A 71,563-nucleotide genomic window follows, 5' to 3' on the forward strand; every position below is an offset into this window, starting at 1 on the left:
TGCATAAATCGTAAAATTAGTTGATTTCGTATTGTTTTATACCTATTAACTTCAGGATTCAATTAACAAGTTCAATTAAACTACATTACTTAAATAGAAACCAAACGCTATATCTAACTATATTAGTTAAATAGAAACCAAATGCTAAATCAAACCATTTATTCAAATTCAAACGTAGAATACCTGAATCCTTTGCGAATTTCTCTACGACCACCGTTATTCCTTTCGCAAAGAAAAGCCCTAATTCAACTAATTTGAGCTTGGAAGAAGGATCATTTACTTCCTTTTCCACGAACAACCCTAATTACGAAGACGAACAACGAGTGATTGAGCAACGAAGGAATGATTTGGGGAAATTGTCAAAGAACCCTAAATTCACCTTAAGTATTGAATTGGGGAAATTGTCGAAGAACCCTAAATTAAGTGTAAAGCAACATACTTATCTGACTAGGAATTAGCCCCGCCACATAAGCAACGGGACATGAGTTGGATAATCAGGTTTGACCTATTAGGGGCATCTGCTGAGCTTTTATTTCAAAATTTCAAAACATGTGAAATGACCGTCCTGCCCCTGTGATGGTCCAGCCATTTCCATCACAGGTAGGCGATGTGATGATGCGTTGCTTTTGTTGTGGGATATTATAGAGGAGGAGAAAGATGAAGAGAATGTAGATAATAGAAAGTGAGGTATCGGAAAAAGTTGACAATGTGTCAAAAGGAGAAGAGGAGAGAGAGTGAAAAAGTAGGGGAGTAGAGTACTACCATTGATGATGTTCTAATGACTCATTTTCCTATTCAAAATAGGTTGTTAACTTTAATTCAAACATGTTGACTTTAAAATCCTTTTTAAATTATTAAACTTGCACCAGTATTTAAATATTAATATAAAATGCTTTCAAAATGATTTTAATAAGTTAATTGACGAGTTTTTATTTAAAATCACTTTCATATAATTAAATATAAATAAATGTTACAAAAATTATTTTATAAAATAATAAAATACCTTTGCACCCTCCATTTCGTAATAATCGCAACACTTTGACTTTTGCACTATTCACATACTTACTTTGACTATACTTTTTATTAATATATATAAAACATATATTGTTATGTAAAATATATTTAGATTAGTTTTTATGATATTTTCATTAGATCAAGCTTTTATACTTCTTAGTAGTATATAATTACAATTATCAATGGTCAAAGTTGTGCATTGGCGCGTGTGTCGCTCAAAGTGTTGTAATTATTTTGTAACGGAGGAAGTATAAAATATTAAATTAATTTATAAAGCATATAAAAATACAGGGTTTTACAGGTTTGTGCCGGCCCAAAACATTATATCTCATGCCCAAATCCGAAAAAAAGTAGCAGGATAATCTGGCCAAACAGGTTGGGTTTGAGTTTTTAACTAAAATTGCATTTTAGGCTTGCCCCAACCCGCCCTATTTTCAAGCCGGATCGCGTCGGGCTAACGGTTGGAGCCGTTGTTGATCACCTTTATGGGAAATGTAGTTAAACAAATGAATGATTGTGAGGAAATTTGAATTAAGCAACTTTCTTATTGTTCAAAGTCAATCACAAGAAGTTGACCAAGATCGCAAGTGCAATTTCGTCAAACTTAGAGTTAAGGGTAATTTTGGGTGTACACTATTCCTTTGAGCAATAGCACATACTCTACCAACAAGAGTTGGCTCAATTAGTAAGCAAATTGATATCGTCTAGGGAGGTCTCGGGTTCAAGTCTCAATGTATGCAAAAACTCTTATTGGGAGACTCACCCACCATAAATCAGGTGTGTGACTCTAGTCGGATCTGGATGTGTTTTGGTGAATAGGGTGGCACACATACTTTGGTTTTTGAAGGGTTGGAGAAAATAGAACAAGATGTTGGTGCGCATCTCAGTTGTAATTGGCTATTGGAGATCAAGGTTCGATCCCTCGAAGCTTCAATTTTGTTATAAAGACATTCAGTCATTTCAAATTACCCCGTGGGTTGGGGGTTGCGTCCTACGAAAATCCGAATTCGAAAAAACATGAAAAAAGGGACAGTTTGATACAATTTCTCACGCAACAAGACAAGGTTAATTATGTAAAATAAAAATAAATAGATAAATAAATAAATAAATAATTACATGGTTAATAAATTACTCCCCATTTTCTCATTTTCCCCTAAACTCTCAACTCAACTTTCTGTCTAGCTCAACTTCTCAAGGACCTCAACGCGCCGCGCGCACCGCCCACGACACCGGGCTGCCGCCCTCCGCCAGTCCTGCTGCCTGCTGCATAGACGCACAGTCGCCCACTCGCCTGAGCCCGGCAGACACATTGTGAGTCCTTGAAGGCTTGAACCCAGTCCTGGTGGTCCTGCTCTGTAATTTCAATTTACTAGTTTTTAATCTAATTGATAATTGCCAATTTGAAATATAATTGAATGATTGATTGCGGAGTTAGATTCTTGCTTGTTGGGTTTTTTAATTGATGATTGATGTATAATTGATACGGAGTAGTTTTTAATTCATTTGTGTGTATTGGGATCATTGTTTTGTGCATAATTGATAGTTTTGAACTTATGTTAGTCAATTTGAGGTTGGTAATTAATTTCCTATGAATAATTACACTAGTATAATTATGATGGTTATGAATGCTCTACAGTCTCTCTCTCTCTCTCTCTCTCTTTTTTTTTTTTTTTTTTTTTTTACATATTTATTTACATATACTTTTATCATGCAATTTTTGTTCTTGATAAAATTTGGCCATCAAAATTTGAGATTTATTAAAAAAAAAATGATGAAAATTGGGCTGATAATTCAATTTTATGGTCGAGGTTACATTTAATAGCTTTTTATACTGAATTTTCATTGCCGATTTGCTTTCCTTCAGCTTTGCACATAATTGAAACTTTTCTGTTTTGATTCTGTGTTAAAAATTGAAACTTTGATGAAAATTGTGTTGGTAATTTAGGTTAGGGTCAGAATAAACGCTATTTTTGTACTGAAATTTGATTATTTTGCTGAAGATAGCTGCTGTTTTGGTTAAATATTCAGTGTTATATGATTGCAATATTCAATGTTATATGATTGCAATATTCCCAAAAACATTCTGACATTCTGTACTTAAAATTCAGAATTTTATTTTTTGTAGAATAATTAATGCTTGGTAACCAGTTACAAGAGGTAACAATCAGGCAGTACCAAAGTCCAGTACCCACCTTTTATCTTCACTCTTTTCTACGGTGGTGGAAGAAGTAGAGGAAGGGAGGAGAGAGAGAGCCTTGGAACAGCGGTAAAGAAGGTGTTCAATAGTATCAGATATGTCAATGGAGCCGAAGAATGACGAGTCGAACTCTGAAGCAAACTCAGCAACAAAGAAGAAGAAAAGAGGAATAAATATACAAGGCTATCAAATTGAGGGTTTATCAATCGCTGGCCAAGAAACATGCGTTATCTTCCCTTCTCTCAACCTCGCTTTCGATATCGGAAGGTGCCCTCAACGCGCCATTTCTCAAGACTTCCTTTTTATCTCCCATGGTCATATGGACCACATTGTATGTCTTCTCTTCTGCTCTCTTTATAATCTTTATTTTGTTGTATTTCAAGGGTTTTTCGCGTGTTTGAATTTTTTCGATTTTTGGCTACTTTTGTCGATTTTTTTTTAAAACTGAAATTTAGCCATAATCTTGTTTTTTTTTTTTTTTTTTTTTTTTTTTTTTTTTTTTTTTTTTTGGGGGGGGGGGGGACTATTTTATGGGTTTCCTTGTTTTTAAATTAGTTTGATTTTTGGTTATTTTTATGAGAAGTTTTTGCTATTATCGTATTCTAGGTTTTGGAGTATTTTCTGGGTTATGTATCATTTATAATTATTGAGAATTTTGGTATGTAGAACCACTGCAATGGGAACTGTTTGAGATTTGTATAGAAGTTTCAATGAAATTCTTGAGTTGAGTAACAGTGATGTGGAGATTTTTAATAAAATGTTTACTGAATTACTGTGTTCTGTTTTAAGGATGTATATTACTCTCTTCCCCGTGCCTCTGTCGTTCAAGTTATTGTATAACAAATGGTACAGATTGTCTCTTCAATCATCTGTTGATGAGTAAACAAAGTAATGGATAGTTTCTTTTGTTGATACTGAATTCTGAAAATGATTTTTTTTTTTTTTTTTTTTTTTTTGCCATATGCTCTTTCAGGTAGACCTACTATGGAGTATTTTGTGAGTTGTGTCCATCTCCTAAATACTAAATGTACTGTGTTATGTGATGTGTATATCAGGGAGGATTACCGATGTATGTTGCGATTCGTGGATTGTTCTCTATGAAACCTCCTACAATTTTTGTGCCTAAAGCTATAAAAGAGGATGTGGAAAGGCTTTTTAATGTACACAGAGCAATGGACCAATCTGAGCTGAAGAATAATTTAGTTGGTCTAGACGTGGGTAATGTTCGTATTAGATCCACATTTTCATTGTATATAACTCCCTCCAAGCTTGTTCTCTTCAATGATCATGCCAACTGTTTCTACTCAATTACTGTGCTTAAACTTTTTATTTGTATAATTTTCAGGAGAAGAATTCTATATTAGGAGGGATCTCAAAGTTAAAGCATTTAAGACATATCATGTCATTCCCAGTCAGGTACCAAGTACTCCCTTTTTAGTCATATCCCCTTTTAAGAGCTCATTTGTGTGGGTCAAAGATATCCTCGAGCTATAAACCAAGTATACTTTGTTCATTCATATGATATGTTGCAGGGATATGTAGTTTATTCAGTTAAGCACAAGCTTAAGCAGGATTTCATTGGTCTTCCTGGAAAAGAGATCAAGGCTTTGAAGGATAAAGGTGTGGAGGTATGTTTGGTAGTTGTGTTATCAAAGTGACAATTGTTGCGTATACTGTGATAGGGTAGACTGTTATTCAAAAAGTTAGCTTGTTCATTTATGACACATTAAGTTTCCTGTTCTCGGTTCATATCTGTAATTAGTTGGAATATATGATGGGAAGAGAATTTTGGACTATGTAAGGGATAAATGATACTTTGTATCTGTTTTGGAATTGTTTCCTTACTTTAGATGTATCCATCTATTGAGGTCCATGCAACCATTTAGTCATATGTCCAGGTGGATATAGTCTGTGATTGACAGACAAACATAATAAGATTCTGAATTTTAAATGTATTTTCGGAAAAATTGTATGGAACTACTTGCTTAACAGGTCAATTTGTGAACAACTACTCGCTAAAATGTTTTATAAAAAAAACTACCCCAAATGTAAAAAGTTTGGGTAGCATTACCCTTTTTCATTTTCCGGCAACTAATTCCGGCGAATGGGGTCCATTTGTTATTTTCCCTCAAAAAACCATCCTCATCCTCGTATATATTAACCAACTCTCCTATTCTTTGCAAAAACTCAACCCAAAAAACCAAATCTTTGTGAAAACCAAATCGTTTTTCCTTCTTTAATTGGCGATTTTCCTTAATTTTAATTGATTGCTTACTTTCTTGTGGTCTTCTTTTTTCTGTTGTTGGTACTTGGTATCTTAAGGGTCAGATAGAGCATTAATTTAGCTGGAATTGTTTTTCTTAGTCCTTCCTAATTTGATAATTGTACACATTTTGTCACAGTTGCAGTTGAAGGTACATATTTGACGCCTTCTTGTGATGTGCTGTGCCTTTCAAAGTCTTAGGATTAGACTGTTCTTGCTTCTTGTATCCCCCTCTGCCTTTCCCTCAATACCAACCCTGTAGAGCTAGAATAGTTTCAAAACACAAGCTATGCAAATGCATAAGTGGACAGCAACTTAGCATACTTCTTTCTTATGCATTTGGTTCTGCTGCCTTCTGCATATTTCTGTCTGATGGATTGGTTCTAAATTGGCAGATTACCACAACAACTACATCCCCTGAGATAGCATTTACTGGAGACACAACAGCTGACTTCATTGTTGATCCAGCTAATGTTGATGTGCTGAGGGCAAAGATTCTTGTGATGGAGGTAACTCACTTTATGAGCGCTTGATTTTTCAGATTTATTTATCGACTGTTACTTGTTCGATCAATGATGTTTCTTGATAAGTTTAGTTTATTTGAGCTTCTGCCTTCTTCGTTGATTTGTTTGAGGAATTTCTGGTTGTTCAATCTACAAAACAGATGTATATGATGTTTGTGTCGATGATTGTGATGTATGATCCATGTGACCTGCTTTATAAACTCTCTCTTGCGTTATCATGCTTTTATTACAAGTTTTACGGGGTAGAAGGAACACTTTCAGTCTTAGAACTCTTGGATAGACACTTATGAATAGGTATTAGGGGAATTCTCAAATTTAGAAAGGGTTCTCGAGTTTTCTCTGTTTGATGTCCTTGGTTGAAGAGTTTTAGCAGGGGAACACTAGTTGGAACTTGAAAGTGAACGGTTATGGAAATGGCACAACCTCTTCTGTTGTTAGTACTATTTTAAAACCAAAAGTTCCCTTCCTCCCAACAAAAGTTTTTGTGTTTAGAGAGTGTTGAGTTTGGAATATTGTTCAGTAAGTTTGCTAGATGTGCATAGCATAAGCTTATTAATAGTGCTGGATTTTGCTCACCACAACTTCAAAGTTAATTCTAGAAGTTGTTTTTGGGTTTAGAACTGTAATCATCTTATCCTTCCTCATGCACAAAGCCCCAAACACATTATCGGCATTATGGCAGGGACTTCAGTGGGTTGTGGACCTTGTAGTACTTGTATGTCTAAGATTGCTGGAATTCTCTATCAACTACTGTTTTGCTCTCAATTTCCTCTCTTCACCGGTAGCTTCTTAGGAGAAAAATGGCTGTGTTTCTCCTTGAGATTCAGGTGATTAAATAGGCATGTTCTGTCTTTTATGTTGTCATGCAGTGCACCTTCTTAGACAAAGCAGTTGACGTGGTGCATGCAAGAGATTATGGACATACACATCTGGATGAGGTTCTTTTTTATCCTTTTGTATCTGATGTTTATATAATGATGGTGCATTTTCTTATAGACCATCATGCAGGTTGTAAAGTATGCTGATAAGTTTCAGAATAAGGCAATTCTTCTGATCCACTTTTCTGCAAGATACTTCATAGAGGTAAGAGATTTAAATATCCGGCCTTGTTTTTACTTTCTAGTGGCTGTGGAATTGTTTATTCTTTGATTTATTGTTTTTGCATATGGATGTATATTCACTGGAATAAGTGCATGGCAGATAGGAGATAACTTGGATATTTGGATCTTTTGCTTCCTTTTGTCAATTCTTCTTTGTTAACAATTGTGGTTTTCATCCTTGTTCACTTAGCAGATCCTACACCTGATTATATCTGCCCTTTACATATTACTTTTTGCCGTCATGTTCTCATGAACATATGCAAGATTAGTTATTATAAACATGCAATAAAACAGTAAAAATAGAGAAGAAAGCTTGAGGCTTTAATTAACAAAACTATGGTCTACACACTCGATAGATTTTGCCTATCAAGCTCTATGGTGACTTGAGGTCACAACTCTCCATATAGTGACTTGAGGTCACAACTTTCTTAAGGATTTACTCTAAAATTCTGCCTACTATTTTCTTTCCCCTCCCTCTCTATTTATACTAAAGACTATTAACCTAGTAAAGTAATATTACTAGAATACCCATACTACCCCTCCTTAGGTCAGTCTATTACAATATGATGCCTTGCACCATCATATTTAGATAGCAGCTAATGAAGCTAAATGGAACTGATTTGTCGAGCAGCATTTATGTGGAGGTGTTTTTTAGATGTCCAATTTATGCCAACTCCTGAAGTTGATTTCTGTTTTGAAGCTGATTACATAATATTGATCTATATAAGTAATTGGGTATACTAATCTCTCCTTTCCCAAATTCACAAATTCAAATGGGATGGTGAGTAATGTTGAGATGAAGTAGGGGAATTCCTAATTTCCTGGTAATGAAATAAGTTGCTTCAATCAGGAGATGAGTTTGTTGGTAGTGTTGGTTGATGGTCGTGCTTGCCTTGCAAAATTAAAGGTAATTTATAGATTGAATGGCTTATATATTTTCTACTTTTTTAGAGGTGAAGGATTAAGGTGGCAGTGTGGGTAGTTGGAGCAAAAGATTGATAATTATTGTGTGTATTTTTTATTGCTTGGTTTTCTGTGCAGAGAAGATTATGTTTTATCAGAAAAATTATTCTCGTTTAAAAAAAGGTGTCGAAGAATCCTTTGCTGGTCTTTCTGTGCATAGAAGATTATATTTGGGTTAGAGAAATTGTTTTTGTATAAAATAATTATGCTGTGCTAATTGTGCTGAAGAATCCCCAGGGAATATCTTTTATGTTTCCTTCCTTAGTTCTAGGGCATCTGAGTGAGGATATTGTCATGTTTCTGGCTTGGCATACTAGAAGAACTTGAGGAAGAACTTGAGGGTTCTAGCTATAATAAATGGCATCTGATGTGCTTGGATGAAAATTCTGGCCCATTACAGGAGAAGAGCTGATCTTGATGCCTCCAAATATGGAGATAAGGAGGGAGAAATTATTTGGATCTTCACTTAGGAGCAAAAATTAACTAGTTCTCTCTCGTTGAATGTTACAGAGTACCTCAGTTTCGCCTTTGCTTAGCCATTTATTTTAAAATTCATTTGCTCCATTTATTAAAGTTATTCTTAATTCTGTACCTAAAATTGCAAAGTAACTTTAGCTGGGTTACATCTTCTGATCCCTTAAATCGAATTCTACTGCTGTGTTACTGCTCTGCCAATATGTGTACTATCACTCACTGTAATTTTTGTCTATTTAGATGCCAAAATGCAGCTATTAATTATGCAGCTTTGGCAGGAAATTGAAGAAGCCATTTCAAGATTGCCATCAACTTTTGCTGGCCGGATCTTTGCACTCACTGAAGGGATTTGATGATTGGTGTTATAATGAAGGCTTTCAGCCACATCCATCTCCTGTACAGAAGTCGAGTTTTTGTGCATTAAATTATTGAACTGGTTCCTTTCTCTTCTTTTCTCCTTGTTTTCCCTCACTAGAAATACATGCATTTTTACATATGACATGTACTATCACCCTATAGCTACCAAACATGAAGATGTTTATTAGTGAATTAAGTTCTATAGTGAACCATGAATTCAATTTTGACATCACTTTATAGCTGATTTTCACCCTAGTACTGTATAAACTTAGTAAAGTGAAACTATTAACTTTATGTAAATCTAGTTTTAAATAGAATGAAATTAATCTCAGAAGGCGTTCATGCCTGCGCTTGGTTGGTAAAGAAACAAAATACTTTGTATTTGACTGGTGTCTGGTTCGTATAATATAGTCAGGGAATTTTGCCTATTTCTACCGTTTGATTAGTGTTTAATTTTGTTTTTAGTTTCATTTAACCATCAGCCTTTGTATGACCTTTTAACTAGTAACTACGATGCTAAGACTGAAGTGTCCTAGGTTGCTAAAAGCGTCGAATATTTGTCTAACCAATACAATTATGTTGAACAAACCTTAATTGGTTATAATGCCTTACCTCTCATACTACAAACCTTAATTGGTTAAAATATAGTCTACTAAATTATATGCATTGGAGTTGCTCTTAGACTAAACTTTAAAAGGCCAAGTCTCGTATTACAGTCTTAAATTGCCTTTCTTCTTATGTAAAGGGTGACATTTCTTTGGCAGCTGTCGATGTTCTCACATTCAACTATTGTGATATCAGATAACAGTGCTGGGGCGGATGGATCTTTTCGTGAGCTTCATTCTTCTTCGGTTTTGGGAGGTGGGTCTCGGGCTTTCCTGGCTGTGTCTGCTTTGCAAGCTGAGTTCCAAGCTTGTTTTTGGCCCAGCGGCAAGTGTTTCGTAAAATTGCTATATATACTGACTGCTCTTCCTTGGGGGATCCTGCTCGGTTGATATATTTGCTTTTTGGTTGTCTTGGGAAATTCAGGCTGCTATCGACCTTTTCGTCTGCTTTATTCGAAAGGTGCCTCGTGCTTGGGTTTCCATTGGCTAGCTATAGTGCTCAGGGTTTCTTTCCCTTTTTTTTTTTTAAAAAAATGATTTTTTTTTTTTTTTTTTTTTTTTTTGGTAAATAGAGAATATTATTACCAAAAGGAGTTGCAAAGCAGCAAACAAGAATACAAAAGCCCAAAGGCCTAAACTCCAATACACCAAGAGCCCCTATGGGCACACAACCACCAGCCAAGGACCAAGACCCAAAGGCCACCTTCTAGGAAGGGTTCCAAAGAACCTTGGACCAAACCCGGCTCTTTTGAACTCAGTGGAAAAGAGCTACCCTCTAGGAGGATTACCCAAAACCACAGAAACAGGATAACGACAAACACAAAAACTCTCAAAGAAAAGGCCATCAAAAAGAAAAGAAAAAATAGAGGTCAATATACCGAAACAGCAACAACAACAGCATGCAGAAACAGCAGCGGCCAACAATAACAACAACTGCATGCAGAAACAGCAGCAGCCTGCAGAAACAGTAACAGCATACTGAAACAGTATCAGCATACAGAAACAACATCAGCAGCCACAAACCAGAACCCAGCAACAGAAACCAGAGACAGCAACATCACACAGCAAGACAGGCAGCATCCCAGCCTGAACCAGCATCAAACAGCAGCCTGAAACAGAGAAAAACCAGCCTGCACACCCAGCTACAGCTGCACATAACAGCAAGCAACAACTACAGGCCATAAAGCAATAACAATAGCTAGCAACATCAGAAAGCAGCAAAAAACTCTGAAACCAGAAGCAAGAAACAGCAATATTACATCAGCAGCCAAGAACAGAACAGAAGCAGCAAGCCAGAAGGCAGCAGCCACAACAATAACAAACTAAACAGCAACAACAACCAAAAACCAACTACTGATAACCAACCCAGCGCATTGAAACTGAACAACAGCAGTAGCAGGGAACAAAGCAATAGCAACAGCTAGCAACACATAACCCAACAAAAGCCACAGCAGCAGCTCAAACTAGCAGCAGGTCATGAGATATTTCCGAGCTCCTTCTGAGCATCTACAAACAACTCTAAACACAATATTCCGAAACTCGGAATTAGCATCGACACAAGAACCATTAAACATGGTTGAGTTACGTTGAATCCAAATGCTATAGACCGTTTCAGCAAAAAACATTAAGAATAAGTTCTTCCTCTCATCCGCTTTCTTACAATAAGGCCTAATCAACCTCCAATTGAAAGCTTTGAATAGACTTACTAATATGAAGCAAATCAAGCACCTTCTGCCAAATATTGCTAAAATAAGGACACCCGAAGAAAAGGTGTTGAACACTCTCGGGCTCACTTAAACAAAGCAAGCACACAGGATCACAATTTATCCTCCAAGAAATCTACCTATCTTTGGTTAGCATCCGATTCAAGATAGCCAACCACAAAATGAAAACACTCTTAGGAGAAGCTTTATTGTTGCACACAAGCCTCTCCCAACTCACTTTGGGACATTGTTGTCTAATAGAACTATAGATCTTCTTGATTTGAACTTTGCCATTTTGCTTCACAACATCCCATCCACAATTTTCAATAACCTCTTTACACTTGAGAATCTTCTTTAATACCCATGAGCATTTTTGAGGAAGAGAAGTAGTCCAAATATCTTTATTCCTGAAAGAATAGATATGAACCCATCTCACCGAAAGATTTTCAGTCTTATTATAAAGGTCTCACAGATTCTTACAAACCGCATCAATGTTTCAATCCTCTAAAGAAAGAATATTCCAGCCTCCACTTGCCTTAGGAAGACATAATTGTTTCCAAGACACTAGAGCTTTTTTTGTAAGATTAGAATTCCCGGACCACAAAAAGAACCGAAATCTAGCCTCAATCTCTTTTATGATTTTCTTAGGAAGAATAAAGATTTGAGACCAATAGGTTTGCATACCAAACAAGACACTCCGAATAAGCTGCAGCCGCCCAGCATAAGACTAAAACCTCACCGCCCAACTATCAATCCTTGAAGTTATTTTGGCAACCAAGGGCCTACATTGAAGAACATAGAGCTTTTTTTTGAAGAAAGGGGCACATCCAAATACTGGAAAGGAATACAACCAACACTCATGCCAAGGAGTCGGAGAAAAAGAGCCTTTTCATCATCAAAAACTCCACCAAAAAAACTCACTTTTATCCAAATTAGTCGAAAGACCAGAAGCATGAGAGAACTTCATAAAGGCTTGCATCAAAATCTAAAGCGAAGTCAAGTCACCCCTAGCAAACAACAAGAGGTCATCAACAAACATAAGGTGCGTAAACTTGAACTTTTCACATCTTGGGTGAAAATTGAAGTTAGGATTAGAGCACAAATCATGAAGGCACCCTGATAGCAAATAAGAAGGGAGACAAAGGATCACCTTGCCTCAAGCCCTTCTTAGCTTTAAAAGGCTTCGAAGTAGCACCATTGATGAGAATAGAAAAAGAGACCGTAGTGATGCACCCAAGAATCTACTTAATAAACAAGCTAGGAAAACCAAGCTCACAAAGAACAACCTCAAGGAAACCCCACTCAGAATCATAGGCTTTTTTGAGGTCCACTTTAATCATGCACCTAGGAGAGACGAACTTGTGAGTGCATCCTTTTATCAACTCAATGGCCAAAAGGATATTATCACCAATATCATCCACAACCTTACCAATGACTCGCCCAAGTCTTTCAGTTATGATTCTAGACACAATTTTATACAAAACAGAGCAACAAGCAATGGGTCTAAAATCTTTCACATAAGAAGCATTAAGGACTTTGGGCACCAAGGTAGCCGCAATTCCACTGAAAGGGCATCACACCAGTGGCAAAGAACTCAATAACCTCCCAAGCATGCTTAAAGAATTTGGCATTAAAACCATCAATACCAGGAGCTTTATCTTTAGATATACCTTTAAGGGCCTGATGAATCTCATCACAAGAAACAGGAGTAATCAAGAAATGCTGAGAAGAGGGAGAAAGCTGTTTACTAGACCTCAAAATAGCCAAATCAACACTAGGCAAAGAACTAGAACAAGAGCCTAACAGAGACTTGTAAAAATCAAGGATCTCCTGCTCAATATCTGAAAGGTTACGAAGCAGAACATGGTGCACATTGAGAAGAGAGTCAATTCTATTCCTTGCTTACCTATGCTTCATCACAGGAAAAAAAGTATTTGGAATTCGAATCTCCAAGCTTAACCCATTCAACTCTAGATTTTTGCTTCCAAATGCTCTCTTGAACATTCCTCCAATACTTAAGCTTTTGAATAGCCTCATCTTCCCGAACTAGCAACTCAGAATCATTAAAGTTCACAGCAAGTTGGCTTTGAATGTGACAAAGCTCATCCGAAGCTTGATCAATTTTCCCCTCAACATTCCCAAAGGATCTAGAGTTCAGCTCCTTGAGTCTAGTTTTAACTTGCTTAAGTTTCAACTAAACTCTAATCATTTTGCTCTTCGGAGATTGAAAATGCCAAGCATCCTGAACACATTTTTGAAAATCATCATGGGTGAGCATACAGTTCAAAAACCGAAAAGGTTTTCCTTTCCCAGGGAGAGAAGGGAAAACCTCATAGAGTAAAGGAGAGTGGTCCGAAAGAGAAGGAGGCAAATACATGGCCTCAACATTACCAAACTGTTCCAACCACTCTAGATTCACAAGCCCCCTATCAATTCTAGATTGAGTGCGAACCCCGGTGTGAGACTTGTTAGACCAAGAGTAAAAAGCACCTTTACTCTTAATTTCAACCAACTCCACAACTTCCAAGAACCTTCGAAATTCCCTAGTTTCATAATCAGAGACCAGGCTTCCATTAACCTGATCCTCATCATGTAACACAAAATTAAAGTCACCAGAACATAACTAGGGAATAGAAAAGGGCCCCAACCTTGAAACCCCCTCCCACAACATCTTCCTGTCATGAATAGAATGAAGCCCATAAACAAAAGTACAAAGAATTTGCCTCTGAGACTCTATAGAAGAAAGAGTACAATGAACAAACTGCTCATGAGCCTGAATAACATCCACAGAGATTCGGTCTTCCCTCTAACCAATCCAAATTCTCCTTTTAGGAGAAAAGTCATAATTTGAGAACCAAGAAAACCCAGCATGAATTTTCCTTTGAAGAGCTTTGCTTTTCTTCTCCTTCACTTCTGTCTCAAGAATACCAATCACATCACAATTATTCTTCAAGATAAGTTGCTTAACATCAGCAACTTTATCAGGGTCATTAACACCCCTTACATTCCATCTAGCAATAATCATTGACCCGAAGGGGGCCATCCCCCGCTAGGACCCACCAAGTGATCACCCTCCTTCTCACTTACATTCTGCAACACATCAAAGGAATTAGGACTATGAGAGAGTTCAGGATTAGCAATCCCTTTACCTTTCTTGTTCACAGTATGCCAAACACCAACTTCCCCTCTTTTTTGTCACAGCACTCGAACTTTTTCTTTCCTCTTTTGCACCCATACCTTCTTTTGCTGCCAGAAATATGCGTAGCCTGTGTAGGAATTGGTTAGCTATTTCAATCTTAGTAGCATCCATCATTTCCACACATCAATGTCCAACCTTATTACATTTATCACAAAAAGGAGGCACCCATTCGAACTCCATTTTTAATTCCACAATCTCACCATTCGGGCTTTCAACCCAAACAGACTTCGGAAGAGGTTTAGTAACATCCACCTCTATAAGGATCCTAGCAAAGGACACCCTTAACGGTCTAGATGTGCATTCATCGGCACATATTGGAACCCCAATAAGGCTGCCAATTCTGCTCAAAGTCTCAACTCCCCAACAATTAAGAGGGGGGTTTGGAAATTTCACCCACAAAGGCACAACTCGTAAGACTTCAGCACTAAAATCAAAATTAGCAGACCATGGCTTAACTATCATAGGCCTACCATTCACCATATGGGGGCCAGCACACAACACCTCATTCACCTCTTTACAAGAAGACAGACACATGATGAAGTAACCATCATCATGCTAGAAAATTTCCGGTTTACAGAAGGAGCTCCATTGTTGAGCAAAATACCGAGCAATAGTAGGCTGGAACCCAACCACATATATAATAACAGCATTACTCCATTTCTTGGAGCCCTCATCTAGCTCTGCAGCAGGCAACATAACAACCGATTTCCCATTTTTAATCTGAGGAACAACAAATTGAAGAGTTGCTCCCTTAGCAGTCAATTTCCCAAAAAACACAACATTCGTGCCTTTCACATTACTATCATCATTCATAGAATTATCATTCCGAGACTCACTATTTACCCCCTTCCTTGAACTCGAATGATTCCAGGCCTTGACAAAATTTTAGCACCATTGATATTATCGTCAGAAATTGCATCAACATCAACAATAGAGTTAGATAAACCCATATTCGAAGGCAAAACATTCACGGAACCAAGGAGAGCTGGGTTAGAAATTACCGTATCTGAACCCCAGCCATTCCTAAATGGAATAGAACTGTACCAGGAGTTACTGTTACATTCGACTTCGAGGCGATAGAGCCAAAATTAAGGGTGAGAAGTTTTGCATCCCTCCTAGTGATCTTGCCTGATGGATGAACAAGGCCAGGAGATGGGGTAATCGGCTCATTACCTTCATCGATTGATTCCTTCAATGTCGAAAATCCAATCGCAGCAGGAGTAAACAAAGTTTCAATTATTTCAGTAGAGATTTTAATAGGAGTAAGAGTGGATTGCTTCTTTTTCCTAGCCATGCAAGCTATTTCAGTGAAGAAGACCACCAAAAATAGCCACCATTACCGCAAAACCGAGCTCAGGATTAAAGAAGCACGCTTGGAGCGTTTTCTCTCTCTAGCTTTTTCCATTCAAAAAGCTTTGTTAGTAAAAAAAAAAAAGACGTGTGATAAGCATGGGGTCTTCCTCATTAGAACCTACGGATTTCACATCAGCATTATCAGTGGTAGTTAAATCTCTCGCAGGAACCTCACTCCCTTCCTCAATACTTGAACCTTCATTGTTGCTAGAAGTTAGGCCAGTAGATGTATGATTACTAACTTCTCGACGGCAGCTGTGTTGGGCTTGGGAAGTCCAACAATATGGCTGACCACGGCGGTGCCCAGAGCTTGCTTGGCCTTTCTCTTTTGGCTTATCTTGACGCGATCCCTCTTTTTCGGCCCAACCTACATAATGGGCATGAACAAGGTTTCAGAAAATTTAGAGTCCTTTGCCTTGTGAGAATCGAAATGTCCATCATGAGTGGTCTTTTCCTTCACTCGTACAGTCATCCATGAAACAGTAGAATGTTTGAAGAAACTCAAGGTTTTCCCTTGACTCAAGTCCGAATAAGACACATCTGAAATCTTAAGGGACTGATTTTCTCTCGATCTATTGAGGAAAGTATGGATTTTCCTCGATCCCTTAACATTAACTTGCCTTGAATCCTGGTTGTTTGGGGAGCTGGTAGCCTCACCGTCCCCCTTTACAAAAGAGAGAAAGATCGTATTTATAGGGATAAGGTTCTCTACCACCATCTCACTAGCAGCATCCATGTTGGGTAATTCCGTGACATCACTCTAAACATCACTCCTAGACAACTTGTTAGATTGCAGCCTTGCTAATCTTCCCCTTTTTGTTGAGGATGACATGTGACAGGTTGGAATCTTCAGTGACTCTCTTGTCCTTGAGCTTGCTAGCTTTACTTCTTAGGCCCTCCACCTTTTCCAATTCACGGCTGATGTCCTGATTGTTAGGCTCTGCCTTAACTGCTTTGCTAAGGTCTTCAAAAGCCTCTTCAAGTTGGAAGAACTTGATTTCGGCTAAAGCCCTTCTATAGAGGGCTTTAGTGTTGTTATCATCAAGTATAATGACAAGCGAGCATAGCTCCTTAGTTTGTTCATAATCCCGAAGCTTTAGGGCGCAAGCTGCGAGGTTCAACTCAAGGGATATGGCAAGAGTCCTTAGAAAAACACTATCATCTTCATTTCTTGGTAGTACAAAACACAAGAGTTTCAGTCCTCTATCATACTTAGCCCCGGCAAGAACAACTTCACCTTTCTTGAAGTAAACATTGCCCTCCTCTTTAAATATCTTTGCGTGATTGAGGATATCTCGGGGACAATTGTTCTTAACGAAGTTGACGATGCTTTCGTAAAAATCATCGTTCAAGTGAAAATGCACAAGGGCGTCACGTAGTTTTCGGCAGTCCATAACAAAAATTCTAAAGCGAAAGAGGAGTTGAGAAACAAAACACAAAGAGAAACACATGACCAAACCCACGAAGGGACGACAACAAAGAGCAACCAATAACGGTGAGCGGGCCTGTAGCAACCAAGACTCCGCCACAAACTAACACTAAATGAAACTAGGAAGCCACACAAAGAAAAGTAGAAACTACTAGCTGAAGTACGGAGAGGTCAATTGTGATAATTAAATCACAACATCAACGTCGGAGTGGGTAATTGGACCACCATGAAATCCACCTCCAGTTGCTAACACCACTTAGTCAAGACCCGATATCAAAGACCGAAGCTGTAGCCGAACGAAAACTGGCAAGAAACGGCAGGTGTAATCCCCCATATTTTTCTTAGTAAATAATAATTATATATTTTTATGTATACGAATATTTTTAATAATTTTATATTTATGCAAAAATATTTTTGGGAAGATTTCACAAAAATAAAAACAAGAATTTTTAAACCCATACTTCCATTTCAATTAAGTAAACTTACCCCTTATTTCTCCTCATTCACATTTATAATTAAGGAAACTTGCTCCTTATTTCCCCTTTTCAAAACCCTCGTATATTGCCTTCTACTGCTTCCCCTTATTACTCCCTTTCCCTTGCTCCCTTCTTCTCCTTTCACGACTCACAAACAAAAAAAAAATAAAAAAATAAAAATTTTCTGCTTCCTCGGTTGCGCTGCTGCTGCCTCAGCCGTAACCCACCACCGCAGTGCCGCCGGCGACCCTCGCCGCTGCCCTCAACCCTGCTGCTGCCGCCGGTTTCCTCCATTTCCCCCTTCTCTTCTATCTTCCTCTCTTTTCTTGTTTAAATTCTTCAAAGCTTTAATCTTTACATGAATTTTTCGTTGATTAACAATTATTATAGTTTGATTATGTTTTTGAGTTGTGAAAGATTGCAAATTTATCGAGTTTATGATATGTTAAGCATATAATTAATTTTCAGATTTCATAATTTGTGAAATTAGGGTTTAAAACTTGATTTTCATGGTTTTAGAGCTTAAAAACGTGTTGCTAAAGTTGTTTAATTTGAGCATGATTTTGTTGTGATTTTGCTATGACTATGATGATGTTTAATTCAACAGCAAGTTCTTAATTTTTCGTAACTAATTTCTGAATTTCCATTCGAAAATTTTCTTAATCACGTTTTAATCGCGTTTTGACTGTAACTCGTCTGATTTTCGCAAAAAAAATAGTGTTTTTCGTGTGTAAACGATGCTTTAATCAAAACTCACTACCTAAGGTAGTAAGCACCATCCTCTCCTGGCCAAATTCAGCTTCTAAGTATGGTTTTTGTGCAGTTTTTTATTTTTATCGAAGGTTTAATTGAGTTTTTATGAAACTAATTAAATTATAATTATATATTTCAAGTTTAGATTGTTGTATTCATACACTTTACTATTAAATTAAATTTTCAGATTTTAATCTTAGTTTAAATAGTTTTAAATCATGGTTTTATGATGGATCTTCAAGATCTCAACATACTAACGTGCTATATAACGATTATTTCAAATGAAAACGTTTATGCGGTTTTATGATTTTAAACTAAATTTTCAGATTTATAATTTTACTTTAAAGTGTTGAAATTTTATGCTATAAGCTATACTTTTATGATTTTTAGCATATAAACTCATAGTTCAAGTACTAAATTATTAACTTTGGCTATTGGGAATAACTTAAGGGCATTATTTCAATGATTTAAAGGATTTTAAAATAGTTTAGTATTGCTGTAATATATGTTGCTTGGGTATTAATTGAGCTATTGTTGTTCTGTCTAGGAGAGGACTTCGTAGAGGGTGACTTCTAGCCTTAAAGTGGCCAATCAATTCGCGCACTCAAGGTACGTACAAGTATACGAAGAACCTTGATTTTAGAAGCATGTTTAAGGACTTGGAAAGACGTAGAATCATGTTAGCAGACTTGTGGATTGGTTGAAATTGTTTGGTAATAAGTTGATTGTTGATAAATGTGATGATTGCTTTAATTCATGTATGAGAAATTGCATTGATGTTTCCTATTGAGCATTATTTATGCAATATTTTGCAAAGAGAGCTTAGAAGCAAGATACAAGTATATATACATATGGAATGAATCATTTTAATTACTTATTCATCTGTATTGAAATGGAATGAGTAAAGGTAGAGTTAAAGTCTTATAAGACAAGATTGTGGATATGAGGTGCCTTATGCACTTAAGGTGTTTATACACCGAGGTAGTTAAAGGATTCAATAATAAATGTTGTTTGTCACTAATAAATTAAGAATTAAATTGGAAACTTGAATGATTTGAATGATCGATGTATGATTGGTTGTGTTGTTTGCATATGAGTCATCACCAAATTTAAACTAGTAAATCACGTAAAGTGCAAGAAGGATGAACAATAAAACTCTAGATTTGTGCACATCTAGAGTAATGACAAACAGGGGTTGGGGTTCACGGGGTATTAGCCGTGCACTTTTCAGAGTTCGTCTGATCTACGAGTCTCTTGTTTTAAATTCTTTTAAAATTATAATGAGTTAGATGAGATCTCATACTAGCTATGACCACGGAGTCGCGCCCGTCTGCCATTGGATGTTTATTAATGTCTTCCGAAAAGAGGCATAGGGTTTTCTTATTTAATGTTCCGGAGCACAGGGGGACAACCCGATCTATTGCTTAATCCAATTAAATTAATGAAGTGATCAATACTATTTAGAGAAACTTTGTAATCAGTAACAATTGAATCATGTGTTCGAGTCAATGATTATATTGTGAGTGTATGGAATGCTTGATAGTATCATGCTAAGACTCTTTATTATATTTCGTAGCTTGTATGTACTCAGCGTTGCTGATTGCGTGCTTTTGTGTGTTTCTCTTGGTCATAGCCTTCTCCTTCAATGACCCTGTAATGATCCAATTCTTACACTTGTAATATTGGGGAGCAGATTAATCACAGGTTTTTGCATAAACTGATTTGCATCAGGGTGATGAGATTTGAGTGTAGCGTTGGTTAATCACTTAGCTTATTTTATATCATAGATTGAATTTTATTTTGGTTCTAATTCCATTTACTTCCTATTTTACTGGATTTTGAATAAGGGCCGTTATGGTTCCAACTTGTAAGACTAAATTGAGTTTTGACTTTTAGTTTTGAAACTTATATTCTTTTTTAAAACTAAGTTAGTTTTCCGCTGCTGATTTCTGATACTAGCCTTAACGTTTGAACACGTGGCGGTAGCACGCCAGTAATTCTCTCACAGGTTATTAAAAGTATTTACAGTTTAATACAGGTTTTAAAGAGAGAATTATTGGGGTGTTACAGCAGGGGGATGGTGAGGACAACAGATCGGCTACTCCGATCTCCCGCGATCTGGGTGAGCCGGAAAACAAAGGGCTCGCCGATGATCGGGAAGGGAGGCCGCCTACTTCGATCGCCGGTGGCCCGCCTAAGGGAGTAAAGAGGGACTGGTTTTGAGTAAACTAGGGGTGTGAAACTGGTTTGTGGTTTTGGGTTTTGTTTCTCGTGTGTTCCGATAACCCAAAATAGATTATGTCAATGCCACTAAGACATTTATAAAATAAATTACTGTGACTAAAGAGAATCTTCATACGGGTAGTGTTTTTTTTTTTTTTTTTTTTTTCTTTTTTTTTTCTTTTTTTTTTTTTGGAAATGATCTTCATACTAAATTTTTTATAAACATTTGGATTCTTTACTATGGACAACAATTGAATCAACTTGGAAAGTTTGGGTTAGAACATGATCTGAAATTGAAGGTTGGGCGACAACTAGAGTTGTGGATGAAATCACCGCACCAAGATTCTGGCTATTGAAAGTTGTCATTATCTCTACTTTCTTAAGCCCCCACATTCTTCTGAAAATAAACAAATTCTATGACAACGGCAAATATTTGGTCTATAAACAACGCCTTTGAGTAGTAAACGTTTCTTGTAGTCACAAAATCAACTAGAACTGAGAGTGAGAGATAGCTCAAGTGGTTAGAGCTTCCCTCTCGATTTCAGGAAATTCTGAGATTGATTCTCACCCCCGCCTTTGTGGCTCTCTAAACACCCCAAGAAAAAAAAAAAAAAAAAAACAAAACCAAGTAGAACTTTTCTTGTGATCACCACTCCACTCTCGCTTGATCGTGGGTGGAAATGGGGTGGGTTTATATCATTAGGTGCAAGATCAACCCGGTTCATTGAAAGCAGTTGTTGAAGGGTGGTCTCGAGACCGGGTACATATTCATGGTCCCTCGTTCAGAAATGAACATTTAGTATAACAAAAATGAACATTTTCTAATTGAACATACTTTACAATAATTTTGTATTTCTTAATAATTAAATGTTCATTTTCATGCAATATGATGTTCATTATGATAAAATAAATGTTCATTTTCATGCAGTATAATGTTTTTTCGTATAAAATAAACATTGACTTTGTTAGGAGAAGGATCGGCCAAGAGAGCTTCGGTAACACCAAGAATAGGGTCTTTAGGTGCCGGATCCACATGACCCCACCACATCAACGACGATGACCACCGAGCTCCGCCATTCAATGGCGGAGTTCTGGAGGTGATTGCTCGTGATATGGCGGAGGATGTGGCTCGTAGTGCTGCCGCCATTTTAGGATGACTTTGAAGGTTTGGAGAGAGAAAATGGTGGTGGATTTGGAGGAAGACGATGACAAAAAAAATTGGTGGGGTTTATTCAGATTTAATTTAACGGATTGTGTGGGTGTTGTTGGGCTTATTGTGTTGGGAAATGGAAAGTGGGAAAATGTTCATTTTTGTTATATTAAATGTTCATATTCAAAATGAAGGACCAACCAGAAATGGATGACTCGAGACCAACTAAAAATTTGCGCATTGAAAGTCCAAGCATGTTAAGGGCAAGGAATGTGAGAATGTTCCTAGGTGTGACCATCGATCCAAAATTTTTAGAAATATTGCCCTCATTCAAACCCATTGAAAAAGAAGTCAATAACAACAACGTTACCATTGAGCCACCCCTACCCCTCCCTTGCCAGTAGCCCCCCTCCTCCCTCCGTCGGCGCACAATAAACCTTGCCGGCAACCCCCTCCCTTTCCCCAACCCACGACACCCCACCCCGACTCCATCCATCACAACACCCCCTCCCTTTCCCCAACCCACGACACCCCACCCCGACTCCATCCATCACAACACTCCCTCCACCTTTCCCCCACCCCGAAACAACCCCACTCCCCTGTCCCCCACCCCAATCAACCCCCTCCCACGCCCCCCCCCCAAGCCCTAAACCCCTACTTCAAAACATGGTTTCGGAGTAGGGTTTAGGGGTAGCGTTTTGGGGTGGGGGGAAAAGGTGTCGGGGTGGGTGAAAGGGAGGGGGAGGTGGGTGGGGGAAAAAGGAAGGGGGTGAGGTCGTCGACTGGGCGCCATCGTAAGGGAGGGAGGGGTATGGGCGCTCGGGGTAGGGGGAGGGGTGGCGGTAGGGGTTAATTATTTTTTAAAGATTGTTAAAAAATTAAAGTTATACTTGTATATGTTGTTTTAATTATTAAAAAAATAAAATATACCTAATTATAGTTAAAGATTTAATTAAAAAAAATCATTAATGTCATAAGTAACTTAGTATTAATTAGTACTTCGTAGTATATAAAAATACTAGAGTGTGTTTGGATTGAAGGAAATGGAGTGAAAAGAAGGGAAGGGAAATGAATGGAGTATCTTCCATTTGGATAGCAAATTAGGGATGAAGGGAATTGGAGGGAAGAGAAATGAAGGGATTAAATTTTAAGAAAATGATCCCTCCAACAATGGAGATTTGGAAGGAAAACTCTCCATTCTTCCTTCCCCTTCCCTTCCCTTCCCTCCCCTCCCCTTCACCTCCTTCCCCTTCTTTTCCTTCCCTCACCTTTACCCAAACCCCCTTCTTTTCCTTCCCTCACCTTTACCCAAACAAAGATAAGAGTGTTATAAAAGAGAAATTCCCAAACCTAAAAAAACAAAAACAAAAAAAGTAATCAAACAAAAGGAAAAATATCGAAATCAAAAGACAAAAGTTTTGAAAGATTAATATGATGGAGTGAGTAAACATGACTAACAATGAACAAATTTAGCATATAAATAATTGTGTTATCACTCCATACAAAACAAAAGGAAAAGGAAAAGGAAAAGTCAAGAACCTCCATATTTAGCATATAAGCTACACCAAATACAATGCAGCTTTGCTTAACAGACTGCCTTGCAAAGCCTAATGGTTAAGGGAAGATCAATCCTTGACATAAAGTTCTGGTAGGTTGTAGCAATGGTTAGGCTGCAGCAGTTGATTCCTTGGCTAGTAAAAGCTTGACCCGTTTTGACATCTCCCTCATCACATTCACAATCATGGACTTCTTTTCCAATCTGAATTGGATAGCTAGCTCTGAGAAGGTAGAGACACCCTGTTTTAGTAAGGCCTCATCCTCCACCACTTGTGTGGGAAAATTATTCAGTGATAACACACACAACCCAATAATAGTTCGAAGAGCAGCCAATTCATTTGGAATTCCGAGAGGAGCTTCAGCAGACAACGACTGAAGGGTACTCAAATCATGCTCACGTACTTTTTCCACATCACTTGCATGCAGTACACGTAAAGAAGCCAAGAGTCGACCATCTACCAACTCTGGACCACCCAATGTTACCTTTCAAGAGATAGAACAGCAAAAGCTTTAAATTCCATAGTAATAGCTCTAGCATTAAGAAATTCTCTTAGATTTATGGAAGTTATAGAAAACAACCTAAACTTATACACACAGCACTTTCTGAACTCAAGTACTGTCAATTTCTCTAAAGACATGACTATCTTCTCTTGCAAAACAATACTTTCAATCATAGAATGATTTGATTTGACCTTTAGTATCACTAATATGTCAATACAAATAGTGATAGGCTGATGGCTATTACACTTAGCATTCAATTTAAAATAATATAAAATTCAATAATCAATTAAAGGTTCATACTAGAATATTTCTTTAGATTAGGGAACAATTAAAAGGGAAAAAAAAGCCACAAAAAGTACTCAGTCCGGGGTTTCTGCCCCTTTACTTCCTACTTTCTATTTTGGGATTTCCCTCTATCTTTTTCCTACTTATAATTTTCACTATAATGGCTTTCCTGTCCTCACTGTTTGGGTGGTACCACATACATGTTCCCCTAAGGCTCTCACCAACCCATGATACTCTTTCCTCTCTTCAAAAGTGAGGAGCTCAACTCACTCACTCATCACTCCTATTTCCTCTATTCTCTTTTAATCGCATTGTTTTTGCACTGTTTATAAACCCAGCTCAATCTATATATATTTTATATTAATACTATAACGTTAATTTGTTATTGTTATATTAGTCCCTATGCAGATTTCCAAAATATCAATTTTTATACAGTTAACTAGTAATTACGTGATTAATGATATTAATGGTCATAGAAGATTAGAAGTGCATTATCAAGTGTGAAAGTCAAAACATGACAGCTAAAAGAGAATGCAGAAAGTACTTTATTAGAACAGTGCACCCAGATCAAAGTCGAAAGCAGTTCAGAATACAAAGGGAGTAGTTCAATAACCATATAAAGTATATATTGTCAAGGGTCTATAAAAAAAAATGTAGTTGTCAACATAAATTTGCAACTGTAGCAAAATAACCAGGCATACTATGAACATTAAAGCCAATCAGGTAAACAGGAAAAGAACAAACCTTAGATGGAGCCATCTTATCATCTAGTTCTAAAGCCGACAAGATTTCAGATTGCAATGAACCTGGTGAAGAGAAATTTGGGGAGTAGAGACCAATGGCAGCACTAGAAGCCTCTAAAAGATATGGCTCATATCGGAGCTCAATAGAGTCATAAGGATTTGCAGCTATCACAAATCCATAGTCTAAGAGGAAAATGTCATTGTTCATACAACCATAATTGAGTTCCAAAGGAGCACCCTTCTCCACATGCTTTTCTGCCACTACCTGCATCAGTCAAGTAATTCACACGGATAAGACAACCTTCCAGCATTTTTAGTCTCTGTCAAATCAAGTGACAATAGAAAAGAAAAAAGATGAAAATAATAGATTATGAACTATTTTGATTGAGTGGCAGTAGCTTGCCTTAACCAGCATCTTAGTATTTTCAGCACCTTCATCCTGAATAATTTTAGCATTTGGATTAAAGCTGTGATTGCACATGTCAATTAGAGGCAACATCATAGGGACAGATTTGTGGATCCCATCAGAAAGTTTATCTCCATGCAAGCGAAATGCTCTCGATGAAACAGCTGCCATTGCCCATCCCAGCACAGATGCATCAACATTTTGACCCCCAAATGGATGATCCCCATGTTTCACATTTGCAATAGCCCCTTTCACTTGCTTCCCAAAGTCAAGAAGAAATCGGCATCTTTTGTTTACCTGTTACAGCAAAAGAAATGAAGAAAGCAATTGTAAATTTCAGAAGGATCCAGTTGACAAGAAGCAAGAAACAAATAGTAATTTTTCTGCATCCCATGGCATAGATTTCACTTACAACCAATAACAATACCTGAGTTATTAGAGGAACAAATTCCAAATTTTGTATATCTTCTTTGTTGAAGAAGATTGGAACACTGTATGTCTCAGGAAGATTGCTGATGTATGGCCACCAAAAAGACCCAGTTTTTGCTCTTTCTTGAAGAAGCTTCAGACCCAACCTCATAGCCCAAAGCTCCTCTGCCAAATGCTCCAGTGTCCAATTTACTCATTTTCAAAATTCAGTACAGCCTAATTTCAGAAAATAGTTACTACCTAATGCAGTATTGCAGTTTACAGGAAATCCTAGAAAATTTACAGTCGGCTATAGGGGAATACAAATGTGTCCAGAAGCATGCCTATGACTGTGAAAAGGAAATATGTTATGTTTGATAAGAAAGTGGGCAGGTTAAATGTAAGATATACTCCCTTTGTCTAGAATTAGTCTTAAAATTGCTAGTTCTATTTACAAGACTATTAATTCCCAATGAAATGTTTCACCAAAGTACATCCATCAATAGTTGGCGAATCTTCCATTCACCAACAGATTTCACCTCATGAAGACTTGTACATGCCAAGTAACAACAGCTTATAATATGCTAATAACAAACAAATATGTCATACTTCCTCTGTTTATTTTTAGTTGCAGTTTTCAACTTTTACACTATTCACACATAGTTTTGATTATCTTTGACAATTTATACTTAAATATAGTCATGTGGGATCTTGTTAGATTTGTCTCAATGTATACTTTGAAAACATCATCTCTATATAATTTTACTTATGGTAATAAAAGTTATCAATGGTTGAAGCTATTCACTGGCAAGTGTGAAAGTAGAAACGCTGCAACTTAAAATAAACTTTGGAGCATAACTCAACAACTCCAACCACCGCCATAACATTTCCATTATTTTGATCTTCCCTACAAATTATTATTATGATTGCATAACCCAACTGGGACTACTCTCGGTAACACCAGCATATCAATTTACAGTATATGCATATCAAGTTTCAGTTACTGGTTCCTATTTTAATTTGCTAGCTAGTTGGTTTCCAATAAACAGAACAGCCTACACCAATTGACTAGTATACTTGCAAATCACAGAATATTGTTATTTCCACACATCACTGGCTCTTCTCAAAATATAGCACATTCAAGCGTGAATTCGTGAAAATAACAACGTTGCAACTAAAAATAAACACATATAATGTCAGGATTGGCCTTGACAACATTTCCAGTATACTGATCTTCCAAACAAGAAAATTGTTATGATTGCATAGCTCGATTGCAACTAGCCTTAGTAACAACACGATCGATTGAGGTATATCCGTATATGTATATCTAATTATCTAGTTTCAGTTCCCGGTTTTTATTTCGATATTTTAGCTAGTTAGTTCCAATCCAACGAACAAACTACAATAGTAGTAAACAAGAAAATCCAAGTCTACCATTTCCACACATCACTAGTTCATCTGAAATTATAGCAAAGTAAATTTGCAAATAATAGAACATCGTCATTTTCACATCACTAGTTCATATCAATTCATAGCAAAGTAAACTTGCAAATAATAGAATATTGTCATTTCCCCACATCACTTGTTCATCTCAAATTATAGCAAAATCAAGCCAAATATTAAAACCCTTTAACCAAAAAACAGCAAAGCATCTGAAAACAACCAATTCTATAACAACAAAATGTGCATAACCTTAGAACCAACAAAAATGGCGGAAAGCAAGATAAGTTACCAGGAATTTGGCGAGCCAACTCGGTCAAAATAGGCGAAGGAGCAGACCCATCAATGGAATCATCAAATTTCAAGGGTAAATGAGGAGGAAGAGCAATAAGATCAGACCCTTTAGGAATTTCATGGGAAGCAACAAGAGCAAGGCCATAAGAAGGAACTCGAGCAATCTTGATAGATTCATGGACAAACCCACCTTCCTTTCGAACCCATTTGAGGAGGTCAGGTGGGTGCGGCACCAGACGAGATGGGTTCGAAGAAGCGCAAGTGAATGGACGAATGTAGGTGCGAGAGAAGGTTGAACTTGATAGTGCTCCCACTTCTCTGCTGCTGGTTCTCCACATTTTTTTCTACACAACAAGCTTGCAAATGTTGCTTTGGATGGGTAGATACTAGACAGATATATCGGCATCGTAGACCCGGCAAAACTAACCCACACTAGAATATCTAAACCGAAATACCTATTCATTGATTATTGTAGAGACTAGAGAGTATTATTGTATTAATTCGCAATAAGTAAAGTTTAGCCTAATGATTAATGATAAAAGATTGAGGGGCCGTTTGGTTTGGGGTAATCAGGAAAAAGGAAAGGAAAAGGGAATCAACAAGAATGATTACCTTAGTTGTTGTTTGTTATGTCAATTCAATCATTCCCTTTCCCCACTTAATTACCCCAAAATCCTCTACTCTCATTCCCTACCCCCCATGGTATTTGCATTCCCTTTCCCCTAAGCCACCAACACCACCACTGCTCCACTTGCACTAAGACCCCACCATCATCGGTACCCTTCCCACCACTGCCCCCGTCAGCACCGCCGCTCTTCCGGTCTTCCCACCACCGTCCCGTTAGCATCGCCACCGCCCCACGACCCGAAATCAACCACCCTCCACCTTAAAAACACACCACCCACCAGAAATCAAACACAATACGAGCTTCGAGGGTGGTTGGGAAAGGTTTCGAGGGTGGCTGGGTGGTTGGGGAAGGGTTTCTAGGGTTTTTTCGAGGGTGGGGGAAGTTTTTCGGGGGAGAGGAAGTGCAGCGAAGGGTGGGGCAGGTGCAGCGAGGGGCGGCAAGGGGTGGGGCAGGTGCGGCGAGGGACGGGGTGGCTGGAGAAGTGGGATAGTGAAGAAAGAGGGGTTTGTGTAGTGGTGGTGGTGTTGTTGTGGTGGTGATGTGGTGTATTTTCATTCCCTTTGATTTTTAAAACAAACAACACCCTAAATTTGAGGGATTTTCATTCCTTTCTCTTTCATTCCCTTTGTTCATTGCATTCCGATTACCCCTTGCGAACCAAAGGGCCCCTGAGTCTTTTGACGAGCTAGCCCCAGATACTCAAATTTGAGTAACAAATGGTGTTACTCAAATGACACAATTTTAAATAATTGCTTCTTCCTCCACAACCGCCACCATCATCACAGCCACCATCTCTCACTCCGATCTTCTTTTCGCCGTCAACCTCCGATTTTCTTTCCCCTGTCGACCTCCTCTTCTTCGTCCTGTCTTAGGCCCACAACGCCGCGGCGGAACAAAACTTAAGTTCCTTCCCTGATCTCCACCCACATCTGTAAAAAAACAAAAATCCTAGGATTAAAGGGTGAAATTAAGGGCATGGTCAACCCCAAAGGGAAGGGGTGACCATGTCCTCCATTGAAGCTCCTTCAATTGATGATGGGTCGAGTTAGCGGTGACGAAGTGATGACGGATCAAGTTCGACAATTCGTAGATGGGTCGAGTTCAGCGGCGACGAAGTAATGATGGTGGTGGCTGTGAAGATGGTGGTGGTTGTGGTGGCTGTGATGGTTGAGGTAGAAGAGGAGTGAGGAGAGAAAGTTGAATGATAGATAGGAAAAGACAATGGTACACCTTGAGTAACATACTTTGTTACTCGTCTTTTTACCAGGGTTTAATCTCATTAGGAGCACTCTACCATAAAAAAAAAATTAATTAATTAAAAAAAAAGCGATTTATATGTTACACTTTTAAATAAGTAGTTATTGTATGTACGTACTAAGTATTTGTTTTGATAACATACATAAACAATTTTTTATATACTCCATATATGTTTTTTGTAGGTAAGAAAAATAATCATTAAGAAACCCTCAATATATCAACTATTGTGCTTTTAAATGGTTTATATATGTATTTTCATTTCATTCAACCTTGCAAACTTATATACTTCCTTTGTTCTTTTGATATTGCATCATAAAGTGTCCATGTGATTATAAGGATAACTGCGGAATAAGTTTTAATAAGGGTATATTAGATAAGTGCAGTGTGAACATAGATGTTTGTTTTCGCAAAATAGATATGGTGCAGTATTTGTGAAAATTTCTTAAAAGACAAGTAGTGCAAATGTGCAATATTAAAAAAACGGGGGAAGTACATTATATTTCAAAAAAGGTTTTCAGATTAAAGTTTTAACTCTTCTAATTCAGACATTTCTGAAAATGTTTCAATAACCTACTAACTCAAATATCCGTTGATAGTTATGATCAACATTGTAACCAAATTTGTTGATCGAATGATGGATGTCCAATAATAAGAAATCCTACTTAAGCTCGTGATGCATCTATTATGCTGGGAAAAATAATAATAGCTTGTATTATCATAGACAGCATGATCATTGAAGATGAACAAGAATATATATTATGTATTATAATCCAACTGAATATGATCAAGCACCACCATCATCCTCAAGTAGCATAAATAATGGAAAAACCTTTTAATTTCAAAATAGTGAAAAAGAATTGCAATTTTAGACAATTACATGAGTAATAGGGCTCGTGTTCTTGATAAAAAGATGCATAGAGCCATTAAAAGTTGGATTTAGTGGAACATTAGTGGCTCAAATTTGGGAGTCATAATAGACATTAATAAATTAATGCAATGTTAGTATTATCTTTATCTAGATAATCATGTTTTCTTTGTTTAATAATGTTATAGCGCTTATAATGTGTCATTGAATATTGTAATTTTTTTTCTAATTTTTTTAAATGTAATATTATATTGTATGTTATTGTATCAGTCTCATTTTTTTTTTTTTCTTATTTAACGTTTAATTAGGAAGCACTTTACATTACATCAATAAATAATTATTATGTCTAATTAACAATAATCTAATACAATTATTATAATTATTTGTTATCAATTACTTATAAATATGATAATTGCAATGGGTACAGTAGAGTAAAACTAGAAGAGAGAAAATCTATGCCCAAAAAATTGTGGACAACCTACAAGTTATTAGTGGCATGAGGTTTGATTATGCCGTTATGGGTGAGGTGGAAGAGAGAAAGAGTGGTGCAAAATTTGATAACAACCATTCAAGAGGACAATGGATGGTTATGCTCTAAGAACAAATAAAAACAAAAGGAGTAATAATATTACTAGTAACTCAATTTGTAGTTGTTAATTTATACCATTGTTCTTTATAAGATTATAAAATTCTAATGGCTAAAAGTTCATAAAACCTTAAAATAGAATCCAATTTAGTCTAGTAAAGTCCATACAGGTTCAAAAGGAATCAATTATGTCTAATTAGATCTACTATTGTACTCGTAATAATTTTAAATAAGTTCAATGTAAACGTAAATAATATGATGAAGAGTCTAACAAATCATAAGCTACACATAACACTTATGTTATCTAAACTAATGTTGACTAATTGAAAATAGATTGAGGAGAGTAAAGTCCAACAAGTTATAACTACACATTACAAATTTACAATTAAGCTTATTGGTATTCTGAACCTCCAGAAATAGATTCATAATAATCAATAATAAAATCTACATATCCAAATTAGATCTATTTCCTCCATTCTTTAAAAATTGTTACACATAATAGTGACATACATAGTAAGGAACAAGTTATAACTAAAAAAAAATAAAAAAAATCATGCGACGAGGAAAGAGATAAAGCAAGAACATTACCATAAGCAACTAATAGATTTTTTAGCAATTAATACAAAATAAAGGATGTATATACATTGATTAATATTCCTAAAGAAAAATAAAAAAAGCAAAAAAAAAAAAAAAAAAAAAAAAAAAAAAAAGTACAAAAAAACCACTAAAGTACATTATCAGATGTACACCGTTCATTTGAGAAAGGCGGCGGTTCCCTTATTCCATCCATAACCTCATTTAAGGAATACCGCTATAAGATTAGATAGCAGAAATATAGCTCAGCCAAAGAAGTTGGAGGGCTGTATCATTTTCAGATTTGAATGGGACAAGTTTTGGGGGCTGGCATCAGGTATCTCATGCAGGTATCAGAAAATGGACATAGGTGATAAAATGTCACAATTCGCACAAGGCTAATCATGAAATGTAAGAGAAAGCTTACGACATAGGATTCTGGACAAGCTTTGGATGAGTAGAGGCATATATGGAAGTATTTACATCTGTTGTTAGGTGTGATAGAAGGTGTTGTACATCTGGTCGCAAACTTTCCAATGCTCTACTAAACAGTACCAAAACCTCTGCTCTAGGTTTACTTGCAGATTGTACTGGCCCACCCTGCCCTTCGTAATGCACAACATGGTGCCTGAAACCAAAAAGAGCAGTAACTGGTTAGGAAGACAAATGTAAGGTTAGCAACCATTACAACAGATTGTTCATTTCATCTTAATAAAAAGGATTGCAGGAAATATAAATTATGACAAGTTCCATATTCCAATAAGTTCTAAAAACTAGAAATGTTGTAATAAAATTCGATAAATTCATTTAAGTTCAATTCACAAATAAGTTCTGATCATTTCAAAAAATTTGCTATAAATTCTGATTAGCTGTGTTCTGGTGAAAATAATGAAGCCCTATTCTTACAGGAAGTCAATCAGGTCGATTATCTCTGAAGCCTGAGCAGGCACGGATGGTTGTGCAGTCTTTCCAAAGACATCCACCATTGCACCAAGTAGAAGAGAGAGACTCTGCAAGATTAGATTGACATATACGTCCAAAAGTTAGAACTTAAAAGGATAATTAAGAAAACAGGTCACAGAAATCTATACGAATATTTTTCTTTCTTTTTTTTTTTTTTTTTTTTTTTTTTTTTTTTTTTTTTTTTTTGTTCTAGCTAAAAAACTTGCCCTCAAAAACATATCACCTAGCTTGGGATGCCATATTGGATAAAGAGTATATCCTTTGCTGACTTGCTGTAGATCAAGGATGACTGATACATCATCGTCTCATCATTGATAATGATAAGCAAAAAGAACTTATCATTCATTCTTTAAGGTATTCTTCAAAATTTGGAGCCAAAATAAAATTGTTTAAGAGAAAAGCACATCTAGCATATTTCCAATACCATTCCATAACTATTACCCTCTCTTCTGCAAAAATGAGTGATATTCAGATGTAGATAGGGAGCAGGAATGAATGTGTGTTGTTGGGCCCTATTGGCCAGGGACTAATAGAGAAGGGGGGATGGTATCCTGGTGGTTATGGTGGCAAGAGGAAAAGAGGAAAAGAGAAAATATGGGTTTGTGGTGGTGAAGGGGAGGGAAACGAGAATGATTTTTTCTTGAACTTGGGATTTATTAAAAACTGGGATTAAACGAGCAACGAGACATACTTGGATTTTTGACAATTTTTCCTACAACTCTACAAGTATAAAGCAATTAAGCATAATATATAAATATCACGATCAAAAGACGACAAAGTTGCTCCATAGTCTAATCTCACATATTTATCTTTTTATCTACTCCTCTGTTCCTCCTATTTTCTCTTCTATTTTCTCTAAAGGGGTTGACTCTCACGCACACGAGATTAAGCATGTGTGGGTGTTTACAAGGAAACACTCCCATGCCTCATCAGAAAGTTCACATTATGAAGTTCCTGCCTACTCATTTTCAGAGACGCACGCTCGTGTCACTCAGAGACGTCAGTGCTCTATCGAGGAGAAGGCTTTTGTAAGCTTTTGCCTCGACCTTTTAGAAGGGGCAAACCTGTTTGGAGTGAAGACGGTTTTAATACAAACAAGCATAGTGTATTTTTTATGGAATAGTTTCTTAAAATCAAATTTCTCCATATGACAGCTAGAACTATACTGGTGAGGTACTTTAAGGTTTATTAGGGTTTTCTTATGTTATATAAGGAACCGTTGGGTGGACAATCAGATGTACAAATTTTAAGCCTAGTCAATTCAAGCCTCCACTTCACAGATTTTGTGAGAGGGGGAGTGTAGTACTTCCATCGTATAAGAGAAAAGTAAGTAAAAAAAAAAAAAGCACCGATAAGAAAAATGTGTCAAGTTGTTACGGTTTTAATTTTTTACATTTATTTGTCCATTTACTTTATCTAATCCCTTCTTTATAAAGTGTGTCAAGAAGATTTGTCACAACTATAAAGAAAAGAAGGAAGTACTTTTTGGACAATATGCAAAAAAACCTACTTACAAAACACATTTTTTTGTAAGAAACCACCTTATAATTTTTTTTTTTTTAACAACACAGCTTAGGTCTTTAAGACCATATTGAAAGGTACTCTGTTGGGAAATGTTAAGGAAAAAGTATCCCGCGAAGGTAAATGAACCTGGTTTAGGATATGTATTTGGATGTGTCAACAAATGTGAGGAAATGTGGGAGGTTGACAAAAGATTTTCCCATCACAATTGGATTGCATTAAGCCCTTTTATTTTTGCGGATGATATCGTTTAGGTGGATGAAACTATAGATGGGGTTAATGCCAAATTGGAGCAATGGAGGCAAAGGTTGGAATCTAAAGGGTTTAAGCTAAGTCGGAGTAAGACTGAATATTTGGTATGGAGCTTTGGTACACAGAAGGGGACAAACGATGATGTAGTGAGTTTGGACGAAAAGGATTTGACTATGATTGTTTTAAATATCTTGGGTCGATCATCCACAAGAATGGTGACATTGATCAAGATGTGACCCGTAGGATTAAGTCGTGGTGGTTGAAATGGAGAGCGGCAACAAAAGTGTTATGTGACCGAAACATTCCTTTACAGTTGAAGGGGAAATTTTATAGGAATTCCATAAAACTAGTTTTGCTTTATGGTACAGAACGTTGGCTTCTAAGAAGCACATTAAAAAGATGGAGGTTACGGAATTGCGCGTGTTAAGATTGATGTGCAAGAACACACCTGCTTTATGCCAGAATGCGAGCATTGATCTTGTTTTCCGGCATTGACTTTGTCACGTGTGGGTCACGTGATCTCATAAAACCACTTTATTTTTTTCCTCTTTTCCCTCGCCAACACCACCTCACTTTCACCCTCACCAACTCCACCTCATTGCCACCCTTTCCCTCGCCAACACCACCTCACTTTCACCCTCACCAACTCCACCTCATTGCCACCCTCACCAACACCACCTCACTGCCACCACCCACTGCCATCCTCACTAACACCATCTCACCCAATAAATCCACTTCCATGAAAATTCCACCCCCATTAATTTGTCCCCATCCGCCCGAAAACCCCACCCCACCTCCACATCCCCTTCCTCCATTGAAGCACAATAAAGCAAGCACATACAAAAATAAAAAGTTTTGAATCAAATACCCAAATTATAATGATAATTGCACCCATTAATTTTCCCAAAAAACTTGATGATTTCACCACAAATTACAAAAGTCGAATCGTGAATTTTAAGTGAAAAGAGAGGGAGAATCAAAGGTTTTAGTGGCTACGTGGTACCATAGAACCGCCGACGATGGTGGGCCAAGACATGCTGCTATGGGTGGCATTGGGTTAGGGAGGGCGTTAGAGGCAAGTAGGTGGCCAGTAGGTGGGGTTGGTGATTTTGGTGGTGGTGGGGAAGGAGGAAGAATAGAGGAGAAATAAAGTGCAATTGGAGGGGAAAAGGGGGGTGGTATTGAGTGAACACGTGAGAGGCACGTTGGGTAGTCAACGCCAATAAACAAGGTCAAACCCCAAAATCCGGCGTAAAATTCTTTTACTCTCGGCTATTGCATAAAATAATGTGTCACCCTCAAGTGTTGCGGTTTAATGAAACGGAGGAAGTACATTCTTTTAATTTTATATAGAAAACCAAATTATAATTAAAAATATATAGAAAGACATGAAAGGCAAGATGACTGGTTCTCAACATGTTAAAACCAAGTTATACAACAACAACAGACTCCTAACTACTTGATTCCTAAATTTGTACTAGCCTGTATAGTTCCTCCCCCTTACTAATCCAGCTACAAAGTTAGAAGTTGTAAATAAATAAAAACAAAAACAAAAACAAAAAATAAAAATAAAAATAATCAAAGTAAACTATGTTTAGGTCATAGGGAGCACCTGCTAGGCAAGATATATCATTTTATGGAAAGGAAAAGGTGATGACACGAAATAGGATATACGGTAGTGCATAAAGTCCGTACCTTGTTAAAGAGTGTATGAGCATTTGCAAGTCTTGGGAGCAATGGACCCATTATACGGAAAACTATCCTAAGCATAGCCACTGAAGTTATTGGCCTGAGTTGCTTTATGATTACATGGGCTCCTTCAAGCCATTCTTGTGGAAGGTTGCTAAAGAAAGAGTGGAGCAAACCGACAACATTGCCTGGAAATATACAAAATCAAACAATATAAGAATCCTACATATTATATTATATGAAATACAGCATAAAACTGCAAAGTTTATAATTTTGAGGTTGGGTAAACTATAATTTCAGCAGCCTCTACATTGTGTCATGTAACTCATGTTAACTAAATTTCAATTACTTTGCATAGTACATTGCGCTTTGACTTAGAAACATGATGCAACCACCGAAAAATCTTAAGTTTATTGGACAATCTGTTTTTTTTTTTTTTTTTTATTCACAGAAAATATCTATCTTTGATTGTACAATATTGTTTTTTTTTTTTTTTTTTTTTCTTTGATACCATGATAATGTAAACCACTCTTGTTGCTGCCTAAGCTTAACAAGTAAAAGGCTGCAATGCTATCTGTCCATAAATCAAAAATACCTTCACTACTCATTTACAAGACATCATTAAATTTGAATGTTTACTGTACGTCCATTTGCCAAATTGTGTTTATATACATCTACACTTCAAAGTGTGTGTGTCTATATATATCTACACTTCAAATTCTAGTTTGTCGATGTTGACAGTAGTGCTTGGTTATTAGGGAATTTTAAATTAAATGCATCAAATAAATACAATGGAATATAAAGGGGATAATTTCTAGTTCCTCTATTGAAACCACCTAATCAAACAGGCCCTAAGATGTTTTTGAGTGATTTTCACATCACTTTATCAAGAAATGGTAGTCACATAACCTCTAGATATTGCCATTAGATCATCAAAACGGACCAGAGTGTTATGGATTGTAAACACTAATGAGGGGCATAAGAGAAGAGGAAAAAAAAAAAGGAGGAAAAGAAAAAAAAAAAAAAAAAAAAAAAAAGGAGGAAAAGAAAAAAAAAAAAAAAAAACCCTTGATTAAGATCTTTTCATCCCTTCAAATTCCTATTTTTCTTTTAGATTGCAACCAACCTCCTAGATATACAACTTAAGATGAGGATAAAGAAGGCAGATGGACAAACAAACTAACTAAAATAACTTATAAGCTTAATAATAACCCAACCCACCCTCTCAACAGTGTTGAAGTTAATTTGATACATTGATGATATTGTCCATTCATAATCTTTATATTCTTTCTTAATATGTGAGCCAACTAGCCAAGGAGCTTGGATGCAAGTTTTTTGAATTGGAGGAAGTATACAAAAGAAGCCCAAAAAAATTAGGTTTAATAACAGAATTTAAGTATTCTACAATTGCACCACCCAATAACATTAACATACCTTCGTATCAGTCTTTTCTAGATTTGCTTGCCAGTTCAGAGTAAGGAAATGAATGTCATAAGGAAAGAGAATGACGTGCTGGGACCTAATTACAGAGCTGATATAATTTGGCTGTATATAAAACCCGACCATATCAAGTAATTTAAGACGGAATTATTCAAGCTTAGAATTTTGACATGTTAAACTATGATACTGAGCCAATATATTTGCAAACAACAAAAAGTAATGATATGGTAGTAAAATCCCAAAAGAATCCACAAATGCAAGATAAATATAATAATAGAAAATTTGTCTGAAAGGTAGTGCATGCAAGCTAAATATAATAATGGAAAATTTGTCTGAAAGGTCCTATAAGTGGTCGACTTTGTGAGAGGTCCTTATATAAAAAAGGGTGGCAAAAAAGGTCCTTATATCCCATTTAGGTTGTAAGCAGGGATCTTTGACCGAATTCTGGCAATTGACTTTATTTTCCAGCCATTGACCATCACGTGTCCAGCACATGACTTATACTCCCCCCCCCCCCTTTGTCTTTTTCTCCCTTTCCCCTCCAATTCCAACTGACCCTAAATCTTTCCCTCCTATTTCTCCTTCCTCTCTCTTCTCTAATATGATGTAACTTGCAACAGTCCATTAATGGCGGTGCAATAACTACATTGGGCAATTGGAAGCCCACAATTACACCTCTTCAACAGTTTGTGTGGGGATGAAATGCTATAATTTAAAAACAACATTTTATATTTGTAATTGGAAAATTAGAAATTGAAAAAACCATTAATCAACAGTAACAAATACATTAGTATAATTAACAAAGGGGTTTTGACCTCACTTAATTCGACTTCCCTTCAATTTGAATGGGAAGGACTAGATTTGAACTTTGTTGTTGTGAATAAGCTGCTTTGTGAAAACTAGGGTTCACAAATTAGAGAGAGGAAGGAGAAATAAGGGGATAAGAATTAGGGTCAGTTGGAATTGGAAGGAAAAGGGAGAAAAAAAAAGAGGGGGGGGGGGGTGGTTTACAGTCACGTGATGGTCAATGGCCGGAAAATAAAGTCAATCGCCAAAATCCGGTCAACGGTCCCTCCTTACAACCTAAATGGAATATAATTATATAAGGACCTTTTTAGCCACTTTTTTTATATAAGGGACATTTTTCACAAAGTTGACCACTTAAAAGCACCTTTTTGATAAATGTTCGTAATTTTTTTTAACTGAATAAGCAGGAAAAAAACAATATTAAATAATACCTATGGCTGTGGAGGTATTGTCTTGAGCAGCCCATGTCGGATCAAGTAAAGCATAATTAACAGCTGAATCCAGCTCACTAGGGGACCTCTTCCCATCATTGAGCCACCAGGTCTCTTTAACAAGACGTGACACCTCAAGATAGAGTTGTACATGAAAGTCTTGTGGAAGCTGAGCCAGTAAAAGACCACAAGCTTGAATCAACAAACACGATAGCTGTTGACACGTATAGCCACTACGAGAAACAAAATTGGACGTATTCAGTCCAGAAACCGGTGCGGCAGATCTGCTTGCATTCATAGAATCTGTGCTTCCACCAGAAGGTGATGTTGGTAACACAGAGGTTTGCCCCAAACTATTTGAAGTTCCATGCAACCCATGGCTGGACTGAATAAGTGTAGACTGGATATGGACAACGATTTGAACAAGTGTTGCCACAATTTGGGAAGCAGAAACTGGAAGAGAAAGCAATTCCATTACAGCTGTTTCAAGCACCAGCTGTGTGTGTGTCCCAGGATCTTGGATCTGATAGAAAGCCTTCTGAACCTCAGAAACATTTGCTTGCCCAGATTGATTTGCAACAGGATTTTTATTCGGTGGACAGCGCGCTGAAAGGTATGAAGCATCTAAGATTGATCCTGATTTTGAGCTGCTACTAAGGGGAGGAATGACGTTATTCACTAGACCCAACAGCAGGGAAGCAAAGTAATCCGGAGGAGGGCATGAAGAATTTGATAGGGAAATGTATTGTGGAAACGACTCTGAAAATGGAATCTAAACCAAGATTTGCATCACAAAAGATATCAGCCACCAAGATGACAAGAATCTCAATGAAATTACAGATCATGAAAACGAAGCCCTTTATTACCTTGGATATATCAAGCAAATTCAATATGCGGACAATTAGCTTTCCTGGAAGATGACCATAGAAATATGCTAATATGTCACGGACAAAAGTAAACCTTAAAGGATGGTAGGCTAGCAATTGTTTATACATCGCCAGAACTCTCTCAGCATGATCCATAGCATCATTTTCAATGAGTCGGTAAACAACCAAAGGAATAACAGGCAGCAAACGGGCAGCAATATCATCAAAAATCACAGGAAACCTACAAGATAAGTGAAAGAGTGATATGCTTCAGTCAATACATTATCAAATAGTTAACATAAGTCAATTACATTACACCCAATGTCAGTCAAGTGTTCGAAGTAAAATGGAATAGGAGTAACCCTATACTATAATTCAAAAGCTTTCCAATACCTTCAAACTTCAGAGGCAAAAGCTGTTCAAGCTTCAAGCACATTATTAACTTGATAAAAAAGGATAAAAGCATTATTAAATAAATAAATAAAATATTTCTTTTTACCTAAAGTACCGTGTCAGACCTTGGACAGTCCAACGCTTCAACAGGGGTAGGCAATTTCAACATCATTTTAAACCAAACATAGAAAATTTTCATTAAACAGTCGAGTCAGCCACGTACGTGCTCCCTAGTCTAAGTAACATAGCCCCCCTGACCACCCACATCCCTGCTCTCCTTCATCGAACAACCACCCTCAGGTGCTGCACCCTATAATTTGTCTTCATCTTCCCCGCACGGCCGCACCCATCCCTGCCGTCCCCTTAACAATTATTCAATAATTACTCTTTTAACTTTATTGCACAAATACTGAAGATATCCATTTTTATAAAGGGCCACTCTAGATATCAAATAAGACCTAAGGCTACAATGCAAGGGCCTCGAAAGCACAATGGAACAAGGACAATGTAGAATATTCCTTGATATAACCTGCTGGATATCGGAAGGTTCTGGCCAGGGCGTAGCCAGAAATTAAAAGCTAACGGGGCCAAGGCTATTATTTTCGATGGCCAAAATATCTTTCGTGTTAGCATTGACAATATAAATTTTTCTATACAAAAATTCAAAGTTAATCATTTTACCTCAACATTAAAACAAATCACGAGACAAATACGAAGTTCTTTGCAGTAAAAGTTAAAAACTACTCTAAATCAATAATAATTAATACTTCCTCTGTTCTTTTTTACTTGACCTGTTTCTTTTATCACGCTTGCCAATGCAAAATTTTAACGATCAATAACTTTAATTCTCCATAAGTAAAAATTATAAAAGTTATATGATAGTACTTATTGAGACGAATTCAAACATATCCCACATGAATATGTTGTTCCTTACATATTATTCACAAAAGACGGTCAAAGTAGAGGTGGTGAATAGTGTAAAAGTCAAAGCGGGTCAAGTAAAAAAGAACGGAGGAAGTAACAATAAGGAGAAGCATAAACTAGCAATATATAACATTTAAATTTTAGAAAGTTACGTGTTTTATGAATGTATTTCACAACGTCATACAAAAGCAAACTCGACTCTAATTCATTAACAATTAACAAAAACAAGTAGAAACATAAACTAGCAATATTGAACATTTAGATCTTAGAAAATACATGTTTTTTTGGATGTATGTCGCAACATCATACACAAGATAAATCATGATGATCATCAATTACTAAAATTTAGACAAAGTATTATTGAATTTGAAGCATTGAATCTTCATCATAAAAGAAAAAAAATAAAGTGGGATAATAAAAGAAACAGCCAAATTATAAAAGGAAATAAAAGGGGAAAAAAATAAAGAAGTGAGATTGTAAAAGAAAAAAAAAAAACACCCAAATTATACAAGAAAAAATAAAAGAGCAAAAAAAAGTAAATAAATAAAGTGGGAGATCTAGGAGAATCGAACAAGTGACCATTTCTACAGGGGCCAAGTGGTATATGTAGCACTTTTTCATCACTAAAGCAAGACCATTTATGTGATACTGGTCTTCACTTAACAATACATATACAATAAATCTACAGGGGCCAAGTTAAAAAATTATGGGCCGCGGGGCTAGGCTACCGGCCCCTCTTGTAGCTCCGCCCCTGGTTTTGGCTGCCACTGAAGATGACAGACAATGAAGCTACTTCCACTCTAGTCTCTACAACAAAAACCCCACTAGATTTGCCACATGCCCATAGTCATATGAAAGAAAACAGCAACATATCAATTATAATATTGATGGGTGAATGGTTTTTCCAGTCAAACCCTTGATCTTAAAATCCTTAACTTCATTTCGTATCATGCTGAATAATCCAGGCTAGACAACCATTTTGGAATATCATGTATATATTATGTTTTGAAGTGTTAATGTAGAAAACATAGAATTACTTTGCCAATTCAAGTTGAAGCAACCAATTTACAGGGCATTCTAGATCCTCAATAGGCTGCCCTTCTAAGATGGCTACCATGAATTAATGCAGCTGAATATAATAAATAATGGCAACTGTCTTCCAAGTCCATATCCTAAACATTTATCCAAAAGAGATCTACCACAAGTGCACACCAATAAAGCATAATGTAGAAAAACAAATTACCTTTCTTTCCAAGAGAGATGATTTCCTAATGCCTTCTGCAGATCCACACGTTTAAATATTCCAGAATATAGCCAATGCTCAGGAGGTCCACGGGTCAAATAGAATAATTTCAATCTTTGCTGAAGCTCTTGCCTGTCAAGTAGACTGATCTGCAAACCATTTTTGCAAGACAACTCAATCATCAGATAACAATATAAAAATTTAAGACTAGGACTGCCCTTAGGAATAACTATAACAGTAAAAGAAAAGAAGGTTTAAAGAGCAATGTATGGTATATGCTACAGAACTAAGAATAGAAAGATAGAAAGGTTTTTCTCTAGTAAGAACTAGGGGAAGAAAGCCTATCAGTCCTGTCACCATCCCAATGGTTGTTATGTTTAAAAGCTAATAGGATATGAGTTAGGCTCCATGTAAGAGACTAACTGCATTGAGGAATCGTAAATAATGTAAAATTGACAGCTCCTGGAGCCATAGCAGTTTTATATTTCAGTCCATCATCAAATCAAATAATTACTCTTACATCAGCAATAGACTTACCCTTTCAAGCAAGCTAGATTTTCATTTATACCTTGTAACCTATATTAATGCACAGAAGTTTTAGTACTCGACAATAACTGTGTCTTTTCCTGTAATTTATGTGCTGTTTGAAATGAATGACATCCATTTGATCTTAAGAGATTATTGGTCATTAACAATGTACATTGTGCATGGAATTACTGACACTATCTTTAGGAAACAATATGAGCTTATTGAACTCGAGAACACCACTTGTTAAAGCACTAAATCTTCAAAGTCATAAGGTATAATCATAAAATCCTACATTCAATTCTCATGCTCTTGCATATGAGCAGCTATAGTCATAAGGAAGAATAAACCACTAATTTGGAATAACTATCCTTATTTCTGTAATTACAAGCTTCCTTGTAGTAGTCTAGAAGAGACCAAGACTGAAACCCACTTGAATTTGAAAACCAGAGGTCATTTGGGAAAGAAACTTGTAATAAAAAAATAATGATAATAATAATTTTTTTAAAAAAAAACTCACTGCAATATGTAACGCATGTGTATCATCGTCACGATCAATCAATGCAAGGACTAAAATATCCAAAGGAAGCAACTCATGAGTCCAAATAAAGAATGCCAAATTTGTAGAGGCTTTCATAAGAAGATCCTGCAACGAAAAACCAAGATGAAAGAAAAAAATAAATGAATTGAATTTTCCAATTGTGAGTCAGTGAAAAGTTTTAAGATATTTATATGCTGGCAACAGCCAGCAACATCACCTGCAAAGGATGTCCACGCTGAAGTTCTACATGAATGTGATGAAGCAGAACATCAACCATGGTGTAAATATTAGCAGTCACTTCTTCAGGGGAAAAATCTCTCAACACACGTGCCTGTGCTTGATTGGATAGAAGCCTCAAATTAGAATATATCAAACAAGATTGCATAGCTTACATACACAAAAATCATTCCATCCATAATCATGTAACCATTTATAAATTGCTTTTTTTTTTTTAAGAAAAAAAAAATATTTTATAAATAAGAAGAAAAAAATAAATACGAGCAGAAAAGGGTAGGTACCAAATTTGCGCTATTTATACTTTCAGGATGTCCATGCATAAGTATCCAAGCACCAGCACAAAGATATTGCCGGTGTTGAGGAAAGCTATGACCTAGGTAAGTCGATACATAAGAAGGATCAGCTGACGGGGATAGAAGTTGGGTGCATTGATTGATAACCGTAGTCTCTGCCTGTCACAAAAAACAACATATACGATTAGATATCAAAGCAATTATACAACTATTTTAGGTATTGGTATCCCCAAATGTCACATAAGCTCAATATACAAGTTTGATTCCCCAACATGACATCAGCACACAAGGACCCTATATACAGCAATTAAAAGCAATCAAGTACCCAGCATACAATTGGTCTTTCTCCAATTATACAACTACTTTAGGTACTGGTTTGTCCATATTGCTTATAGTGTAATTAGTAAATTCTTCAGCAAAATAATAATTAAATATATAATTAAATAATAGGTACTGATTTTAAAGCCCCTTAAGAATATCATTAAAAGTATCACAGAACACAAAGTCACAGACATATTAGATTGTGAAATCACTGAAATGGCACAACAGAGTGATTACTAGAAAAGGTGTAAGCAGCCTGAAAAATCTGTAATTCAAACTGCAGTTGTGAAGCACTGCAAGAAAATAATAAACAAAAAAAAAAAAGGAAAAAGTTACAAAACCTGCTGCCATGCTTGAATAGCCAGTCCCCTTTTATCTGAACGGCCAGCTAAAGTTTCACGAAGAACAGGAGGAAAATAACGTAGAGTTTTGTCAGACCAAGTATGTTGACTACTCGACAATATTTGCTCCAACATCGCAGGAAGATAAAGTAAATGCTCAGACTCAGCTATTCCACGCGTCTTAATAATAATAGCAAGAGAAATGACAGCAATTCGATTCAAAGTTTCAGTGAATTCAGTAGGACCCTGCAATATCAAAAAATGATAAAATAAAAGAATTACACCCAGAGTAAAATAAAACTGAATGAAAACAAGTAAGCATTATGGAGACCTCAACACCTTTCCTTCCTTCTTCACTGAAAAGAAATCTCTCAGGGACAAGATCAAGTTCATGCATAGATTTTCAGCCAGTCTAAATAAACGATGATCACCGCGTTTCCCTTTCAAGGCAGCAACAATTTTCGTGACATCATACATTAAGCTCTTGTTCTTTCCTTCATACCTACGATTCAAGTTATGCATCAATTTCCTTCATTCTGAAGTAGAAAATAAATAAATAAAAGAGGGGGGCAAAAACCACGTGAGACCTGCTACTCATTGATAGAAAGTAAACAAGTTCAAATTATGACACAGTATTATAATAAGTAATAATTTCCTATTAAAACAGCTAGGGCAACTAACCAAACAAAAAAAAAAAAAAAAAAAAAAAAAAAAAGGGATAATAGAGCTACTAAAAGCCCAATGTCACATAGGCTCACTTCATCACTCTCATAGAAATATTTGATTGAAGGAGTAATTCTCCAATAGATTACACAACCCCTCACCATATACAACAGCACATAAAGACCATACTTGTACCAAGAATCAAATTTATGAATTGAAGGGATAAGCCCCATCATTGTTGTAAATCTTGTAATCATAAGGATTTTTTTTCAGATCACACCTTTTAATACACAAATTTCATGAGAAAGTGCCATTGTTCAAATATACGGTTTTGGTCGCCATTGCGGGAATGGTACGGTGTCGCACGAACATAAATGATGCGTTGATCTCAGACAGTAGTGATACTATTCGTTTGAAAGTCTTTTAGGGATTTTAATAGTTGTACACTGTCATAGTTAAGAGTAGACTATTAGAGGCTTAAAGCCATTATTGACGAGACATGGGGAATCTTTCACTTTATCTCTGAAAAGCAACTTTTGAGTGAAATACTTGGTTAAACCTTCAATGCGGGTCTATCAGGGGTTAAAACATTTTATTCGAACAAGGTCAAGATCACAGGCTTTTGAAACAACTCATACTTCAGGTCAAATGAATATCCTCAATACAGATTAATCAAAATGATGCAATTGTATTTCTGCACCTTGGAAAGTGCCTTTTAGAATCTTTTGTACTTCTATGAAAAACTTTCTTGTGGTTCCTTAATCCCTTTTTGGTACATTCTAGTGGTTTCACCCTTCCTTTCCTTTTCCAACCTTTTTCTCTCCAGTCACACATACCCAATGACAAATACACACTCTTTTCTTTCTCTCCCTCACATACATTCCCACTCCTTTTCTTTTTTTGTTCTCTTTTCTTTAGAACTTCAACAACAATATTTCGCTTCTTTTTCTAGAGATACATAATGCTTAGGTATTTTTTCTGTTGTTATCCAGTATTTATAATTTCCTTCACAGCATAAATTTTGGGAAGAAAGCTAGGAAATATTCCAGATCCCAATGATGTATCTTGATGTCAATTCTAGTTGATAGGCAATAATAATGAGTTTAAGTGTATTATAAATTTATAATTGCTCAATATTTAGCTGAAACTGTTAAGATTCTGGGAATCTTCACCATTTTTGTTGTGCTTCATTGCCATAAACGACAACATCCAGGGTTATGGTAGATTAATAGTAAATTTTCCTTCAACTCAACTCCAATTAGAGAAAAAAGTAGAAGTTGGAGGTGAAGCAAACAACACACATGAAGCAACATAGTAGCCTTTGAGTCAAAAATCATCACAGGGGTACGGTCACCAGCATGGCAATAGCTGGTTATAGGTTGACCAATTGATGTTCAAAATCAACAAATTGTGTTTTGTTGAATCCTTACAAATGATAATTTTGAAAAGAGTGGTCTAGATTATTTTTCATGGAAAGTAGGGTTCCAATTCTTTTAATGGAATCCTCACTCTATATGAGTAGACATATAAAGACACACACAAACAAGTCATACTCACCGATAGAGTGGAAGCAACCGATAATTCAGAATCTCTAGAACCAAAAGTGTTGCTAGTGGCTTGCTTAGTGTGCTTGGGTTCCTCTGAGTCAAATGCTGCAACAATGAAGCGATATACATTTACACATGACAGGCTCACAATATCATAATTCAAGATGTAATCTTGTTGATACATTCAGAAGTTTAAACAAATCATCTGCATCTCAAAGCCCTTAAAAAATAGTTCTCCATAACAACCTATTAGTCTTTTACCTCTAATTATTATAGATAAAAACATAAAATAAACCAGCTTAAAAATCAGCCAATAGAGTAAAGAAGTTTACACTGAAGTGTGAGCGAAACAATGAATATGGCGCGATGAGAAGCAACCTTGTATAGGTTTCAACCATTGCAATGCTAGGAATAACCTACACAGTGAGAACAGCTTGTTAGAGCCACAGAGTACTACTACCTCAGGTCTCAAATTTTTACAATGCACTGAAACTACTGTCGTAATTTTAGATCAATATTCTTACATAGTTCAAATGTCATTGTTAGCTGGGAAGCAATACAATGCTATTCATGGATTGGGTAAAAATACGTAACTTGTGAGTAGCTTATTTTTGAGTTTTTGTAGGGATAGGTAAATTGGCACACTCTTTGGTTAATGGTATGCTGATATATATATATATATATAATCATAGGATCAACTAAGATCCAACACTCCACATCTACCCTGGTCAAAGTAATGGCAATATTGTAAATTTTAGATTGTATATTAAAAAAAATTAAAAATTTTGGTCCAGCTTTTTCTAGGAATAAGTATAGATGGGAGAAGAGAAAGAAAATTGACAAAAGATTGAAATAGATAATTAAAGGCTTAGAGTATAGATGGGAAACCTTACAACAGGTTTCCCATACAACAGGCATGAATGAGCCGAATTGTAAGGCAAAAGGTCTTAAGGATGCCTTATAATACAATACTCGATCTAAGTCAATGAAGCATTAATACACAAAATTGTAGGAAAAATCCCAGTAAGTGTAATCACGAGCAACTGTAGGATATGAAAAGACAAAGAACGTAGCATATGAGCTAATCAGTAGTCAATAGTCATGGAACGAATGCCAAAGGGAGCTTCTCAAATTTACCCCTAGAAATAGTTTTTTGATTCCTTTGTAGTACTACAAGTCTGCTATTAACAAGTTTGGTTGCTAAGAATTCATAAAAGCAAAACACTAATGACATAATAACAGTATACCTGTCCAGAGAATAAAGAATCCTCCATTTGATAAGCAAGTTTCATGCACAAGTTGATTGAGAATCCAGATATTAGTGATATTGATAGAGGACTTGTTTCCCGCATCATTACAAGTCTCTCATTTGACTGCATACCAGAGACCGGTAATAGCTCTGTACCAGCAGCATTAAGCCAATTCATCACCATCTCACAAGCTGGCTGTGCCATTGTGTAAGATACAACCCAAAACATTCCAATTGATCTGTCATCCATATTCATGTAATCCAGCATCCGTTCACCTGTATCAGGAAAGCATAAACTTTTGACTCCGATACACAATCAACATCTACACATTACTACATTAGTAGGTCTTTATATTCTCAACATTCCTAAGGGAAACTCTCCTCTTTGCATCAGCACTAAACACATGCATACATAATGATACAAATGAAACTTAAAATAAAAAATATATATATTTTGGAATTCTTAATTCTTAGCACTAAATCAGTAATTACTTATTTCATCAAGATTTTTCGTCCTATTTCCATAACAGCTTTTTACTAGGGTAGGGGGAATAAAAAAAATTATCACTATCATTCTTTTAGGAAGTAGAGGCTCTTTATAGAAGAAGATGACCTAAAAAGACTGTTGAAAAAGAAAGAAGTTAACATAGAACGTTTCTTTATCGTATTAATACATTAAAAATACATTACTTACTGTTGTGCCTAATATGTCTCATTCATAGTTTTAAATTTGAATGAACTACTGGTATCTAAACTCTAACAAGCTTATCTAGAAGTTGTGCATATAAAACCAAATGTGTGCATGTGTGTGTGTGTGTGTGTGTGTGTGTGTTTGTGTGTGTGTGTGAGAGAGAGAGAGAGAGAGTGTGTGTGTGTGCATATTGCCCCAAATTTTTGGGTATACTTTAAATATTATTATCATACAAACAAATGATTTTATGTCACAAAAAGTTAATCTTCTCAAACTTGAAATTTGATTTTATTATCTAATTACAAGATCATACTTATCTTAAACCCCCAAAATTATCCTAAACCTTGTTTATATAAGCTTTGCCATGAGATTAAGGAGGCAACGAACTCTTAAATTTTCTCTGTATTTCACCCTACTTCCACCAACCATCCCTTCAAAATTTCCCCAACCACAAATTTGTGGTCAATAGATAAGTGAAACATCAATCTATCTAAAATTTCTTTTGGATGAATGAAATCAACTATATTATGCTCCAACCTTGCACCTAGAACTGCTCAACTGTCTCTCTTGATCTTCCCTGTTCTTAACATCTAAACCAATTTTATTTTTTTTAAATGAAAAAAAACATCACATCATCAAACCTCCTTTGCTGGAGCACTGCTACACCAATCACCACCTCTGCTCCTATCCCCCTGTTCATCCTTGAATGTTATACTGTTTGTCTTGTTGATAACTTTTGCTGTGCAGAGGCATATTTTGAGAAGTTATAATGACTTTTTTTTCCCTCTGTACAACAATGCCTATACTTTTTATTTTATTTTTTTTATTTTTTATTTTTTATTTTTATGATTAATTGATCTTAGTGACCAATTAATTTTGTTAAGTATAAGTAGGAATAAAATGGCTACCATGACTAGTAGTTGATATTAGAGAATTGATCAGTTAAACAAACTTTTCAACTCGCTTGGTTTTTTTTCAAGTACAAGTTCTATAATGATTTTGTTGACTTGGAACATTAATATAGTGTTGTGTCGTCACTTAATAGTAAAACTATTGTATCTACACCTTTCTACTCTCTCTCTCTCTTACACCCACTCACCTTTTTCAAACTATACAAAATTTTAAGGATCAAGAAAAAAAGGCTGAACATGGTTGTGCTTGTGCAAATAAAAAGAAAGGTTTTATGATAGTTACAGAAATGAACATGTACTTCATTGTATGCATCATGTAAGCTTCATATTTTGGGTGAAGTGATTAGTCAAGCATCATATATTTATTCCTGATAAAGTAACAGGTATCATTATAACATAATTGATGGTTACCTTTGCTCACTTGCCTCCACCACTCATCTATTTGCTTTCCTTTCTGAAGCTGCTCATTATTCAAGTGATCTCTATGTAGTGTGTTCAAAGACCATATTCTCAAGTTCTGGCAGCTGCTTATAAAGTCAAGCAGTATACTTTGAGGGCTATTGGGATCAGAGCTCTTATCTTCTCTATGAAATGACAAGATCTTTTTTGTTGTCTCAACCTGTATGCATAAAAGGGAAACTCGCACTTTATACATTCAAATTATGAGATCAAAGCAATGAAAAAGTATCGAGAGGAAAAAAAAAAAAGAAATTATTTCTGTACCTGTTAAAATATTATTTTGCACAACAATCATTATCACACAAAAAAATGCACTAGTCAAACTGACTAACTACTTGTAAGCCCCTATTAACTATTTTTCCAACTTGCTTTACTACATTTGGGAGGGGAGAAAAGAGGGGACAAAATTAAAGATAACGGAACTTTTAGCCATAATCAGCTGAAATACCTTTCTGGAATCATTATTTAGAGCGTTCATAACAAGCTCAACACGAATAATCTGTGCAAGCAACCATGTAACATGATTTGTCCGAAGAATATGGTGGTCATCTTCAATCAGCCGCAAAACAAGCTTGTCCACAAAATCGACAAAGTCAATGCAGCCACTCTTCATCAGAAAGAAGAATATATCTGAAAAAATAAGCCACTCCTGCCAACAATTTGACTCTGAACATACATTAGAAACACCAATTAGCTCACTATAATGGTAACCTTCTCCAGACACAAATACAACGCAGTAAAGCACAATCACAGATCACAATATTTGGGATAAAAAAAAAAAAAAAATTGATTAACATAAACATAGGATCAATATCTGGTACACTGAAAGCCATATCAAGAGTAAAGTGAAATTTTAAAAATAAAATAAATAAAAAAAATTTTAAAAAAAGGATGAACTAAAATTGGAACAATCTTATGCCTACCAAAAACATACATCAGGATGCTTAAGAAGTTTGGGAATATAACTATGCAAGAGTTGTGCCGGTAGATTTTAACTATTGATCTGTTGATCAGGAACTCTGTATGTCGTGGAAGACTTGAAACAGTAATTTTAAAATATATATTTGTATAACAGAATATTCAGATTGTAGAGTAACATTCTGATTGAGGCACAATAAATTTTATATTTATTAAAAATAAATATAAATTAATAAAATAACAGCCCTGATATCACCATCTACAGAAAAATGGTACACTTTATAGCTTACCCCAGATATTTTTCTACAGCTCCATTACAATATGGAAATTAAAATAATATAGAAATTGCTTGAGAGATGGCTGAGTGGTTGATTCTTAGATACCAGCGTGGTTCTTTGTTAAGAATTATTTTATTAAGTCCAACAGATACATGAATTTGATCACAGGGATAGAAAGGAGGGTTTTCTTATAGAATAAGAAAGACCAATTTAAAGCCATTGGAACTTCGAAGTTTTGGACCTTAATAGCTGTGATCTCTATAGATAATTTCTGCCAAAGTGTCAAGCTGAGAGAAATTACACCATTGCCAAATGCCTGAAACAGAACCAGTAACCCCAACCCCTAAAGACCAGCAACATAATTTTGTCTCTCCATCATATTATCATCATGATTACTTCAAGCTCCGAAAATGGAGTTTTAAAGGAGTTAAGTACACAACCACTCCCTGAACTTAGACTAAAGTTGCAAAGTACACACTAAACTTACAAAAGTTGCAATTTACTCACTCAAATCAGTTACGACCTACAATAACAGGTTAATTCTATAAACTCCCTAAACTTTATGACATAAAAGTTTGCAACTCCCTAAACTTCCTAACTATTTTAATAAAAAAAACTTAACCATGGTAAAATTTATATTTTTAAAAAAATTAAATTAATTTAGAGATAATTATTTTTTTACAAATAACCCAACCCCTCCCCACCCACCCACCACCCAACCCCTTTCCCCTACTGGCGCCCCACTCTTCACCCCGGTGCGATGCCCATCTCCCTCCCCCTGCTGCCACCCACCCTCGACACCTTGCCCTTTTCATTTCCCACCCACTCCTCCCATTCCTCCACGACGACTCCCACCCCCTCCCTTTCCCCCTCCCTAAAACGACCCCCCTATCCCATGTTCCCCTCCCAAAAAAGGACCCTCCTTGAAACGGCCCCTCCCTGAAAAGACCCTCTCCCTTGTTCCCCTCTAGGAAAACGACCCCCCAAACCTTAAACACCCCACTCAAAACCAAACATGTTTAGGTTTTGGGGGCAATTTTCGGGGAGGGTGTTCGTTTCGAGGAGATTGTGTTTCAGGGTGGGGAAAGGGAGGAGGGATGGGCGTCGCAGCGAGGGTGGGGGAACTGGGCGTTGGCAGGTGTAGGGGGCTGGAGCTTGGCTGGGTGGGTGGGTGGGGAGGGTGTTGGTTTTTTTATAAAAAATTTTCTAAAATAGTTTGATCATTAAAAAAAACTCTAACCATTATTAACCCCAACTCTAATTAGATTGTTCAATTAAATTAAAAATATAAAAAGCAAAAAAACAAAGTTTAGGGAGTTGCAAACTTTTATGTCATAAAGTTTAGGGACTTCATAGAACCAACCTGTTATTGTAGGTCATATTTGATTTGAGTGAGTGAATTGCAACTTTTATAAGTTGAGTGAGTAAATTGCAACTTTGGTTTAAGTTTAGGGAGTGATTGTATATTAATTAAGTTGCATGTCAAAAAAAAAAAAAAAAAAAATCCCTTGCATCAACACCAGCAGTATTCAACTGACCCTGGCTGATGACTGCAGCTCACAGCATTTGCAGCAGATACATAGCTGCTGTAGAAATATAGAATTTTCAGTTAGGGGTAAAAAGTTGGCAGCTTTTTTGTTTCATATAGGTTATACATATTTCATAATAGATTTCCAAGCACCTATGCTAAGAGGTGGTGGTAAAAATATTTTTTATTCTCTTTTTTTTTTTTTTTGGGTGGGGGGGGGGGGGTTAAAGGAAGGAAAATTAAAGGGAAAGTTTGAGGGAGGGTGCACTTATTGAATTGATGTTGCTTCAAATGAGAAAGGAGACAGCAATGTGTACTAATTTCTAAGCCAAATTTAAAGCTTTTAAGTTTACCAAATAACCCAGGATTGCTCATCTCATATTTCACCCTAAACTTTATTACCATATGTTCCCATGTATAGCTGTTTGACTAGAAAAAAAAAATTGAGAAATGGCTAGAAGCTTCTTGCCTGAATTTGTCAGCTTCAATAGTTCAACAATTCTGTCAACAGTTGCCTCACAAATCATGTCCCATGTGAAAACAGCTCCAGGAGAGGATACATTAGGTTGTGGCCGGTAACAGGGGGCAACAAGCAACACACGTTTCCACCAATCAGGAGAGGGAGTTGTACGCAGAGCATGTCTAATACACCGCAAAGCTCTATCCCAGTCCAAAGTACCCTTCTGGATACAAACTGCCAAATCCTGCAACAAAGTATAAAAGAATCCACAAAGATTAACTCAAGAATAGACTTCACAAAGACTTATGAATGTATCAAAGACAAACAAGAAGCATCTATGAGCAGAAAATTACATGTACATGTGTTCAATAGAAACTACTTTATTCATATAAACAACAGAATCTGATTATCTAAAATCCATTGTAAGGACTCTATGAAGCAAAGGCGAATGAGTAAACTTGCTGGAATTCCCAATTCTCCCTCATATCTTTCCAACCACTCCATCTCAAGAATTTAAAAAAGCCTTCTCTTTACCAGCCACTTTATTTCAGCACCCTTAATCAACATCACAATTATCTTCTCATCATTAATGCATGCTATGTCAACCTCAAAACCCAGAAACAGATTGTTTACAAAAAAATTCAGAAAGAAGATGAAGAAAATCTGATGTTTTGTTGATCTGCACTGACTTTGGAGTATTTTAGGAGGTTGCAAAATGTTTGATGAAAAGGACAGCCAATGAAATGATGAGTAAAGCAACACAAAACCCAAATTGTTTTGAGCAACATAGAAGAAAAAAACGCTTGTTAAGCATCTTCTGGCCTCCTTTTGTTGGTTTTTTTTTCTCTTCAGCACTTCCTTTTAGCCTTGTTTTAGGCTTGAATAAGTAGCAAAAAAACAATTGCAAGGGTAGAGTTAGATCGCATGAAGAGTACAGGTTCTGTTCTTTGAGGCAATTGTATAGCTGGAGTCAAATGACAAGACCTTACTATTTGCATTTTCTTATCGCAAATATCTGGAATTTTGTATTTATTAAGATTATGAAAATAGACATTTGGAAAATACATTAAGAAAAATCTAACAAGATCCCTCTTGATGATGCTTTTTCTTATATATTTGCATACATATAAGGTCAAATCTCAGTCAAACCAGGAGATAAGATCTGAACCAACAATGCCAGAAATTTCAGACAAACCTATCAGACTAAAAATTTCAAACCAAAACAAATATCAGGTGAAGAGAACAGCCTTAGTGTACTAAATGTTAAAGAGTGAGTTCTAAACAACCAACATAGCTAAGCTGGCTTAGCTAGGATTTTGGTATCCTATATTAACCCTAGAAGACACTCACAGTATACATAAACAGCTAATAGGTATCTACGGTTATCTATGTTTATACTCAGTCCTTATTTTTTCCTTTTTTGTTGAATTTAGTCTATCTTATCCTCGAGAGTTTTATTTATTTTAACTTATTTTCCATTTCCCATATTTTAGTAAGGAAAATGTAAACAAGAGAGAGTATTCTCTGTTTTTTTTTTTTAAAAAAGCTAGAATTTGAAAAGAAACCAAAATGAAGTGTAGGGTTGGAAAAAGATAAAGTAAGAGAAAGGGTCAAAGAAAAGGTGTGAATAAATGTAGAGGAAAGTTTATTGTAAAAAGTAAGTGACTAAGAGTGCAAAAAGCCTTAAAAATAATATGGGATGGATTGGGTTAGCAGTCAAATATAATTAAAATTCATAGCAATATTAAGAAGAGTTGGCAATCCTAAAGGAATTGAAATCTAATTCAGATATGACATTTAAAATATGGAGGATACCAAAAGTGCGAAAGGAAATCAAGCGAAAACAGCAGCAAGGATAGCAACACCCAAAGAAAAGAAAATGCAGGTATTGCCAAAGAAAAACAGGCAACGTACATAAGTGAACAGCTTAGGTAAGTTAGATATTCAGACAAGCGGTCTTGATTCCAGTACACATGCAGGAACTATAAATTCAATGACAATAAGGTCACACCTCACAGGAATCTCAGCAGCAAATAAAATAAAGACAATGCAGCTGAAGCATGTCAAGAACTATCCTTCAGGCAGATTGATTTACCACAGATAAATCTATAATTTTTCTCACTATATAATCCTAAACCAAATTATTTTCTTGATGACATAAACTAATTAATAGCTGCTGTAAGTTGAAACATGATTCTAAGCCAAACTTTCATAATTAAGCATAAAAATGTGTTGTAAGAGAAATTAAACTTATAATAGCGTTGACATGATCACCTCTCCATGCAATGGTTCTCCCAAAACACTTGGATATGTGATAGGTGAATACCGCAAATTTGTTATTGCTTCACCTCCAAAATGAGGAGTGGCTAGAGGTAAAAATCGTTGCGTACCAAAAGTTGGACAGTGTAAGTGTTGGTCTAACATTTGCATATGCATAGCCATCATGTCCCGTCGTCGATGAATCTCCATTATAAGTGTAAACAAGGATTCATCATCTGGTATGTTTTCAATAAATTGTAATCCACTGCGTAGTAACTCATAAAATGGTACTCGACATTTGTCCTCCTTGACTAACAGCCAAATAACATCCAGACAACTATGAAGCCAGTCAATGAGAGCCTTGTCAAGTCTCCAAGATTTAGCAACATCAGATTCATCATTGAATTGATGTCTTTGATTCCAATTGACCAGCCAAGTTTGCATATGAGATAAGATTTCAGCATGTGTGGCAGGTTTTAAAGTAGACTCTAGACTTAATAGAATAATTTTACAGCACAGCTGACGCAGACTGCCTATGGCACTATCCCTTATTGCTGAACTAACCATCAGGGATGACCGTTGGTGGTTACTAGATATCTCATTTAGCTTTACTGGAGATGACGTTAGAGCAGATGATGGTTCATTAACAGATTGAGCAGGGGATCCTATATTTTGAGTGGAGATTAATGGTGATGCAGGGTTTGACTGAAAAGTAGAAGATACTGATATGGTGTTTGTGGTTGGCAACATCCCAGTTTGAGATACTGTTGAGGTGGCTGCAGGTGTAGCTTGACTACCTTGACCAAATGACATCTCCGCAGAGGACACTGCACTGAGAAGTGATGGTAAAAAAGTATCCCATTTTATATGCTCAATACTGCACAAGCTTCTCAAAGCAAACAGAAGAAATTCTGCTCGTGGAGAATGGCTACAACACTGAACAACTAGAGAAATCAGAACAGCTTCTGTTACCAAACGCAGTTGCTCTTGATCCTGAAACAATTGTCACAGATACATAAGGTCAAAGGTTAAAGTAAGAAATAAAAAATGAATAAAACATATCAAATGTGAACATATCTTAAATCAGACATCCAAAGCTGAAACTCACAGGAAATTGCCTCAGAACTTGTTCAAAGTCAGAAACAAATTGCTCATTTGGAGGAGGAAGATCTCTGTTTAGCGCTGTTACACGCTTTTGTGCTTTATTCCTAGAGACAATAAACCAATTATCTTATCAATTTATAATACCACTGTATACATATATGACATTCAATTTATAAATTCGAATCAGATACATTTTAGTATACCTTTCCTCTTCTTTTCAGTCATTCAACAACAACAACAAAGCCTTAGTCCCAAAATGATTAGGGGTCGGCTAACATGAATCATCATAAGGAACTGTTCATAAAGGTAATAGAGCATAGCAAGAAAATTGATTGAATAGAAGATTTAGATAAATCACCACAAGTGATGGGGATACAACATTTAGATAATGGAGAAACTGATTTTTCAAATTTTTAACTAATGAGTTAATAAGTTATTCCCCAAGGAACATGCATGTTGATTGTTAATGACCCAAGAGTGTTACTAATGGCTAAGTTGATAGGCAGTAATATGCGTAACAGGCTAACAACAATGAGTTTGTTCATAACTTTATGAATCATGAGAGACGTCCGAAATCAACGACCATAGCAATACCACACAGACCCAATAATATTGCACTCTAAGCCCCCCCCCCCCCCCAAATGGAAATCAGGTAGAGTTTAATCATCTACACTTCTAAATAAAGGTTGTTTAAGCCCACGACACCAATTCCACCATCAACTGCCATATTTTCCAATAGCTAGATGGTTGACTAAAGACAGCAACAGCAACCTGAATTAATTTCTGCATTCATACAGTTTTAGCCTTGTTCGAACTCATTACCATATCCATAATATTTCCTAACAAATGAATCATTAGTTTTTGTGATCTTAAAGATGAAGAATAAAATTTGAATCAGTGAGCTCCCAGCTAGGAATTAATCATCTACGCTTCACCCTAATCATAGAATTGTTCAATTCACTGACCACTTTCACCAATCACCATCAATCACCAAAAGCGGTGTATCGATATTCGATAGATAACAACATGAACTTTCAAAGTGTTCATACCTTTTTCCACTTTATCGACGATGACGGTCGTCAATTTAGTCATTTTAAAAAGATATCCCAATACACTCTAAAAATACAGATTGAATAACTTAAAAGAAACAAATTGTAGCCATTTTAAAGTACTCCATAATATACCAAATCAACTAACAAACACAGCAGAATATTTACGAATACTAAACAATGATTAAACAAGTTCCATAACATACAACACAATTATAAACAAATAAATTCATTCCAAAATGAGTAAAAAAAACAAAAATAAAATCAATGGGCATAAATTAAATTGGGCGAAAACTTGACAACTAAGGGCCTTGTTTGGCTGGATGTAGGAAGTAGAGATTCACATGAAATCTCAATTCCTATGAAATTGTAATTCCTAGGAATTTCTAAAAATTGTTTGGTTGAATGTAGGAATTTCAAATTCCCATGGGAAGTTCTACCTACCTAGGGGGGACTAGGTAAGCTAATTCCTCCATTTTGTGGGAAGTAAAACTTCCTCGGAAGTCCCAATTTCTACATTATTGTCAACCAAACAAACATGCATAAATTCATTTCCTTGGAAATCAAAATTTCCATGAATTTGTTTGTCAACCAAACAAGGCCTGAGAACGAAACTTACGGTGTTTGTTCATCAGATTTTTGGCGCGAAATTCTCTGCAATGATGAAAATAAACAAGCTAAATTGGAAATTAGAGTATCAAAAAAATACCAAATTAGAGAAAATAGGAAAAAATGCAGGAATTAGTGAATTACCCCTAAATAAAGGTTGAAGAGATCAGTGATAACTGATTTAGCTGGGTGTAATTGATAAGATCTTGAAGAAGATGGTCTTTGATTTTGCTCCATTTCAATTTGATTGTTCTTCAGTTCTTGAAGCAGCTTCAATTGGGAAGTAAAATGAAGGTGAAGGGGGAGAAAGAACGAATAGCAAGAGTATTTCAAAAAAAAAAATAAAAAAAAAAATAAAATAAAATAAAATAAAATATACACATAACCTCTATTCCTCTAGTCTAGAGTGGCTAGCTTTTAAAAAGGTTTTTGTGACCATATAGTATGTTCGGAGTTGTTTGAACTATGGTCGTTGGCTAATATTATTTGACCAATGAGTTTTATAAGAGCAATCTTTCTTACGACGAATGATTTTAAGTAGATCAAAAGAAAGCTTTTAGATACTCTGATAATTGTTGTGTATATTTTTCTTAGGTTATGCAGGGATTTATAGTACCGTACCCCTGCATGAATAGTGTTTACTAGATACATTAAACATGCAACGAAATGTCTAATGCATGAGGTTATGAGGGGCAATATTTACTCTTGCATGGGAAGTTTAGTGGTGATATTTGGCGGTATTCTTAATCTGTTCATATTATGTATACGATGTGTATTACAACACTCCCCCTAGAACAGATTTCTATAGGATGACTCCTACCTAGAATTTACATCAGGTAAAACAAAATATTACCGTTATTGTATCCGTATGTTTATCTGCCTCATTAAAACCTTGCTAGGGATAAAAACTTGGATGAAGGAAAAAGAGTACAACACATATAAGGCTCCCCCTCAATTTAACACAAATTAAATCACAAAGACGACGCATGCCGGTCATATGCACGAGTTCTTGAAATTTGTTAGGTGGTAATGCCTTTGTGAACAGATGGCCTAAGTTGTTACATGAATGGATCTGCTTGACATCGATCTTTCCTTCCTTTTCCAAATCATGAGTAGAAAAGAAGTTGGGGTCAATGTGTTTCGTTCTATCACCTTTGATATAGCCTCCTTTAAATTTGTGTAATGCTAGTAGTGTTGCCTTAAAAAATTGTAGTTGGGCTTTCTTCTGTTGTTTTGATGCCGCTCTCTTTGAGTATATGTTGGATTAATGATCGCAACCAGCTTCATAAAGGGCAATCCATTCAGCTTGGTTTGATGAAGTCGCTATTAGTATCTGCTTGGTTGACTTCCAAGAGATCGTTGTATTGCCATAGCTGAAAAGATAACCTGTTTGTGATTTTGATTTTACTAGATTTGATAGGTAGCCTGCATTAGCATATCCCAGGAGAGTAGGATTTCCATTTTTGGATAGAAGAGCCCTAAATCGATTGTTCCGGGTATATAGCATAGTAGGTGTTTCACTCCATTCCAGTGTCTGCTTGTAGGTTCAGAACTATACCTGGCTAACAAGTTTACTGAGAATGCAATGTCTGGCCTAGTGTTAATGGACAGGTACATCAAAGCTCCTATTGCACTTAAATATGACACCTCTGAACCAAGTACATCTTCACCTTCTTCTCGGGGTCGAAATGTATCATCTTTGATGTTTAGAGAACGAACAATCATTGGTGAACTCAATGGGTGTGCTTTGTCCATGAAGAACCTTTTTAATACTTTCTCGGCATAATTAGATTGATGAATTAAGATACCATCTCTTAGATGTTCAATTTGTAATCCGAGACAAAATTTTGTTCTTCTAAGGTCTTTCATTTCAAATTCTTTCATCATACATTTAGCGGATTCTTCGATTTCTTAAGGTGTCCCGATGATGTTGAAATCATCAACATACATTGCTATTATGGCTAATCCATTTCCGGTCCTTTTGATGAAGACACATGGACAAATTTGGTTGTTCTTATACCCTCCTGTGAGAAGTATTCGCTTAAACGGTTAAACCACATCCTCCCGGATTGCTTTAAACTGTAGAGTATTTTTTCAATTTTATAGAATGTCATCCGATAAATTCAGCCAGATGGATCAAAAAAGACTTATTCGGATGCCCGCATGCTAATCCAGCAAAAGAAAAGTCAACAGCTATCTGAGTCGGCCTCAAAGTCAACTTACCCAGACAGCTTTCAGAATACTTCAATGAGGTATTCGCAATCAAACCGAGAGGGTCAGTCAAGCGGCCTTTCCATCCACTCTGGCCCTCAGATAATCCATTCGGCTCAGTATGTGCCACAGCAGCCATACATGGCGTATGGGCAACAATATATGCAGCTGACTCTCTTTGGGGGTTAGGCGGCACAGAATGTCCAACCTTTGGACTGGCAGCTTCATCTGTTCAAACTTGGGGAACAACCTTCAGCGTTCTCCAAGGAAATAACCGAGGCGGCCCAACCGGCCAAGGTTAAAAATGTGTTGGTGGGTACTTTATGATGGTACCACCAACCTTAAAGACCACCTGATGGCCTACACCAACCTCATGTACCTATAGGGGTTGGACGATGCCACTTGGTGCAGGTGTTTCCCGGCTACATTGAAGGACATTGCCCAGCGATGGTTTGGCAACCTGCCAGCCGGGTGCATAAACAACTTCAAGACACTGGCGTACTTGTTTTCTTCCAACTTCTCTATGAACATCCCTGCAAAGAAAACAAGCCTAGACTTGGGTGCTATACGGCAGGGAGATAGAGAAGGGCTAAGGTCCTATGTCAGGCGGTTCAATCTGATGAGAATTCAGATTCAAGGGTTGTCTGACGAAGTGGCTTACATAGACTTCTTCAAAGGTCAGAAAGACGGGTCGACCTTGTCAGAAAGAGAGTTGCCACCCTCCAAGAGGCTTTGATGGAGGCGGAAGCCTATATACAGGTGACTGAGCTTTGTGCCATCAAGCAGCCGTCGGACCCTAAAAAGTCCGACAAAAAAGAGAGTCGGTCTGCTCAGCAAGCTAAAAAAGAAGAGAGCGAGCAAGAAAAGAAAAAAAGTCTGGGTGGCGGACAATTCTGGTCAACCATCCTAGAATAAGAAGAAATAGTTGAAAACGTACATCCCTAAGTAGGAGTTCAACAAGGACTGTTACTCCATCCTCGTGGAGATCAAAGACCGGGTGATTGTTGAGAAACCGGCTGCAATGAAAAGTTCTGTCAAAAGTCGGGACAAGGATAAATATTGTCACTACCATGAGGATATAGCCCATGACACCAATGACTGCTATAGCCTCAAGCGGTCGTTAGACCGTCTGGCTGACAAAGGGGTACTGAAGTCCTACATTCTAAAGTCCAAGGTGACCCTAAAGACTAACGGTGGACAGCCGTCCAAAAAAGCAGACCAACTTGCTATTAGTTCGGACACTGACGAAGAACAGATCTATACTATAGCAAGCGGTTTTGCTGAAGGGGGGTCCAACCATCCGGGGCATAAAAGACTATATCTGGCGGCTGGATGTCAATTAAGTTGAGGAGGACCAGGTGTCAAACCTTTCCCGATGTCATTATCACTGAGAAGGACAGGGGTAAGGTCAGGCGGCCACATGATGACTCCATAGTCATTGAATGCAAGGTCGCCAACCAAAGAGTGGGTCGGATCCTTATTGACACCGGGAGCTCATCTGACCTTATCAGCTATAAGTGCTTAGCGAAGCTCAAGTACAAGCCCAACAGCATGCACAAAGTCTTTCACCCTTTGGTTGGTTTTGGGGGTGGAGTAGTGCATCCGGCGGGGAGGATCGACCTACCCATCCGCCTAGGAGAGAAGGGGGAAGGACGTCATATGGTTGTCAAGTTCTTAGTTGTAGAAGAATTGACTGCCTATAACCTGTATTAGGGCATCCCGCCCTCAATGAATCCAAGGTTGTCATCATCCCCTCCCTCATGCTTCTGAAATTTGAGAAGGATGACGGGTCAGTGGGATCAAAAGACGGCAAGGGAATATTATCTCTAAGACGGCAAGCCTACTGTGGCCTCAGCCGGCCAAGGCGAAGAGCCCTCTGACCTTGATGACTTCAAGGAAGCTGCGCCTGCTCCAAAGGCAGCCGGAAAAAAGAGAAAGGAAGACCAGTTGGTGGCCATCAAAAAAGAAAAGCAATAGCAATCACTGATCGGGGAAGGGTTAGATGATCTCCGATCCGTCCCCAGCCTGCTGGTGAAAATATTGACATCGCCCTCGATGATACATGTCCGGAGCGAACCGTTAAGGTGGGAATGGTTGCTTTTGCGAAGTTGGGTGCGGGTTTGCACCAACTGTTGAAAGAATTCAAGGACATTTTTGCCTTTGAAGTGGAAGAGATGCCAGATGCCAGCCCGGATCTTGCTGTCCGCAAACTCGTTGTGGATAAAAAAAAAAGCCGATTAGGCAAAAGAAGAGGAATCACGATGAGGAGAGGTCTCAGGCGGCTGCCGCCGAGGTCAAGAAGCTGATGGATGCTGGGTTCATTCAGCAATGTTACTACCTGGATTGGGTAGCAAACGTTGTTCTTGTGAAAAAAGCCGATAGTTATCCACTTCCAAAGATCAACAGACTGGTAGATTTCACAGCCGTTCATGCCTTGATAAGCTTTATGAACGCCTACTCACTTTCCAACGAATGATTAATACAGTCTTCATTAATCAAATTAGGAGGAATGTAGAGGCGTACATAAATGACATGATAGTCAAATCCAAGCAACAAGTGGATCATCTTACTGACCTCCGAGAAACGTTCACCACACTTAGGCGGCATAAAGGCCATGCTAAATCCCAAGAAGTGTGTCTTTGGTGTTGAGTCTGGGAAGTTTTTCGGATTTCTGATTGATCAAAGGGGGATAGAAGCCAACTTAGAAAAGGTACAGGCGGTAATTGACATGAAGTCACCCCGCACTGTCAAAGAAGTTCAAAAGTTAACCGGTAGTCTAGCGGCATCGGGGAGGTTCCTCAGCCGGTCAGGTGACAAGTACCTCTATTTCTTCCAAGCAATAAAAAAGAAAACAAGATTTGAATGGGAAGAGGATGTTGAGGCGGCATTTCAAAAGTTGAAGAAGCACTTGCATTCATTGCCAAGGCTGGTAAGCCCCCTACCACAGGAGGTGCTTTACATGTATTTGGCCATCTCAGACCATGCCCTCAGTGCCATACTCTTGGCTGAAAGAGACGGTATTCAGCTTCCGGTTTATTTCATTAGCCATGTTCTTCGAAATGCTGAACTACGGTACCCCATGGTTGGAAAATTTGGCCTCGGTCTTTTCATGGCAGTCAAGAAGTTAAAACCTTACTTCCTGGCACATTCGGTTGTGGTATATACAGATCAACCTCTCAAGCGGCCAATGACAACCTTGGAGTCATCCGGCAGGATGCTCAAATGAGCTATTGAAATGCAAAGTCTTGAAATCCCTTTTGAACCTAGGAAGGCAGTGAAATGTCAGGCGTTTTCCGACTTCATTGTCGAAATGACAAGATCGGCAGAACCGGAGAATCTCGACCAGGTTTGGAAAGTGTATGTAGACGGGAGCTCTACTATGAACGGCTGTGGTGCAAGAGTTATATGTCAGTCCTCAGAAGGGGACAGGTATGAATATGCGCTACGGTTCAAGTTTCAAGCCTCAAATAATGAGGCAGAACATGAGGCCCTGCTAGCCGGTATTCGAATGTGTAAGGCGGAAGGGGCAAGAAAGGTTGACGCCTATTCTGATTCAGAACTGATTGTTAGCCAATACCATGGTGACTATGAGGCCACCTATCTAGCTATGATCAAATACTTGCAGGCGGTCAAAGATGAGGCTGGGAAAGTTGACGAATTTTACCTGAGTCAAGTGCCTATGTGTCACGGTCCGAGTGATTCAACACCAGATCGTGCGGCGCGCTCTCGTCTTTTGGCGACAAGGGCGCAAGCCTAAAGCAAGGAGGTTCGTGAGCACACAGCAACACGGACCTACGGTGTCTCAAGAGGGCGCACGAGAACAACGAGTGCGGAGTCGGGGCTTGTGACGGCCGATACTTCGAAGCGGGCACAAGCGGAACCGACGAAAATGAGGACGTCTCTAGGGTCTCTTGGTTTGGTGGGGGATGCTTTAAAACAAGGCAAGCACAATATCTATAAAGGCTTAAACAACACATAAGTCTTAAAGAAATAACAACGGGGTAGAGAGCTTTGATTGAATAACCATTCGCTCCCTAAAGAGCTTTATATTGCATTAGTAGAGAATTACAAGTGAACGTTGAAATGACAGTAACACAATAATTCTCCCTAGGGTCTAGAAAAATAAAAAGAAAGACTAAAGAGACATTACATAAGGAAAATATAAGGAAAATAAAGAAGAATACATAACAAAGAGGTTGGATTCTAACATCCTCCCCCACTTAAGTCTTCGACTTACAAAATCTACACTAAGATCTTAGCAGCTTCAGTCTTCTGTTGTAGGGGTGGCTCTTGTCCTGATTCTGATGTTGGCGCGGCAGCTGACGTTGCGGTTGCTGTCGTCGGGATCTGGATGGTAGGGTTTTAGACGACTAACGTGGAAGATGGGGTGAATCCTCATCCACGCAGGCGGTTCTACCTTGTATGCGTTCTTCCCAATCCGTTTAGTGATGCGGATGGGGCCTTCATATTTCCGAATGAGGCAACGATCTCTCCCTCTGAGAAACTTCAGCTGTTCTGGTAAGACCTTCACCATCACCAAGTCCCCAATAGCAAAATCAACTGGCCTTCTGTTTTGATCAGCCCATTTCTTCATCCGGCGCGATGCTCGCTCTAGGTAGGCTTTTGCAATGTCGGTGTTTTGCTTCCACTCTCTTGTAAAATCTCGAGCCTGAGCACTCCTACCACCCTCCCAGTCAGCCATTGTGTGCGGGAGGAGAGGTTGTTGACCCATGACCAACTCAAAGGGGCTTTTGTTGGAAGAAGAACTCCTTTGAGCGTTGAAGCAAAGTTGTGCGACGTCCAAGAGTCTCACCCAATCTTTCTGGTTGGTGCTCACAAAGTGTCGTAAGTATTCCTCGAGAAGCCCATTGAATCTCTCTGTCTGCCCATCAGATTGAGGGTGGTGTCTTGACGACATGTTGAGGTCAGACCCCATCATTTGGAATAGCTCAGACCAGAATATGCTCGTGAATCTGGTATCCCTGTCGCTTACTATGCTCTTTGGCAATCCCCAGTACTTCACAATATGCTTAAAGAAGAGAGATGTCGTTTCTTCTGCTCCGCAAGCATTCTGCAAGGGTACAAACGTTGCGTATTTTGAGAACCTGTCTATCACCACCATGATAGAAGAGAACTGGCCAACCTTCGGGAGGCCACTAATGAAGTCCATCGACACACTCTCCCACGGTCGAGTTGGTACAGGAAGAGGTTCAAGGAGGCCCCCGGGCTTCTGTCTGTCAACCTTGTCTTGCTGGCACACAAGGCAAGTTTTGGTGTAGCTCATCACATCTTCCTTCATTCCTGGCCAGTAGTACCCCATCGCGAGTAGACTGAGGGTTCTCTGCCAACCTGGATGTCCCGCCCACAACTTATCATGGCATTCCTTCAACAACATTTTCCTCAATCCCCCTACTTTGGGGATGAACAGCTTTGTACCTTTGGTGAAGATGAGGCCATCTTCCAACCAAAAGCGTCTAGTCTTCCCTTCTTCAATCATCCTTGTTATGGTTTTTGTCATCGGATCATCTGGGAGATAAGCACGAACTTGATCTCTAACGGATGTGGCAATGCTGCTTGCCGTCATTGGCGCTAACTTGTACATCGCAGCAAGATCGGCCCGCCTACTCAGGGCATCGGCAACTCTATTGCTGGATCCCGTTCTATAGGTGAACTCCACGTCGAACTCAGCTAAGTCCTCCTACCACCGAGCTTGTTTTCCTGTCAGCTTGGGTTGGGTGAAAAAGTGACTCGCCGCGGTGTTGTTTGTGCGGACGGTAAACTTTGACCCCAACAAGTAGTGCCTCCATCCTCTTAGGCAGTGCACAATGGCTAGTAGCTCCTTTTCTTGTGCCGCATACCTTCTCTCCGCATTATTCAGCTTCCTACTTTCGAATGCAATAGGATGTCCTTCTTGGAGGAGCACTCCTCCTAAAGCAAAATCCGAAGCATCCGTCTCGACCACGAATGGTTTGGTGATGTCTGGAAGGGCAAGGACCGGCTCCTTCACCATTGCTTCTTTCAACTTCTGGAAAGCTTCCTTCTGGGGCCCTGACCATTCCCAACGACAATCTTTCCTCAATAGGTCGGTGAGGGGACTTGCGATCTCTGAGTATCCCTTAATGAATCTTCTATAATAGTTCGCCAGTCCTAGAAAGGATCGCAGCTCAGAGGGGTTCTTGGGATCCCGCCAATCGCGAACAGCACATATCTTCTTTGGGTCCATCCTCAATCGACCCTTCCCCACAAAGTGTCCAAGAAATCCGACTTCTTCCTGCGCAAAGGCACACTTTTCTCGTTTCACAAAAAGGTGATGTTCTCTCAGCTTCTCGAAGACCAATCTTAGGTGCTCGAGGTGCTCCTCCAAAGTCTTGCTGTAGACAACGATGTCATCAAGGTACACGACCACAAACTTGTCTAAGTACTCTCGAAATACTTGGTTCATCAGAGTACAGAACGTAGCAGGTGCATTCGTCAAGCTGAAGGGCATGACTAGCCATTCGTATGCCCCGTATCTCGTCACACAAGCAGTTTTTGGTTCATCTCCTTCGGCGATACGAACTTGGTGATAGCCAGACTTCAAGTCTAGCTTTGTAAAGTACACTGCATCCCCTAACTGATCGAACAAATCCGCCACCAAAGGGATAGGGTAGTGATTGCGCACCGTAACCTTATTTAATGCTCGGTAGTCGATACACAATCGAAGACTTCCATCTTGTTTTTTCTGAAAAAGCACAGGAGCCCCATAAGGAGCCTTTGATGGGCGGATGAAGCCTGCCTCAAGCAAGTCCTCCAATTGTTTCCGGAGTTCAGCCAATTCTGGGGGGGCCATGCGATAAGGGCTTCGTGCTGGGGGTTTCGCCCCTGGAACCAGCTCAATCTCATGGTCCACTTTCCTTTTAGGTGGGAGAACTTTTGGTAGGTCTTTCGGGAGGAGATCCTAGAACTCTGATAGTAGCTCGGCAACTGCAGGCGGAAAGTCTCCACTTGCTTCATCTTTCTTCGTGGAAAGTGTTGCTAGGAACGTGGGCTCGTTCCTCTTCAACCCCTTCTCCAATTGCATTGCTGAAAGGAGGGGCCCTTTCGGCCCTTTTCCCGAATCGCAGGTTCGGAGGAGACATGGTTGCTGCCCGGGCACCAGAATAGATCTAAGATGCGGCATCGGGACTGCCTTACTAAAGTGTAAGAAGTCCATGCCGAGCACCAAGCTGAAGTCGTCCATTGGCGCAACGGTAAAGTCCACCTGTCCGCTCCAATCTCCCAGCTTCATTGTTACTTTCTTGGCAACGCCGTGGATCGGTTTGGCAATTGAATTCACCGCTTTCATACTGCCTCCTTCTGGTAGGAGCTTCAACCCAAGTCTTTTTGCCTCCTTTTCTGAAATGAAGTTGTGGGTAGCACCGGTATCCACCATGGCACGAGTTTCCTTTCCGTTTACCAACGCATTCACATACATCAATCCAGAGTTTTTGGGTTGGCCCTCAGAGCCTTCTCTTCCCATAGCGCACATCATGCGAATGGCCCCCAGTCTGGAATGTTCTCCTTCACTAGGTACTACCTCATCGGCTTCTTCACCCTCGGGGTTTTCTAAGGACATAGAGGACAGTTTCTTTTGGAGATTGTCAATTTCTCCCTTGTGTCGACATTCAAATCACTTGTGCGGTCCTCTGCAAAGGATACACGTCAATGGCCTGGCTGTCGAAGATGAACTAGGGGTGCTTCCTCTACTAGAGAAGGAAGAAGCTCCACTTTTCCGAGAGTCTTCTCCCCCACTCCTATTGTATCTATTGTTCGAGTTGTTGGAGCTCACTTGCGAGCCATGTCCGGAGTTCCTAGGAGGGTTCGGTGTCGGCCCGCTATTCCCTTTCTTCAAACCTTGTCCTTTCTCTGAGGAGTAGTCCATCAACCTTTCGGCTGCAGCGATGGCTCCCGATAAAGTATCAATCTTTTGGCGCCAAATTTCTCTTTGGGCAAATTCCTTAAGACCACGCACAAAGTTGAATAGGCGATCTTCCTCGGACATATTGTGGATCTCCAACATGCACGCTGAAAACTCTTTGACATACTCCCGGATGGAACCCTTATGCTGCAAAGCAGCGAGCTTGGTGCGAGCAACAAACTCGGTATTCTCGGGATAAGATTGGGCCATCAGCTCTTTCTTTAGATCCTCCCAAGTATCCACTGACGTCCTCTTAGCTTGGATGTCGGTGTACTTGGTGCGCCACCAAAGCTTTGCATCATCCACCAAATACATAGTGGCGGTATCAACTTTTAACTCATTCTCCAACTGACAGACCCGAAAGTATTGCTCCATGTCGAAAATGAAATTATCGACTTCTTTTGAATCTCTCGTGCCATTGAAGGTCCGGGGCTTGGGAGGTTTTATCTTGGCACCTCCACTTTCCCCGAGCCCTCTCTAGGAACGCATTAAGGTTGCACATTTATCATGTGCTTCATCAGCGACGCCTTGCACGAAGTTAAGTTGCTCCGTTAACCCATCCACAGTAGCGGCAAGCCTCTCTATTTGGTCGGCTTGTTTTATTACAATATCCTCGAGTTTGGGCAGCCTTTCTTCAAGCATAGCCCACTGTTCGGACTTGCCTTCAAGCCAAGCAAGTCTTTCCTCGAATGTGTATTCATGCATCTCTCCTTCTTCTTCCATCTCTACGGCAAACTTGGCTCTGATACCAAACTGTCACGGTCCGAGTAATTCAACACCAGATCGTGCGGCGCGCTCTCGTCTTTTGGCGACAAGGGCGCAAGCCTAAAGCAAGGAGGTTCGTGAGCACACAGCAACACGGACCTACGGTGTCTCAAGAGGGCGCACGAGAACAACGAGTGCGGAGTCGGGGCTTGTGACGGCCGATACTTCGAAGCGGGCACAAGCGGAACCGACGAAAATGAGGACGTCTCTAGGGTCTCTTGGTTTGGTGGGGGATGCTTTAAAACAAGGCAAGCACAATATCTATAAAGGCTTAAACAACACATAAGTCTTAAAGCAATAACAACGGGGTAGAGAGCTTTGATTGAATAACCATTCGCTCCCTAAAGAGCTTTATATTGCATTAGTAGAGAATTACAAGTGAACGTTGAAATGACAGTAACACAATAATTCTCCTTAGGGTCTAGAAAAATAAAAAGAAATACTAAAGAGACATTACATAAGGAAAATATAAGGAAAATAAAGAAGAATACATAACAAAGAGGTTGGATTCTAACACTATGTCAGAAGACAATCAGGCAGATGCTCTCTCTAAACTGGCATCATCCACCTCCTATGATACGCCTAGGTCAGTCTTTTGGGAAGTCATGGAAAAGAAAAGTATTGAACATGATCCTATAGGAGTTCTTGACCGAAGCTCGACCTGGATGGATGGCATCCAGGCTTATCTGGCAGATGACACTTTGCTGGATGCCAATTTAGAAGCGGTTACAATGAAGAAACGGGCAGCAAGTTTTGAAATCCATAATGGAGAACTCTTCAAGAGGGGTTACCTCCAGCCGTTGCTGAAATGTGTTACCCCAGAAAGGGGGAAAGAGGTTCTAGAGGATCTGCACTCGGGCTTTTGTGCATCACATACAGGCGCATGACTCTAGCAAAAAGGGCCAGGTGGCAAGGCTACTTTTGGCCCACTCTAGAGGCAGATGCCATGGAAATGGTGAAGAAGTGTGATAAGTGTCAAAAATTCGGTAAACTTATACACCGTCCGGCTACTGATCTAACTGCTATCTACAGCCCAGTGCCATTCACTGAATGGGGCATGGACATTCTGGGTCCATATACGCCTGCTTCAGGCGGACGGAGGTACATTCTAGTTGCCGTCGATTACTTCACAAAATGGGTAGAGTCAAAGGCGGTCAAGGGCATAAAGATAAAGGATGTCATCTCCTTTATTTTGAGGAACATTATCACACTGTTTAGGGTACCTATCTCTATGGTTTTTGACAATGGCCCTTAGTTTGAAATTCCTACCCTCAAGAGCTGGTTGGGGGATCAAGGGATCTCACATTGCTTTGCCTTAGTCGGCCGTCCCCAAGAAAATGGCTAAGTTGAAGCCTTCAATAAACTCATCTCAGACGGCATTAAGAAGAAAATTGAAAGGGCTGGCGGTCTATGGGCAGATGAGTTGCCTCATGTCCTATGGGTGATCAGAACAACTGAAAAAGGGGCAACCGGTGAAACCCGGTTTCTCATGACATACGATACAGAAGTCGTCCTACTTATTGAGCATTTGAACCAACTCTTCGAATCATGCTCTATGATGAAGAGGCAAATTGGGAGGCCATGCGGTTAGCATTAGACTCACTTCCTAAATGCAGGGGCAATGCTACCTTGCGTCATGAGATTTACCGTCTGAGAATGACAAGAGCCTACAACAGAAGAGTGCACAAACGGACCTTGAAAGTGGGGGACTTTGTGTTACGAAAAATGGAGGCAACTGGTAGGGCCAATGAGCAAGGGAAGTTGACTCCCAACTAGGAAGTAAGAGGCGGCACCTAATGCCTGGAAACTCCAAAAGGCAGGCAGCTAGCCAGAACTTGGAACGTAGATAACTTGAAAAAGTACTACTTCCGAGACTTATAAATTTTTTATATAAAGTTTATCAATGAAAATAAGCTTTATTTTCACTTGTTTGTTGCTTTCTACATATTTACCATCTGTACAATGCGGATACTGAGCAACATCAGATGAGTCAATATCAGCTCTTTTTGCCTGCCTTACCTCTTCCTGTTTCCAGGCATACGACTTCTTCATCCCCTCCACCCGCAGCATCGTCTGTACATTAAAAGTGTTAAAGTACAGCCGGCAAATACTAAGAAGTCGGTAAAACTGAAAGTAAAACATTCATACCTTAGCCAGCTGGGCAGGATGCGGTCAACATTGAACGCATGTATAGTCGGGATGGCCTCCTTGTCTTCCTTGGAGACGACCTTCAGCATGGCCTTAGAAAACTGTTGTACATCTGGCCATCGGGGAGACATATCTGCACCAGAAAGAGATGGTGAGAAAGCAGCATAACCGCCTCCAATAGATTGCCGGCTGCTAAAGGAACCTTATGACTGAAGACGAGAATGTGACTTGAGCCGCATGGGCCAGCCAAGCTCAAGGGAGTTGAAGAATTTAGCAATACCTTGGTGAGGCGGCTGAAGGCTCAAATCGCCTGCAGCCCTAGGGGGAGGGACACCAGACGGCGCTGTAGAAGCATCCAGCTGGGAGGCAAGGTCTACGCATATTTGTAGACTCTTTCCTCCAATAGACGCCCGGGAAGCCGTCTAAGCAGACAAGGTCTTCCTAGACTTGTTGCCAGAAATCTCCTCACCAGACCTGGGAAAGGGATCTAGGAGCCCTGTCTCCCTCCTAGAAAACGAGTCAGAAATTAGACATAAAGTTGGGACCAGGCACAAACTATACAAATGGTTTATCACCGTCTGTACCCCAAGAAATAAAGCAATAAATTGGAAGTTAAGTCAGGCGATTAATACCTTATTTTTAGCCGCCTGCGCGACTCTCTTCTT

At 38.0% G+C, this 71,563-nt stretch overlaps 4 protein-coding genes across 7 annotated transcripts; 1 reads left to right on the plus strand and 3 right to left on the minus strand.

Moving 5' to 3' along the window:
* The first annotated feature begins 1,868 nt into the window (after positions 1–1,868).
* Positions 1,869–11,144, plus strand: LOC110694267 (tRNase Z TRZ1-like). Of its 4 annotated transcripts, XR_002505816.1 has the most exons (11): positions 1,869–2,325; positions 3,140–3,542; positions 4,267–4,429; positions 4,557–4,627; positions 4,744–4,839; positions 5,870–5,983; positions 6,868–6,936; positions 7,007–7,081; positions 8,814–8,971; positions 9,694–9,957; positions 10,070–11,144. XR_002505816.1 is itself a non-coding variant. In XM_021871447.1 (9 exons), the coding sequence occupies exons 2-9, from the start codon at positions 3,309–3,311 to the stop codon at positions 8,886–8,888; spliced, it is 897 nt and encodes a 298-aa protein (XP_021727139.1). In that variant the 5' UTR covers positions 1,869–2,325; positions 3,140–3,308; the 3' UTR covers positions 8,889–9,650. The 4 variants fall into 4 exon arrangements, 1 of the variants encoding a protein (XP_021727139.1); XR_002505815.1 differs by lacking the exon at positions 10,070–11,144 and having other exon boundaries at positions 9,657–10,021; XR_002505814.1 differs by lacking the exon at positions 10,070–11,144 and having other exon boundaries at positions 9,694–10,021.
* A 4,252-nt stretch (positions 11,145–15,396) lies between these two features.
* LOC110694323 (peptidyl-prolyl cis-trans isomerase FKBP5-like) lies at positions 15,397–17,146 on the minus strand. Its single transcript, XM_021871497.1, has 3 exons — positions 16,639–17,146; positions 15,871–16,119; positions 15,397–15,698 (listed from the first exon to the last, which is right to left on the minus strand). The coding sequence occupies exons 1-3, from the start codon at positions 17,144–17,146 to the stop codon at positions 15,397–15,399; spliced, it is 1,059 nt and encodes a 352-aa protein (XP_021727189.1).
* A 6,031-nt stretch (positions 17,147–23,177) lies between these two features.
* On the minus strand, positions 23,178–27,755 carry LOC110694268 (histone-lysine N-methyltransferase setd3-like). The gene is made up of 5 exons (XM_021871448.1): positions 27,416–27,755; positions 25,703–25,869; positions 25,273–25,572; positions 24,871–25,134; positions 23,178–23,823 (listed from the first exon to the last, which is right to left on the minus strand). Exons 1-5 carry the CDS (start codon positions 27,753–27,755, stop codon positions 23,449–23,451), a joined length of 1,446 nt encoding a protein of 481 aa, XP_021727140.1. The 3' UTR covers positions 23,178–23,448.
* A 3,565-nt stretch (positions 27,756–31,320) lies between these two features.
* Positions 31,321–58,187, minus strand: LOC110694269 (mediator of RNA polymerase II transcription subunit 23-like). Its single transcript, XM_021871449.1, has 21 exons — positions 57,983–58,187; positions 57,849–57,883; positions 56,185–56,284; positions 55,092–56,069; positions 52,827–53,061; positions 50,082–50,299; positions 49,586–49,793; positions 47,571–47,848; positions 46,656–46,739; positions 46,334–46,428; positions 44,453–44,615; positions 44,114–44,359; positions 43,440–43,610; positions 43,139–43,252; positions 42,901–43,026; positions 41,856–42,004; positions 39,296–39,536; positions 38,430–39,201; positions 35,758–35,939; positions 32,233–32,336; positions 31,321–31,954 (listed from the first exon to the last, which is right to left on the minus strand). The coding sequence occupies exons 1-21, from the start codon at positions 58,073–58,075 to the stop codon at positions 31,750–31,752; spliced, it is 4,797 nt and encodes a 1,598-aa protein (XP_021727141.1). The 5' UTR covers positions 58,076–58,187; the 3' UTR covers positions 31,321–31,749.
* Between the last annotated feature and the right edge of the window lie 13,376 nt (positions 58,188–71,563).

The sequence above is a fragment of the Chenopodium quinoa genome, unplaced genomic scaffold (genome assembly GCF_001683475.1).
Source record: "Chenopodium quinoa cultivar QQ74 unplaced genomic scaffold, ASM168347v1, whole genome shotgun sequence".
In the NCBI taxonomy this organism is placed as follows: Eukaryota; Viridiplantae; Streptophyta; class Magnoliopsida; order Caryophyllales; family Amaranthaceae; genus Chenopodium; species Chenopodium quinoa.

What these genes read in the sequence shown, in the direction of transcription:
- LOC110694323 (XM_021871497.1), bottom strand. Translation starts at nt 17,146, where the DNA reads ATGGACTGCCGAAAACTACGTGACGCCCTTGTGCATTTTCACTTGAAC. An exon ending in AAAGGTGGAGGGCCTAAGAA is followed by an intron (nt 16,120 to 16,638) that starts GTAAAGCTAGCA and finishes CCCATTATGTAG; the next exon opens with GTTGGGCCGAAAAAGAGGGA. An exon ending in TGCTGATGTGAAATCCGTAG is followed by an intron (nt 15,699 to 15,870) that starts GTTCTAATGAGG and finishes TCACTGAAATAG; the next exon opens with CTTGCATGGCTAGGAAAAAG.
- LOC110694268 (XM_021871448.1), bottom strand. Translation starts at nt 27,755, where the DNA reads ATGTGGAGAACCAGCAGCAGAGAAGTGGGAGCACTATCAAGTTCAACC. An exon ending in GTTGGCTCGCCAAATTCCTG is followed by an intron (nt 25,870 to 27,415) that starts GTAACTTATCTT and finishes AGCATTTGGCAG; the next exon opens with AGGAGCTTTGGGCTATGAGG. An exon ending in ATACTAAGATGCTGGTTAAG is followed by an intron (nt 25,135 to 25,272) that starts GCAAGCTACTGC and finishes TGACTGATGCAG; the next exon opens with GTAGTGGCAGAAAAGCATGT.
- LOC110694269 (XM_021871449.1), bottom strand. Translation starts at nt 58,075, where the DNA reads ATGGAGCAAAATCAAAGACCATCTTCTTCAAGATCTTATCAATTACAC. An exon ending in TAAATAATGATTCCAGAAAG is followed by an intron (nt 49,794 to 50,081) that starts GTATTTCAGCTG and finishes TTATGCATACAG; the next exon opens with GTTGAGACAACAAAAAAGAT. An exon ending in CATCTCTCTTGGAAAGAAAG is followed by an intron (nt 39,537 to 41,855) that starts GTAATTTGTTTT and finishes CTTATCTTGTAG; the next exon opens with GTTTCCTGTGATTTTTGATG.
- LOC110694267 (XM_021871447.1), top strand. Translation starts at nt 3,309, where the DNA reads ATGTCAATGGAGCCGAAGAATGACGAGTCGAACTCTGAAGCAAACTCA. An exon ending in ATCATGTCATTCCCAGTCAG is followed by an intron (nt 4,628 to 4,743) that starts GTACCAAGTACT and finishes GATATGTTGCAG; the next exon opens with GGATATGTAGTTTATTCAGT. An exon ending in CTGCAAGATACTTCATAGAG is followed by an intron (nt 7,082 to 8,813) that starts GTAAGAGATTTA and finishes CAGCTTTGGCAG; the next exon opens with GAAATTGAAGAAGCCATTTC.